Source organism: Amblyomma mixtum, chromosome 6 (genome assembly GCF_055824585.1).
Source record: "Amblyomma mixtum isolate Tamu chromosome 6, ASM5582458v1, whole genome shotgun sequence".
Classification (NCBI taxonomy): domain Eukaryota; kingdom Metazoa; phylum Arthropoda; class Arachnida; order Ixodida; family Ixodidae; genus Amblyomma; species Amblyomma mixtum.
In genome coordinates this window covers 80,268,929-80,341,017 of record NC_143017.1, presented here as the reverse complement: position 1 = coordinate 80,341,017, position 72,089 = coordinate 80,268,929, and the positions used below count along the sequence as shown (strand labels likewise).

General features: G+C 45.9%; 1 protein-coding gene across 1 annotated transcript; it reads right to left on the bottom strand.

Annotated features, from left to right (window-relative positions):
* Positions 1 to 41,762: 41,762 nt before the first annotated feature.
* Positions 41,763 to 61,490, bottom strand: LOC149339504 (putative cytochrome P450 49a1). The gene is made up of 9 exons (XM_089550495.1): positions 61,219 to 61,490; positions 59,878 to 60,115; positions 56,533 to 56,723; positions 52,469 to 52,673; positions 48,933 to 49,092; positions 47,484 to 47,653; positions 45,538 to 45,616; positions 44,004 to 44,216; positions 41,763 to 42,115 (listed from the first exon to the last, which is right to left on the bottom strand). The coding sequence occupies exons 1-9, from the start codon at positions 61,430 to 61,432 to the stop codon at positions 42,002 to 42,004; spliced, it is 1,584 nt and encodes a 527-aa protein (XP_089406621.1). The 5' UTR covers positions 61,433 to 61,490; the 3' UTR covers positions 41,763 to 42,001.
* Positions 61,491 to 72,089: the final 10,599 nt, after the last annotated feature.

The window sequence follows — 72,089 nt, the reverse complement described above, 5'->3', positions numbered from 1 at the left end:
CAGCAGCAGCAGCAGCAGCAGCGGCGGCGGCGGCGGCGGCGGCGGCGGCGGCAGCAGCAGCAGCAGCAGCAGCAGCAGCGGCAGCGGCAGCGGCAGCGGCGGCGGCGGCGGCGGCGGCGGCGGCGGCAGCGGCAGCGGCAGCGGCAGCGGCAGCGGCAGCAGCAGCGGCAGCAGCAGCAGCAGCAGCAGCAGCAGCAGCAGAAATACTATTAAAATAGATATTATGGAAACATAGGGCTACTAACCTGCAAAAGAGTAGTTTTTCATATGGTGTTCACGGCTTGCTGCCGCTGCTGCCAAGTGACGGGTGGCCGAAGATGCTCCGCTTTTTGTTGGGTCGAGCTGGCTGGGTGCGCATGTGCAGATGACTTCTTGCCAGGAAATCCCTCGTCACTGGGGCGGATCCGTGAAACGTAGAGCCAGAAGTCGACGCAGCACTTCGGATGCACGTTCGGTGGGGCCTCGAAGTAGACTGCACTGCAAAACAGTAGTTTTTCAAATGGTGTTCACGGCTTGCTGCCGCTGCTGCCAAGTGACGGGTGGCCGAAGATGCTCCGCTTTTTGTTGGGTCGAGCTGGCTGGGTGCGCATGTGCAGATGACTTCTTGCCAGGAAATCCCTCGTCACTGGGGCGGATATGTGAAATGTAGAGCCAGAAGTCGACGCAGCGCTTCGAATGCACGTTCGGTGGGGCCTCGAAGTAGACGGCACTGCAAAAGAGTAGTTTTTCAAATGGTGTTCACGGCTTGCTGCCGCTGCTGCCAAGTGACGGGTGGCCGAAGATGCTCCGCTTTTTGTTGGGTCGAGCTGGCTGGCTGCGCATGTGCAGATGACTTCTTGCCAGGAAATCCCTCGTCACTGGGGCGGATCCGTGAAATGTAGAGCCAGAAGTCGACGCAGCGCTTCGAATGCACGTTCGGTGGGGCCTCGAAGTAGACGGCACTGCAAAATAGTAGTTTTTCAAATGGTGTTCAAGGCTTGCTGCCGCTGCTGCCAAGTGACGGGTGGCCGAAGATGCTCCGCTTTTTGTTGGGTCGAGCTGGCTGGGTGCGCATGTGCAGATGACTTCTTGCCAGGAAATCCCTCGTCACTGGGGCGGATCCGTGAAATGTAGAGCCAGAAGTCGACGCAGCGTTTCGAATGCACGTTCGGTGGGGCCTCGAAGTAGACGGCACTGCAAAAGAGTAGTTTTTCAAATGGTGTTCACGGCTTGCTGCCGCTGCTGCCAAGGCTAAGTTTTTCAAAAACTAGGTTTTTCAATACAGAGGAAGAGAAAAATCGCGCACTGGTGTCTCCACCACAGCCCGATTTGGAAGTAGAACTCAGTGAGGATGCCATGTTTATTGGACGTGTATCCGAGAGGCTAGACTACGCCGGCATTCTTTTCAATACGATGACGATGGAGTCGTTTACGGTGTTGACATCACGGGCTTGAGTATAAAACGGGAACATTTTTAAAATGCTTTTTCCTCAACAATGATGGCATCTTTTGCGGTCGTACGAACATAAGCATAGCCAGGAATAGACACAAAGTTTCCAATTGATAAGAATCGGATGGCGTTGTCCATAGTGACCCTTTTCAAAAATGAACCGCTTCTATTGAAATTCTTGAACAAGATTGTCCTTTTCACATCGTCCTTAGCCATCGTACTGATCTCTACAGGGCGAGGAATCCCCAGTGGTGGTAGTAGCTGCGATAAAGCCCAGTCATACAAACTCAAAACTGTACATCTCTGGCGATAATGCCGCACTGGTCACGTGGTACTGGTTCCGTTAGCTTGCTGGGGGCTTGAATAATAGAATATTTGCCGTTTAGCAGCTGTTGTCTTTATACGAGAATACTTCAGTTCTCAACTTCAAGAAATCAAAAAAACATCAAACGTATTTCTAAAAAGGATGAAAGATTTTTGTAGCTAAAACTAAGTCATTTGTTCTCTTTCTGCCCTCTCGCTTCGCAATACCCCTGTTGATGTGATCACATGGCGCACCGACGGCCCAAAATTCATGCACGATTCCCCTCTTGGTGCAATTAGAGTATGGTAAATTAAGCAAGAAATGAATAAACATCGGGCAAATAGTACTACTCAGGTTTAAAGGGGGTATACATGCCTTTTATATTACTCAGGAGGAAATGGCTGCTCACTGAAGATGCAATGGTTGTAGCAGCATAATGAACAAAAGGCAAACCTGTGAGGCGATATTACCGAAATATTAATTGGCTTACTATGTTATTTGGCCCTCTGCAATTAGGTGCTGGTCGCTGTGACTTTTGCGGTGTGAAAAGGTGTCACACTGGTTGGGGCAGAAACACAACCATTATTACACCCTCTTGCTTAAACGTTTGCCCCGCCAATGTCGCAATGGCGCATAGGCGCCGACAATGGCTAATGCCTGAGCACGGCGATGCGTTTGACAAAACTAACCACTTTTATATTACTCAATACAGAAACGAAAAAAAAAACGCTCGGCGGTTTTGGAGCCAACTGACATAAGTTAATCAGCCGGGTTGCATGCGGTGAAAAGTGGGTGGCTAGAGGCAGTGCCGCGACCAGACACGCGATGTCTATGATTGGCTCTTCCCATTTGCGGTTGAATTCGTCATGGCTGTCGTGATCACGAAATGGAACACAAAATCGAATTGATAGTGAGAAAATACGGCCTCCGCTGCGCGTCTTTTCTCAAGTGCATACTGAATAATAAAGCAGGAGCTCTTCTAGCCGGAGCAGCATCTCGCCGGATACGCGCATGTGGTTGGAATTAGGTGATTGGCTGAGTAGCGTTCGGAACAAGAGCGTCCTCAAATTGGGGGCACCACGCACTCACCAATGAACTTGTCTGCCGGCGGCGACGGTGTCGGTAGAGTGGTGGAGCTCTTACGTGAGCGCCTAGTCGTACTTGATCTCGTAGTGCGACGTTCCTGGTAGCTATAGCTCGATGAAGCCTCGTTAAAGGCATCGTCGCCGGAATCCTTCAATTTCTCACGTGCACCACCTGCGAGAAAAAAAAAAGGTGGACGCCAGAGCCATTCTCTGGTTGATTGGAATATTGCAATGGAAGACTATACAGGCGATGATGGCATGCTTCCGTTATATCGCTTTCCTGGTACCTGTCACACGTAAATTGCGCGCCGCACAGATCGCAAATGTGATAGGTGTACTGATGCAAGCGTCACCCGAGCGAGCACTCGACGGGACGGCACTGCCCATGTGACCCTACGTGGTGACATCAACGCGAAAGGATCCGAGTGCCGTAAAGCTCTCCTAGCCGTCCACGTGACCCCTGCGCCGTGATGTCGCGAGCATGCCTTCAAAAGGAGACGAGAAATTGCTGAAAATTATCATTATTGCAAATTCATAAATAGCAAAAGCACACAACAGCTGCGCTCGATGAATTTGAAGCATAGCATCACAATAAAATTCACTACGATGGGACACGCATAATAATACTATTTCCAAGAAATCATTCAAACAGCCCGGCTTCCTAGTTAGATTGTTGGGAGGCAGTGTAGCTCGTCTCTGTCGGCTAGGCAGGGCGCGGATAGTTATGGGCTTACTGACTCTTGTACCCATCTGGATATAGGCTGTATAAAGTTCTTCGTCCCTCACTAAATCGCATTTCCTGTTAGTCATTTCATCGACAAGCCCTTCGAATAGTGCATCCAGTTTCCAGGAACCACCGGACTAATATGACCGACAACTTCACTATTAATTTAACTGTCAACTGCCAGGGTAGATAGTTTGCTCATAATCCGGTGGACACGTTGCCACCCGCCACGGTGGGCAGGTTGTGATGTCACAGGGTCACGTTTGTGGATTTTCGGTAACGCCACCGAAGAAACCCAACTTCCACCTAGGTCTCATGGCAAGTGTAAGGTGGCCCACCAGTCTTCTAGCCAAGCGACCCTGTGACGTAATCACAAGCTGCCCACTGTGGCGAGTGGCAGTTAAATGAAGATTAATGGCGAGTTGTTGCTGGGGAAAAGAAACCTGGGTCAATCCTTACGACTATCGCGTTAATAAAAGTGCGTTAACGTCTTAAACGTTCCTCCGTCGTCTTTCTTCCCACCAAGAAAAAATACAACGCAAAAGTTCTATAGAGCAATTTTTTCTCGAGAAGGTTGAGAGAGCTCCAAAGAACGGGTCTGGCAACGCCATATCCGAGACAACGTCATTTTTCTGTAAATGAGACAGACGACGAAAAAGCGGGAAGATTCGAAAAACACTGGGAGAAGGTTCCCGAACGCACAGGAAGCATCATTCACGCTGCTTACACTAGACAGAAGACACTAATGCGCTAGAGTGTTCTCCAGGAAGCTTCCTCGCCAATTTTCACAGAAGGCAAGCAATGAAAGCCCAGTATGTTGAGGACTCGCGAGCAGTAACGATCGTTGACTTGAACGATCCGACCAGTAACGATCCTTGACTTTCCTTGCTCTCGAACTTCTCCAGTCGTCACTGACGGGCCCGGTGCGTGACACAAAGCTGAGAAAACTTACCGAAACTCGACGTAGAAATCGAGATAGCAGCGGTGGGTATGCACTTCGTTGAAAATAACCCAATGATTAATGGGTCGCTGAATTTGTTTTTCCTCAACACGCATCATTGCTTACAAATACTTGCTGACGCGGCGTGCTGTATATTGAGCGGTGTTAAGCAACTAGCATGTTATTGTAAAAAAAAAAGACCCCACTGAGGACCTCACCCATTGTCTTGACGCCGATGATGGCAAGGAACAGGAGGAGAGCCAGCACGAGTAGGACAGCAAAGATTTTTTTGTTCCGGTCGTTGCTATAGGTGAAAATAAATAATGTTGGCATATTAGTTTCGCTGTTTTTTCAAGAGAAAAAAAACAATGATACGCGCTTACGAGGGTCCGTCGAATTTCAAGGCGGTGCTTTCATATAGAAAAGAGCTGCGCAAAACAGCGCGGCATTTTTTCCCCTCGACTGCTAGTGGTTATATTTCCTTCATTATGTTTTTCTTTCGGCGTTATCATGTCATCTCCGATGCCCCCTGCTTAGACACCCTGTTATGGTACGAAACGACAGAGTAAACCTTGTTACTAATCAAAACAGTGCCTGTTCTGACTCATTGAGTAAAACAGCCTTTCCCACCGCTCGAACAAGGTAGAAGACGAGATTCAAAGTTGGGATAAAATAGGCAAATATTCTAGGGGATAGCAAACTGAACTTATCCCAATTATGGAATACAGCGAGGCCTTTAAATACCCGTAGTACGAATGCTCAACTAAAATAAAAATTTAGCATGCATTAAAAGCTTGTATAGTAGGCGGAGAATGCTTGGAACATGCGCATGCCGATGTTAGCTACAGAGCGTGTTGAAGCCGCATCGCATGTGGTAGTTTCGAGACCGACGGGAAATTTAAAATTGTTTTTGTTGGGAACGGAAATGGCGCAGTAACTGTCTCGCATTTCGGCGGACACTCGAACCGCGCTGTAAGGTAAGGGAGGAAGGTGGAAGTGAAAGAAGAAAGAGAGAAAGAGGCGCCGTAGTGGAGGGCTCGGGAAAAAATGGCAGTGGCTTAGCTAGGATTGCGGCTACATTAAAGACGGGACATTTGTTATGCAGCAAAGTGTGGCGCATTTATTTTATTTCCGGTTCTTCGTCTTGTAGTTGAAGCCTGGCTTCTTTCAATCTCTTCGACTCACTATGCATACCTACCGACGGCACCACCAAGCCGCCTTCTATATATCAACAGCTGCGTAAACTTCCCTCCTCCTACGGCGCATGCGCACAGCTGTTGCAACTCTGTTTCGCAGGCACGCCGCGGCACCGGCTCCTCCTGTGACGTCACGCCAGATGGCGCGGCGAGCGGCGGCCGCCAGCTGCGGCGGTTGCTAGGCAACTGCTCAAGGTCACGGTGCGGCCACGGCGAAACGGCGAGCTCTTTGCGCGTAATGTAGCTCTCGCTACAATAATTTCGACCACCTGGAGATCCTAAACCTGCACCGACATCGCACAGCACACGGGAGTCTTTGAGTCCAGTGGTCTCTTCTTTTTTGGTAATCGATGTCAGGTACCGAAGGCACCGACGTCCATATGATATGCCCACATAATGTCTACAGATTGTCTATTGATTGTCTACTTAAAATCTTTTAAGGGCTGTAGTCGGATACAACTCAAGAGCGAAGTGAAATATGACCCTCAAAAGAGGCCCTGCAGCCAATGGCGTCGCAGTTAATTCGATAATCCGTGGTTAGTCTCCTATCGCCTGCTGGTCACCGCCGATGCTACGCGACCGAGTGAGAGGACATTAAAAATGCCATCATGAGAACCGATCGGCGCCGTTGGCTGGAGGGGCTAAAGAACGCCGCAGAAGAGAACTCCTGTTTTGGTTTATTCAAGTATTTCAGTTCATAATTTAATTATTTGTCTCAGAGTCTTCTTTAATTAAGTCAATTTTTTTAATCACTCTAACAGATATTAAAGACAGCGAAAAGAGCAAACCAAAATGGGCGACAACACCTGTGGTGATTGTTTGTCATGTATGAATGGCGTTATAAATACTGCGAGGAAAGAGCGAAGCTCAGGTGAGTGTTTACTGAGTGATTTAGCCTGGACAAGTGATATCCGAATTACACGACTGAAATCACTCGCCATGAACATAAAATTGTTTAGTTCACCAAGTGTGGTGGCTGCATAGCCTTAGGACGATGCAACATTCTGAAAGCAGTTCTATGCACTTAATTCATACGCATTGAGGTCGCGAAATGTTGAAAGTCAACAACGATTTGCGCAGTACTGGAACACCGAGTAGCTAAGTTATCCCGGTCGAAGAAAAACAAGAAACGTTAAAAAGAATTCCTGCTATTGCTCTGTCTTTGCTCGCTTGAGAGAAATTTCTTCGAAACGATCAGTGTGGGACTGAGGAAAAAATTGAGATTATGCTACTTACTCTCTCTCACCGGCTGCAAATAAAGCAGAACATTTAACAGTGTTGTCCTGTGTCTATACGCCGCATCAATACGTATATCTCGACTTATAGCATAGCAAGCTCCCCAGAAAAAAAATATCAGGTGACTCCTCGACGTACTGTTCGTAGAAAATATGGTTCATACAACACTCTGTAGCCTTTAAAACAGACATTCCATAACACAACCTAGCAAACCGAGGAAACAGTTTAGAGAATAGCGCAAGATAGCGCGAATAGAGGTCCATAATAAGGTGTGTTCGGCTTAATTGAACTCACCGTCTGGGGTCAGTGTTACAGATGAAGACTCCATCGTGGACATTTCTGCACGAAAGTATAAAAATAATTAGTGCACCGTTTAGCGCTAATTAAAATACTTATGCTCATCAGAAACTCCTCCAAGCGGCACTTCTCAAGCAAGAGATGCTATATATCATTCAGCTTATCGGTGCTATTTCAACTTTGTTCAGAGGGCAACAATATTTCATGGATATTTACACACTCTGCTCTGAACATGGCAAGTGTGCCGCGGTCAGAAATAAAGTTGACGGCGTCGCTCATTTAAAAGACCTGCTTTTCGAAATATTTCACGCGAAGAAGACGCGCGTGAGGAGAGGGGAAAGCTGCCGCACACTAGACATCAAGTACCCGGTGGACATGGGAATCGAACCCTGTGCCTTCCGCGTACGGTGCAGATGTTTGAACCACTATGGCACGGCACAGCTGCAGTATTAAGGGACACTGTGCACGACCTTAAGTTCGCTTCTCTCGATGTATTACAGGGTTACTTCCATTTATATACTGCGTTAAACGCAGGGTTTTATAAGTTATAAAAGGCCAAAAGAATTAAATACAGAGGCCTCCGCCATCGAACGTTTTCTCAAGGAAAGTGGCACACAATACTAGATATCTGATAGACTACACGGTGATGCCCCTCACAGAGATACCTTAGGTGTTGAAGTGAGGGGTAGGAAATTGCGGTTACTTCCTCTTTCAGCCGCTTCAGCGCACCTGATGAATCGAAGAGAACGGATGATAAAAACTGAATGGTTCCTGCGCACACACTAAACGATAGGCTGCGGCAGTGGCCGAATTGTCCGAGGCACCGGGATATGAAGTTGCTTTATTAAGGCGAAAGCCTTTAATGGCTCATACTGTCGTCCGTTAGCAGAGGGTGTCATCCCTTTGGCAGCGTTCAACTCGTGTTAACTCGGGAACTAAAAAGATAGGAGAAAACGAATGGTTGCTTCAGATAGAGGAAGAAGAAACAAACCTCGAAGATTAGCTTTATGACTGTAGATTAATAAGTTAATTAAATATAGGCAAAAATGTTGAAATTCCGTCGAAATAGCGCGGACGTCGATATAGACACGGGAATGGTGTGACGTCAGGTCCACCGGATGTCGTCACGGCATAGTGAAAGTTGTCACAGAATGGTCGGAAAAACGTCTGATTTCTGTCAAATTACATGAGAAAATGTGTAATTAAGCGTAATTAAAGTGTCCTCGCATTTTTTTTTCCCGCCGGCTGCTCGTATCCGTTGCTGGGTTCACACCGTCAATTCTGGATGTTTGGTTTCAAGATGCGTATCTTTAAAGCTTTGTGCATTATGTAACTTTTTATATGCAGCCATTGTGGTTCAAACCTAATCTTTATTGCTTTTTTTGCATGATGCAACTTTTTATATGCCGCCATTGTAGTTCAAACTTGCTTTCCGTGACAGGCTGAGTCAGCCGATGAGGCGGTAACTTTTGAAACATTTACCATTAGCCACTCACGTCCAGCGTTTCAGTTTTATATTGCAATTCTTTTTTTTTCAGATAGAAACTTCGTTGCAAGTCCAGAACTTCCTGAAGCAGGTAACGCTCAATGTTCGGTAACGAAACAAGCAATGCTATACAGTTTCATGCAGCTTTATGCTCCATATAGTCTTTTACGGTTTCGTACTTGCATAAGTTGCATATATAGCATAAGAACGAAGCTTTAGGTGGGCTCAATGCAATTTAACTTCGGGACTTAAATTCCACATGGATCCTTTCTCCCCATAGGGTGCCAGAGAATTGACTTACCGGAAAACTCAGAACCTGAAATGAAAATATATAGCATAAGCATATAGCATAGCTATATATGCATATATAGGATATATAGCATAATAACGAATTTACAGGTTGGCTCAATGCAATTTAACTTCAAGACTTAAATTCCACATTGATCCTTTCTCTCCATAGCGTGCCAGAGAATTGACTTACTGGAAAACTCAGAACCTGAAATGAAAATAAGAATTCATTAGGAATATTTTGCTCTATTAGTGTTCAAGAACTTCGCTCAACTTTATCTATGGCAGCAAGGAGGAGCCACTACGTAGCGCAGAGTGGGAACGCTCATAAATCGGGATTGAGTTTCAACATTAGAAAACACCACTTGTAGTCTTTTGTGCGCACGGAGTAAAGATTGATTTGAATAGGCGCAGCAAGTTCGAGCCAGCATACACTCAATAGTTCACAGGTGATGATAAGATCATGATACGTTTCCGATCTGGGCGTCTCAGTATTGATGTGGCCGGGGCAGCAGCATCCCACCGCTGCCACCAGTTGATATGCTCGGGGATCGGGACCAGGGTCTTCACCGCATGTGGATGAAGCAGCAGACTACAAAGGGAAGATGCTCTGACACACCACAGATTGCTGCTTAAATGCAGTTCAGATTCCCTAGCTGGGTGCCTGGGGAATCTGAACTGCACTTAAGCAACAATGGTGAACTGCATTTAAGCAGCAATCTGTGGTGTGTCAGAGCATCCTCCCCGATTTTCTGACTTTGGTCTACTTGCTGTTTTGTAAATATGTAAAATAAACCTTCAAGCCTGCTATTCCTCCCGAAGGCTTCCCTTCGTAGTCTGCTGCTTCGTCCACATGCGGTGAAGACCCTGGTCCCGATCCCCGAGCATATCAGTATTGATGTCCGAAAAGGTGTGTGGCAGCTTGCGTTAAAAACGCCTTGACTTTTTACAACAGGTTGCAAATATCTAGACATATCCACCAAGGGCTCAAGAAGCGCGCATGCTATAGAGAAGCATCTCATTCTCCCTCGCTTCTCCACCGGTTTGTCTCGCCAAAACTCGCCTGTGTCCGAAGAGTGACCTGTCTCTAAGAATGTGCGATAGGCAAGATGTCGGTAACCTGTCTATAAGGTTTTGTGCAAAATTTCTTGAGTAGAAGCATTTCTTTGTTCCTTATGCATGCTATCCTTGCTTTGCTTATAGTCTTACCATGCACTGCTGATATTGAATATGGGGTTCTGGAGAAAGCTAATTTCTCGCGGCTTCTCAATCTTTAAAGATACCCGCAACAACGCGTAAGTTTGGTTTGTTGCCAGATGCTATGACTTCATCAACAACACGCGAAGACCAGTGAGACGACATCGAAAGTGCGAGGCAGTCGCTAAATTATATTCTTGATTGGGCGCATTTGCAACTTATTATGTTTTTTAAATGTTTAGGTGCCCACAGAAGAATTCGGAACGGTGCCCACCAGCAGAAGAATATAGCCATGGTCTGAGCATGCGCGCGCTCCCTAATTGGCGGTTCTCATTCTCTGACGGGCCAAGCTTAGTGGTGCTAACACTGCGCTGCTCTAAAACAGCAATCGTTAGGGGTCCTTTCGGCGTTGCTGTGGGAAGAGGAAATCTTCCGACTAGTGCAGGTTGCGGCGAATTTGGTGTCGTTAATCTGCACAAATGACGTGCAACAGCCATGCTTTGCTTTACTGCGTGCTATAGCTCCGCAGTCTGGCTGAACATCGCACTGGAGACCTCTTTTTTTTTACTTGTTGCACAATTCATTGCGAGTCATATTTTTTGCTTCGCGAATGAGAAGAAGAAATTAAGCAATATATGACGTGTACCGTTAGTGAGGGTGGTCGGCATTCAATAGCCGTATCTTCCAGCCGGCCATCTTCATCCTTCCACGCCTGAGTTATTCTGTCAACGGAGCTTAACGCCGCTAGCCGCGCTCGCCAAAGGGTGACTCTCTTCAAAGGGAACGTAGCGCGCAAACGCTCAGCGTCTCTGCCACTCTTCACGGCCTGGCGCAACGCCGAAAGGCCCAATAGAGTCTCAGAAATGTTCTCTCGGCACCTGCAGATGTTCAATTTCGAATATCCCAAGTGCAGCTATACAGATATCCAGATACGAAAGCACGTTCGTCCAGTAAGCTGGGCGACAAAGAAAAAAAAACAGGTGTCGTTATAATGAGTAGCTGCTAGATAGAATCGCTGAGTATTACGGTTTGTGGCGCTTTAGCAGTACAAGCGGCGTTTTTTTTTTGTACAAAAATTGTGTAGATGAAGAAATAGGCTTTCTAGAGGATGCAAGTTTTCGATCAGACCCACACGTGAAAGGCAGCAGCGTTTTGATGCCTCGCGTCACGTTGTTTTCAAGACAAGTGGAAGCTTAAAGAATGAGTGTCTACGGAAAGAACGCAAATTTAGAGCCCATCATTGTGAAAGAGACAGAGTGTCATGAGTCTACTGGGGTAATTGAGTTTTTCCAGCGGCTACAAACAGAAAGTGTACGGGCTTTCCTTAATATAATGTATGTCATTTTTGTCGCAATAAAAGTGTGTGAAACAGACAATTGCATAGCATGGTTACCCCGCCTTAGACTGCCCGGCTTTAAGCCAATGCGTCCATTCGCCCAGATACGGCATATAGTAGTCTAGAAGCCTAAAACTCGACCGCGGAGAGAATCTCAAATCAAGCTCTCGCTATCACCGCATTTTTTCTTGATACAAAACATGCGATACTTGAGTTTCTTGTCATGCACAGCATACTGACTAAACAAGCGACCTTGCCCGCGTTTCCTAATTGCGGGCAATGATCAATGAAGCCCGGCAGTAATTTTTAAATAGAGGCTTTTTCGAGTATAAAAATGGCTTTTGCCGCATAATACCGGTGTTGTCGGACATGAGGGAACATGTGCATCATATTTCAACTAATAAGGTTGTTAATAACCATTTAATAATGAATCTACAGAAGAAATTTCCTCAATTTGAATTGTCAGGGGTTGGTAACCACGTTGATGGCGACATTTGCGGCTATACTTTAGTAATAAAAATATCAGTTTCTAGTATTTCGAAAGAGCGATTACACTTGCCCCAGTGAGCTACAAATTCTATGAATTCTGTGCATCCTACATGTCATTTGAAAGTCAAGTGGCAGATGAGCGTAGGCAAGATGTGGCGCGCGTCACCACTAAAATACAGGCAAGCACGCATGGCAAAAAAAAAAAGCGTTCGCTTCCACCGACAGCTCCTAAATTCGACGTCATCTCGGCCATTCATTCCAACCTAGTAAACTGGAGAGTGAGAGCAACTGCAGGCGCTGCGGGGAGCACAGTTGCGGATATGTAAGCACTTGCTGGGATAGAAGCCGCTCCGTCGGTTTGTAGGCTACACCCACTGCCAGTCTGTCTGCCTGATAATGAAAGGCTCACTTAAGGCAACAATAGGAATGATAATCTGCACATTTTGCCTCGCTTGAAGCAAGTGAGCCTGACCATAATGCCGAGGGTGCTTTTTCTTGTTCTATGTACCCTGGCGTTCATGTCTTAATTATGACCAGATAGATGACTATCGGCCCTACGCCCTCCAAGGAGCAAAACTTGAAGCGAATATTTGCCTGTGCGCTTATTTAGCCATGTCCCGTCACGAGAACAAATGAGCTATAGGCTCACAGGGCACTACCGACGTACTCAGTTACTCGTTAAATTCTAGGCCACCGGCGTGACAACCAGTACCTTGGCTGTTCGAAAAGGCTAGCCATTTCCATTTCCTTTGTGAAGCTTGCTCTCGTGAGTTCACAAGCTATGGCTGGGTAGTAGCTTTGGCGTTCGGCTGCTGACCCCAACGTCATCGAATCAAATCTCTGTCGCGGCGGCAGCATTTGGCCAGATGGCCTAAATTTATCCGGAACCCTCAATAAACCGTCGCTCACAGCCCTTGTGTCGCTTGGAACGCTAAACCTCCACAACTCACGATTTACTATTGCCATATACCACACCACATTGCTAGTTCAAAAGTCGACGCGAAGGAAAGCCCGGTTAAGCTCCAGGCGAGGAAACTATGGGCTGCGTTTAAAAGCATGAATGCAAAGCAGAAACTGCCCTCAGTGTAACGGCTGTAATTGAGAAGGTAGCACGATGCGCAATCCCAGCAGACTCACTCATGGTTGCTGATGTGTGCTGACGTGAAGGCTGCGGACGATAACGCTGTGGTGCACACTGAATCTTTGACTCGGGCAGCAGCGAGTAGCGGCGGCGGCGAGGCTTCTCAGGTCACGGGAAAACAGCGACAGCAGTTTGGTGTTGGGCAGCTAGAGTCCTCAGGAGGCCTGACAGGGCAGCGGTGTCAGCGGCAGCGGGCAACACCTAGATGTGGCGAAGAGAGCGCCAACCGATACGATGGGCTGCTAGAAGGAGTAGGCAAGCCTTCAGGGGTCTCAGTGTTGGGCAGAACGTAGCGCACACTGCTCGAGTAGTCGAGAATCTGTGAGCGTATTCGTTGCGCGAGACTCGGGAGCGAGCTCGTGTCAGGCAGCTAAGGCATCACATCTTTTTCGTCGGCGTATAAAAAAAAGAGCCCAACGAGTTAAGAGCTATATATTGAAGTGTCAAGACAGCTGCTGAATAATGCATAAACTTCTACAAGCAAGAAATGTCTGCTGTTTATGCGCAAAGAATTATCCACATGCTTTCTCTTGTGATATAATAGGTTTCGCACTATGCTACGAGTCTGCTACTCCTGCAGCGATGGAGCCATCCTGGAACACAGCTGCTCCCTGGTTGGCACTGGCTGCTCAGGAATCACGGCGGCTCGTCGCTAATGATTTTCGCCTATAGGCAGCTCAGACTGTTAAGGCGAAAGTCTTTTAGGGCACATGAGTGGTGTGTACAGGATGTGTAACGCTTTCGCCAATCCATAGCCAATCGCAATCCAATCGATAGTCATCCAACAAGGCACTCCATATTCTAATTCAAAATTCATTCATTCATAATTCATTCTAGAGGCCCGTGTACTGTGCGATGTCAGTGCACGTTAAAGAACTCCAGGTAGTCGAAATTTCCGGAGCCCTTCACTACGGTGTCCCTCACAGCCTGAGTTGATTTGGGACGTTAAACCCCAATAAACCAATCATAATCCACAATCCAATTCAGAATTAAAAAAGGCACGCACTGTCAATGAATCACAATAATAAATAAAATTTTGAGTGTAGCGGGAAACGAACCAGGGCATACGGCGTGCGAGACGGAGACGATTCCACTGCGCCACGACTGCTCTTCTTTTCTTGTTCTTTCATCATGGCATTTATTACACGCGTTTATATGCAGAATAGAGCTATATGCATTATTTATAAAGTAATCAGCCAGTAGCCGAGCAAGTTGAGTGGAAACACAACACCGCACAACTAACACACGCGTCTTAACACGACTCATCTAAAATAGTGGCAAGGAAAGACAAGACATCAGTAACGGTAACCAGTCCAGTTGGTAGTCATTGTCTTCGTAATTGTCATTCAGGTGGCGCACTATCTCGCCGAAATGTGTGCTGGAGGAGACGACAGACTCAGCATGCCGGTCCAACATGCGCGTTTTCTACAGGCTAAGGAGTCCGAGCAGGAAAATCATGCCAAACGGGTCGTGTTCATGTTGGGTGGCCATAAGGTAACGCACACTGTCAGTATTTAAAACAAAGTCTTTTTCAGTGTCCTTTGCAGAATTTGCCAAAATAATATCGCGTTTTTGCAGGCAATTAAGCTGTGTTCGATGGCTTCAGGTGCATCACATAGGCGACAATTAACAGAAGAAACAGGAATATTTTTTTTTGTGAAACCATATTTTAACAGGTAGATCTTCGCTATAAAATTTAGAAAAAAATCGATTTGTAAAAGGCGAGATCGGCATTTCACGTACTCGCCTCAACACGCCATGGCCAATACAATTAGAGTGGAGAGAGCGGAACAATGGAGGCGGAAAGAGCATAGATTTCAATCATTTGTATAAATTTTTACGTGAAACAGAAAATAAGTACTAAAAAAGCGACCTGCCAGAAAACGCACTGAGTCATAAACTTCCTTCATAAAACCAAATGATATGGGCTGCTCAATAAAAGTAGAAGAGACTACTAAGTTGGGAAGAAGGCTCTCAAGTTAGTTTGTCGGGATGCTCTGATAACTAGATGGGAGCTGCCACGGAAAAAGAAGAAACGTGCAACTAACTGTCTCAAATATAGATGTGTCAAATCTAGTCCGTCAGCAGAAACAGGCCTCAATAAGTTATCGCGCGTCATCAGCTTAAAACTGGAGGGCCATATGAACGTCGCAAATGTTGGGTGAAAGCTTTGTATGTAGTGTCTCGCGCAATGGAATACCTGCAAAACGTAATAAATTTTCTCTCTCTGGATCTTCTACGCTTAAAATAGAATGCTAAAAAAACGTTTTCTCCATTAATACACCTTGTCATCCTTTTACCAGCGAAAATGTTTTCGTTCACAATTCTGACATCTAGAAGAAGTTGCATAAGGTCGAGGTTATTGTTTGGTACTGGTGGGATTTGACTTGCAAATGTTCTGCCGGTAATTGCTCTACCACAGCCACACTTAGACTGTAATCAAAATCAGGAATCTACGTTGGCATGTGCACAATCTCTACAGCAGTCATCTACTGTGGCTTTCACCATCTGTTGTCCGGGTCGCAGTCTTGATGAAATTTTAGAAGGCGGGAAGCCTCCTTTTCTGTATGAGTGGTGTCCGCGCGATTAAGCAAGGTCTTGAATTGAAGCAGATGCAAAGAGGGCATAGTGGCCAAATTAGCTAAAGGAAATGACAGAATGATTATTTCAGCATTTTTAGCACCGTCGCTACTTCTACTGTTAACGCTACCGTTACCTTTACGATCGTTTACCTTTACGTTACCGCGTTGCTCTGTAGGAACTACAGGTTATCTACTAGCATTCATTGTGTTTCTGGCAACGACGGTGTCCATGCTAAAAGTCATGTCCCGGAGAGCCACTATCTCTTGTTGATATCACGCAGAATCTTATATACCGAACATGCCGTCAGATAACTCTCTAACTTCAGGTCGACAACATAAGCTTAAAGATAAATTAGAGCATACAGCTAAAACTTCAGAGTTAAGGGGGTGCAATATGACCTTCGGAGCAATGCCACAGATATAGGTACAGGAAAGGCTACTTCCGTCGTTAATGTGTAGTGAAATGCAGATTTATTTCCGGCATTTTTAAGGCCTGAACCTGAAGACACGCATCTAGTAGTCTTAAACGCTGAAAACTGACTTTGGAAGAAGTATCGACCTTTTCGCATTAACGAAGCTAAACCTAAGTAGCACGCGCCTTGCTCTATTAATTAAAACAATGCTTAGTCTGCTGAAGCTAGAAGTTCTCTGCGTGGCAGTGGAGGTCAATACTACAAATGTGCAAAATTGTAATTCCACATACTAAACAGCAGTTGCACATTTAGATGTGTGCTTCTCAATATTTCACATCGCAGCTGCGCACTATCTCTTATAAGAGACGAGAATTCTTTCAAATTCTTAACCGAAAGAAGAATAATTTTGTGTGCTATATTTGCACCTCAGCAACAATTTTACGTATGTCGAAGTTTGCGAAGAATTTAGCATCTTACTTGACATTTGATGGAGCTCTCACTTTAAGAGGTTTTTGTTCTGGTGACGAAGATGTTACTGTTCACGCAACTCACCCTGCGCCGTCACGTGAATGAAGGCCTGGAGAGAACGATGGGATAAGGAACACAGATGCGGCATTGGGAGAAATAATGGAAGGAACAGGGAGAGAAATATAGGGACGCTGTTGCCAATAAAGAAATTGAGAAATCAGTCAAACGCAGCGATGTCGTTCGCCGCTAGCTTTCGGAGCCTGTCTAATCGGTTCTGTGTTTCTCTTTCCCCGCCCAAACGGCTGCAGTTCGGAAGCGAAGGGCTTGGTTAGGGAAAGCCCTGCCAAGATTTCCTCGGTGGATGGCCGGAGAGAGAAAATAACAAACGGAAAAGCCAGCGCGCGTGGATAGTGCGGCAGCTGCCGTGGCGCCGTGCGATGGGTGATGATTCGGAGGAAGGTCGCGCTCGCAAGCTAGCCATCGACAAGTCCCAGTTGTGCTTGTCGCCGACTGACGTACAGCAGGCGACAAAAACCTCGCAGCAGAGAAAGGGACCCCGACGACAAAGCATAACCCGCGTTTACATGAATGCGACAGAAGGCGTCTTGAGTCGATTTCTCAAGATAAAGAGCAGCATTAAGGATAGTTGCCGGGCCAGTTGGTACATGATCTTGTACATCGGGCACCTCTTGTACATCAGGTAATTTCTTGTACATCGAGCACCTCTTTTAAGTGGTTCAGCGCTGTGTGTGTGCGTGTCTTCTTTCTTCGTCCCGTGTAAGCGCGCTGTTTTACGGTGAGATCATGTACCAACTGGCCCGGCAACTATCCTTAATGCAGTTAATTTCTTGTACATCGGGCACCTCTTTTAAGTGGTTCAGCGCTGTGTGTGTGCGTGTCTTCTTTCTTCGTCCCGTGTAAGCGCGCTGTTTTACGATGAGATCATGTACCAACTGGCCCGGCAACTATCCTTAATGCAGTTAATTTCTTGTACATCGGGCACCTCTTTTAAGTGGTTCAGCGCTGTGTGCGTGCGTGTCTCCTTTCTTCGTCCCGTGTAAGCGCGCTGTTTTACGGTGAGATCATAAACAGCAGGTTTTGAGAAGGAAACGCGTGACTGCTACTCTGCTCTCTTCCTCGACGCTTTCGCACTTCCTTAAAACGTAGAGTGCACTTCTGTGGCGTTCATGTAAACGAGAAAGTAGGGGCGAACCTTCAGTTTTCGGACCTGACGTCTCGGACAGGACTTGAGCTAGGAGGCTATCGCTGAAGCGAGAGCATAGGGAGCTTAAGAATATCTCAAGTTCATTATAGAGTTAAAGGAAAATTCGTGGGCGGTCTCTGCTTGCACGAAGCGCACAACCGCACAGTGCAGTCAGGTAGACACCGACAGACTCAGCATTACGAGCCGTAATATGTGTCGCAACAGTCTGATAAAAGGGAGACACACACTCATGTGACTATAACTTGACTCTTTTATTCACAGGAGCTTGCAGCGCTTAGGCTTTTGAACTGAAGCCTCATGGGCCCTCTCGGGATGTTGTAGAGCGTTTCATGAAATTGCACGTCTTTGTCGTGGTTCTCGATGCGATACCTCAGTAGAACCTGCCCGGAAAAACAAAAATTGAAAAATGTATATTTTTGAGTACAAGGTGATGCTGATCAAGGCTGTTTTCAAAGCTAGTCACGCGGAGATCAGTTTTAACTGCCTTGTGTTACTCCCTTTATCCCCTGGAGGAGACCCTGGTTGCGAAGAAATTGCGGGGTAACAGCACGTCAAAATGGTTTTTCCGGGGAGGAGCGGACGCGACTGGTGTGAAGAATGTTCGTTGCTACAAAGCGAGCTCAGATATATGATAGATGTCACAAAGGGCAGGCAGAGTACGTGCTTTTGCTTGCAAGCAAACGTATTAGCAGAAGAAAGAGCTCAAAATATCTGTACATGGAGCGGCATTGAAAATCGAATAAAAAAACTACATTGCTGTAGTTGTGGCGACACCCTCCACACAGTCACGCACGCACGCACTCACGCACGCACCCACGCACGCACCCACGCACGCACCCACGCACGCACCCACGCACACGCGCACGCACACGCGCACGCACGCACCCACGCACGCGCGCGTGCGTGAGTGCGTGCGTGCGTGCGTGCGTGTGTGTGTGTGTGTGTGTGTGCGTGCGTGTGTGTGTGTGTGTGTCAGGAGTTGTATGAGGACTCCAAGAAATGTATGAATAGTGAGTAGAGAAACACCAATTCTGCATACATGGGCAGTCATTAACCCATTAGCTATCGCAGCGGGGGCTGCAGTACGGCGACGACGGCCTTCACGAAGTTAGCTCGCTGATCAGAAGGGGTGCGACAGCGTCGCAGCGGTGGCTACGTAGAGCCATGCAGAGGTAGAACTGCCAGCTGCGTGGCGTAGGGGTACACAACGCCGCAGGGCGAGGCGACTGCGTTCACAAAGTGTGCGGGCTTGCTTATGTCTTCTCACGCGTAGGCGAACTTAAGTGTCTCTGCCTACTTTTTCGCTACCTACACTTTCTTTCCCGGATGTACAAAATTTGCTTTGCTAATGCCGTAATACAAAAACCAAAGCGTATGTACACGGTAATTCACTCTTAGCGTGAACATGCGAGTATGCGGCCGGCTCTTGGGAGCGCCAGTGCGTGTGTCCCGGCCGCGCATGAAAATGAAGTGGGAGACGAGACTAAGCCCTACCTCAAGATCCTCGTGCGCGTACGCCACTTTGCTTCGAGCGCCGCCGCACACATGCATGTTAAGCCTAAGAGTGGATCACCCTGCACTTCGCATGCAATTAATAACCGATAACTACGATCAACGATGGTGTAGCTTCGTTTCACAGTGCTGATTGTAGTTTGCATATTTCGAGCATTTTATTAAACACTGCAATTACCTACACGTACACGACGTTATCACTGATTTCAGAAACGCATTTTTCACTCCAGTGGGCCTCCTCGTGGTCGTTCTTCTGCTCCCCAGAGTAGACGTGACTAATCAGCTTCTCCTCTTTAATTCGGTTTGCCTTGCGGAAGCGCGCGCCAGTAAGAACGGTCTTCTTGAAGCCGCAGTGCAGGTAATACATCGCGACAGAGCGAGCTAGTGCGCGAGCAATAAAATTGGCAGCGGTTTAGCTCTGGTTAAACCCGGAAGATTTCGAAAGCAACGCGGAGAGAGAGAGGCGATGGAGAGCGCGCGGCAGCGGCGGCGGCCCCGGCACGCTAGCTATGCGCCGCTACTGCGCATGTGCAACTGGCGAGCGCGACGGCGGTACCTCTGAGTCACCCGCGCAGCGACGGCGGCACAGCGCCAGCTGTGCGCCGTGTGACGTCACTGCTCCTGGCGCATGCACAGTATGGCCTTTCGTAAGCTCCGCAAAATGGCTCGGCGACTCGCGTAGTGTTGCATTCGCAACAAAAGCGCGCGTGCAAGAAAGCGTGGCTAAAGTAGATTGCGCAGCAGTCAGCCATGGCCAGGCTAGAGGGGCAGGCGAAGCACGCGCGTCGCTCCTCTAGCCCGGCCATCAGTCAGCGTCCCAGTTTCTACTTTTCTTCCATAGATGGCACTTGATACCAGGCGCAACAGTGCCACTCGGCGACGTTTTGGGAGCCTATTCAATTGGTGACTTTGGGGTCGCAATCCGGGCGCGCTACCTACACACCACTGAGGATAATTCTTTCAGTGCAAGACTGAAGTGAAAGAAAATTTTCGCGGGAAGGATCTCTAATGCTATCACAATGTACTCTTAACAATCGTTTCTTTCAGTAACTATGCTTGCGTCTGACATCCACAGTCGTTTCTGTCAAGTTACATATTTCACTAATGAGAAAATGTCCCACCGCGCTTTTGATTTGAGGCTGTATATTTTTCCTCAATATACTCAATTATTTCAAGAGCAATAAACTCAAATTCAGGAGCTTATTGCTCCCTTTTTGGGCGCGTCTCTGAATATGCAGGTTCCGCTTTTCGCTCTTAAGTTTGAAATTGCTGACGCTGGTAAAGGAGTGTAATTTTTTCTGGACCGCAAGCCTTTTATCAGTGCATTCGGATAAACACTGTCCAGCTATTATGTAAATAAAAAATCATGAAACATTCAGTGTCCAACGACAACAGAATTTCAAATAATCAGAGACCCGCCATCCGGATTTCTAGCTATGGCATTGTGTTGCTAAGCCAAAGGACGCAGGCCCCAATCCAAGTCAGGGCGACCACATTTCGATAGAGAGAAACTGTAACAACGCCCCTCTGCTGTGCGATGTCAGTGGACGTTAGAAAAAAAAAACCAGGTGGTCGAAAATAATTCGAAGTCCTCCATTACGGCGTTTGCCGTAGCCTCTCCTCATATTTTGCTTTGGGATGTTAAACCCTACACACGTGCCAACATAGACATGAGCCATTAGCATTACAGAAAGGCAAGAAGGTTGATGCCACATTTATCAAACTCTAAGATTTGCAGGGAGATTTTTCTACTTTTTTTCCCAGCATCAATCTCTGTTTTGGCGAGAATTTTATTCACAGTTCATACCTACCGCTGAGTGACAAGCGCATTTCAAGGCCATGGCTTCGGCTTTTCGTGGCTTTTGGCAACGTTGCGGGTAAGCGCAACTGTCCTAAACCAGCCGCTGTTCTCATTTTCCACATCGATTAATAACATTTGCGGGATGTAGGCATAGAGCTCACACTGATAGATACCTTGGCAAGAAGTATGCAGAGCTCTAGATCGGCTATCCGCCTGCCGAGGCAGCTCCTCTTGCCAGAGCCGTACGGCAATGAGGCAAAAGTGTTGTGTACCCATCCTTCGGCCGTTGGTTCGCTCATGATCCATCTCTCAGGACGGAAAGCGTCGGGCTCGCTGAAGTGCTCGGGCAGTCGGCTGGCCACCAGGTTTTGCAGGAACAATGTCGTCTACATTGAGACAACCATGTCCTATCAGGGGCACTCAATGGCAAACAAATGGCGAGGATGAACTGTGTTTGACCGACAACAGCTACCACAGCGCAGAGCCCGCAAAACTGTCACAACAGGAACATAATCATCATCATCATAAATATACTAATTCCCATCCAGGACAAAGGCCACCTGCAATTGCATTTCAATTAACATATGCAAGTGCATGTTGAGGCCGCTCTGTTGGCGAGTTTCGACAAATTTAAGCGGTGCTGAGGCGTAGCTGGGATCCGTCATGAAGAAATGGCGTGAGCGCCACGGAACAGCGTTGTTTGTTGCGTTGCCCTGAGGCGTTGTTGTCTATGTTGCTGTGAAAATTACTTAGGAGAGCGTTCATATAAATGCTCGCACTCTAACGAGATAGGTGGTCCCTAAGCGGAACTGCTTTAGCTTTCTGGGGCCAACAGTACGGAGATTATGGGTGCATGTGAAGCGCTTGTGTGACTGTGACAGTACACTACGTGTTAGGCAGCCAGCCTATATACCGGGTGTTTCAGCGAACACTTTCAAAAATTTTTATAAATAGGCTTTTGGGGATAAAAATATCGCCTTTGCGGCACAGTACAGTATTTCCAGTGTTGGAGGACGCCAGAAACCTGCTGAATGGTCTTAAGTAGTAAGGTGGTTAAACAATTTTTTATAAATTAACTTCTTAATTAGCCGGCTTGGGCGCCTAGCTGCAATTAGAGATTTGTAGCCGGCCTTTAGAAATAGCCATATCAGTTTTTAGAATTAAGAAAAAGCGATTCCACTGAGGCGGAGCTTACGTGTGGCCTCCATTTTTTTTTTGTATTTGGAAGAGGAGTACGCACGACAGAGGAGGCATTTGCAAAGAATCTTGTTTGGGAGTGTACCACGAACGGTATGAGGTTCCGAAGTCTATGATGAGATAAACATGGAAGAGAACTCATTAAAGTGTTGGACGGGGATATCAAACCACTCTGAGCTTGATGTAGTTCCAGATACTACGCTTGACTCAGCGATATATGCTCAGCCGCTACCATTACCTTAGCTATTGCTGAGTTGTGGCTATTAAATGCTTATGACTTTAGGCGAATAATACCGGTATCGGGTTAAGGACTGAGTAGGGGTACACGCGCTGTATGCTAAGAGCGCTTGCGTACCCGGCTGCTTATGAGCGCCCTGCAAATACTCCTCTCTACAAAAGGAGTCTGAATTAACTGCGCTAACGCAGTCCTCACCTTGAACATCCCAGATTTTGATCCGTGTTACGCGTTTTATTCCGACACTTCCCACAAATGTGGCTATTAAGAATTAAGTACACTGATGCTGGACATGACATTAACAATGACATAAATAAGACAGGAGGACGCTGTAAAGACATTTAAAGACTAAATAAGGTTCATTGTAGGGCGAGTTGGTGACTGAAGATTTTGAATTAACGAAGAGCTAAATGAACAGGACCGAAGAGAACACACACACTCGTGTGCATCTGTTGAAAGAACTAATGCGAGTTGTTGAGCTTAATAACAGAGCGACTCACCACAGACATGCGTTGCAGTGATGTACTTGTATGCGTTATGCTTAAATGATTATGTCAGAAGCACCGCTGGCATATGCAGAACCAATCCATTGGCGAAAGGAATACAATCCTGATGCAATGTATGTAAGTTTCAAAACCTGCCTACCTTTGCAGGAATGATGTAACCTGAGAGAATAATGTCATGGTCTACCTTCCTGAAGATGCCTGTTACGGCTGGATTCAACCTAGTGGATGGAAGCAGGAAAACTCACTTGCACAAATATAAGAAAAAAAAAACAGGCGGTTCTGGAATTTAAGATATTTCAATGTGAATGCCCAATAGAAGAGAGACGCTGAATGGCATGCACAAAATACAAACACCGAAGCTGGCGTCTTGCTTGACAAACAGGACAAGTTGCATTACAGCAGCTCTGGATCGCCCCCAAACAAGAAGCACATAATTGCAACTTACTAAGTATGGTATACAAAACAAAGGGTCTTTATTGTATATATATATATATATATATATATATATATATATATATATATATATATATATATATATATATATATATATATATATATATATATATATATATATCATAGCCTCAGTTGCTTTTGCGCGATTAAAATCAATATAACTAACTAACTAACTAACTAATATATGCATATGAGAGAAGAAGTGCATATGATATATATAGAAGGGGTCACAACTTTGTAATTATCTTCATTTAATACCGACAGTTTCGAACGGAGGACCGTCCTTCCTCACGGTATACACACGAAAGACCACAATTTCTCATTTTCTAGGCACCGTACGCAAAGGGAGAGCTGAAACCACTCTCTCTCCCGTTAGAGGAAAGGGACGCAAAGTCGGTATAAGACGCAAGTGCTCCAGTCCATTTAGGGGGAAGAGGGTGAGAGTTGCGAAGGACAGGGAAGGGGAAAAAACATTTATACATAAAAATATAAAAATAAAGGAAGCAAAAGGAACACTGAAAAATAAAAAAATAAAAGTAAATATAGGAAGGCAACGGCAGAGGCTTAGGTAGCAAAGCTATAGAAATAGATAGGGAGGGAACTAGTTGCTTCTCAGAAGGCGCCAGCAAGAATGTTTGGAGAGAAGCTCCCTTCGGTGTGGGTGGTGAACCCAGCAGAATAAACAAAAACAATATTCTAACAAGGAAAGTACAAAGCGAAACCACAAAGAAAACAACAAAAAACAAACACAAAAAGAAAAAAGAAGAAAGAAACAAGCGCACGCATGCATATGTACAGTACATTACATCACAGAACGGATCGCTCCCCAGCGGTGCAGGTGTTTTGGACCGTTGTAACGTGAGTTACGAGTCAGCCACAACATTTAGAGCTGTTGAAGACAAGCCCGTGATCGGCACGGCGGAAGCGCGGCGCCGCGGTCGAGGGAGGCATGGCGGCCGGCCAGACGCCGTGTGGGAACCCGATCCCGCAGCCGAGTGCCGTGGCGTCCGTCCCACAGTAGGCCATTCCCTTCGTGCTTTTCGTCGCGAAGGAATTCGAGTACAGACTGGTTCTTCAAAAGAAGGGGCCGAAAGGACGGGTGAGAAGGAACCTAAAGAGTAAATACGTTTAGAAAATAAAAAAATAAGAAAAATAAGAATGGGGACGTGGGACCCCGGAGAGTGCAGGCTTCATGGAAGAGAAGGGATTCCAGACGTTCAAATTGTTCTAGCTAGTTAGGCTTTTGAGCAAGGCGAAACTGCCCAAGTTTTCATTAATTCCATGTGTTAGTGTCCAAAATTTATGTATAGAATACGACTCTCTTTGTTCTCTTTGGCGACTTGTTTGGAAACCCGATTGGAGAAGGATGACGTGAATGTTTTCCAATGCATGCTGGGGTAGACACAGATGCTTGGAAAAAGGAAGATTTGGCAGCGCGTGAGTATGGGCCTTGTGGTTGTTAAAACGCAGCCTGAACGGTGTGTCCGTTTGACCGATGTATTCCATGCCACACACACTGCAGTGTAGCATATACACTACGTTCGCGCTGTCGAAGTTTAGGGTTTCCCTAATCCTGAAGGTGAAATCGGAGAATGTGTCTTTAGCGATGGTTGTAGTCTGCATATGACTGCAAACCTTGCAGCGTGGCTTACGGCACGGTTGACATCCAGGACTCGGCTTGGAGCTGGGCGTTGTTTTGGACTTGACTAAAATGTCCCTCAGGTTCCTGCTGCGCAGTTATACTGCTCTTGGTGGTTTTTTAAAAATGAGAGACAAGTGACTCTATTGCTAGATAATATTAAAATGTTTTGATAGGATACTATTAACACGTGGAATGTTAGATGAATGCGTGAGAATAAGGTTGCTTGGCCTTTCACTATCCCGTGATTTTGGGGAATTTAGTATTTTATTCCTGTCTAAACCACGAGCTTTCAGGATAGTGTCATCGACGATGGACGCTGGATATTCCTTAAGTAAAAGATTTGTTTTTAGCTGCTCAGCATGGCGGTCAAAGTCTTCGAGCTCAGAGCAAATCCGTCGGTATCTGTGAGCCTGTGAGTAGGGTATGCCGGTTTGCAGTGCCGTGGGTGGCTGCTCTTAAAATGTAGGTACTGCTGGCTGTCAGTGGGTTTTTTGTAGAGGGTTGTCCTAAGCACGCTGCCTTTTTTCTCTATTTGAACGTCCAAAAAGTTTATAAATTTTGTGGAGATGCTGTGAGTGAACGATATGGAAGAATGAAATGCGTTATACCTCGCTATGAATGCCAAGAGGCTGGCTTCGTCGTGCGGCCAAATGAAAAAAATATCGTGCAGGAAACGTTTATAAAGGAGTGGTTTCAAGGACTGAGTGTCAAGGAATTTTGTTTCCAGTGCTGCCATGAATAAGTTTGTGTAGGCCGGAGCCATCTTTGTTCCCATCGCCGTGCCGTTGACCTGAAGACAGTGTCTTCCCTCAAATTCAAAGTTGTTGTAGTTCATGACTAAGCCTAGGATTGCAGAGAGAGTTTCCTCATCAAGATGAACGGGGGGATCTGTTCTCAAGTATGCATCCACTGTCGCGCGTATGCCGTCTGGGTGGGGATATTTGTATATAAAGATGTCAGATCCATTGTAACCAAGAAGCTTTGGTTGGGAATTTTGAGGTTAGATACCACTCTGAGAAAGTGATTTGTGTCCTGAATATGTGTGTGTGTGTGTGTGTGTGTATATATATATATATATATATATATATATATATATATATACACACACACACACGCACACGCACGCGCACACGCACGCGCGCACGCACGCACGCACACACGCACGCACGCACGCACGCACACACGCACACACGCACGCGCGCACACACGCACACACAGACTGGTGCAAGTGTAAAAGAACCCACAGAGAAATCCGCAAGGGTGAACTCATACTAGAAAGACGATAGCATAGAGGTGCTTACATTTATCAGGCAGTTTGCAGGATTTACAACGTGAGAACAGCTGCAAGGTTTCATGAAAAGTTAGAATACTCACCGCATACTTTCCTTGATGAAAGCATTCAGGTATGGCAAACATTCCAAGTGTTCTGTACAGATAGGAAATGCAGCTTTTCCTACTCCAGCAAAAACTTCATTTCGAGCTTTTTCTTGCATTTCCGGATGTTTGGCGAGATTGAGCAAGCAGGTTGTAGCCACTGAAGCAGTCTGAAGTACAAGCAAAATCTTTCCGGTAAGGCGACCAGCGAATATTGTGGTAAACATGCGACAACAGAGCAGGAGCAGCGTAGTTTCAGTTCATATTTCGAAGTTTTTTTTATTGAGAAAGTAAATATGAAGTTAATAAGTACTTCGTCTTCGAAGGGTGACCGATTACATGACGGAGGCTTCAAAAGCTTGCTAAACTTTGTAAATAAATGGCTGCTCTCTCCGTTAGTGTAGGTTTTCATACTGTGGATGGCGAAAAGGTGGTAATCTAGGACGTTCCTATGATGTCACTATCAACTTCGTTTAGACCGTTAACCGTATTTGCATAGTATCGCCGGATAATAGCGCGCAACATTCGTCTGACGCTTTAAACTTACCGGCAAGAGGCCATTCGGCATTCACTGGCTGATTACTGCGGCCTAAAGATGTCTATCAAGGTTGAAGTTTATCTTCACTCGAATGTTCCCATTACGAAACCATTAACTGGTAAATAAATATATACTGGTTAATAGTGAACATCTTTTAAGGTTACTCATATATGTAAGAATTTTGTGCACTAATTTTTTTTAGCTAACAAATTTTGTCCTGCTCTGCAGGAGCTGTGATGGCGAAACTATGCTCACAGTTTCGACGGCACCGAGAATGAGGTCTCTGGTGAAAGGCACTGTGTCTGCCCACTCTAGCTGATTGTCCGAAAGCATGTTCTCCAAGACACTACAAGGCTTACGTCCACCACTAGAAAAGCGGGATGCAGCGTCCATGATGTGTCTAGTTATCCGCCTGGAAGAGGGACACGTATAGGATTGCGTTAGCCTGTAAATTCACAATTAACGAGATAACAAACAAAAAGACTGGTTAGAGCAATTAATTTGTCCTAAAAGAATAATTAATGGCAGGTTCTACGCCCCATAAGCGGTTCAGCCCTGCACACAAATCGCTGTGAAAGAGATACAGGCATATTTGATGTCCGCCCACCGCGGTGGCTTAGAGTTTGTCATCTTGCTTCTGAACACAATTGCATGGTCTGGCTTCTGGTAGCAGCGATGGGATTTTAATTGAAGTAAACTGCCAAGCCATGCATTTTCCAAGCTTCATGTACATGCTACACTGCACTAAAATGGCACAATCAGTCCGCATTCGTCTACTATGGTTAAACATGCAGCCTTGGTGCACATTCAGTCCGTAAAGACTTCACTGGATTCTTTAATTTAGGTATCTTGCTCACTTCGGAGGCTATTGCCGAAAGACATTTGTGGAAGCCTCATTAAAAAGACGTAGCACTGATAACCTCATTTTCACGAGTCTGAGTACTGGATAAGTGAACTGCGTGTGAACCCGAACTGCAGCTCTGGTGCCAAGGCGCCTTTAGGAAGCACTACTCAGAGCACCCGCAGCCGAATCTGCAGATGGCAAGAAAAAAAAGCGCAAGAAATAAGACGTGCAGAAACATTGCTGTCCTCATTTGGAGCGTGATAAATGTTGTCAGCATTCAAAGTTGGTGCTTAGTATTAGCTTGCGTTAAATACAAACTACCAAACATATTTTAATCGGTTAGCAGCCATTTTTATGTTATTCTGGGCAATCACAATAAATTTGTTATAAGCTTTTGAGTTGTTAGACCTGTACCTTAGTTACAGGTTTGAACTGCTATTCTTGAAATGCCGACTTTATGAAGGAGCATTTCTTTGTTCCGTCGTGCATATTTGTGAGACATTTAGGGTATAAATCGGCTGCTATTTCAGCCTGGAGTCAGGAATCTTTTTTTTTTTCACAAAACTCTGAGATTTTATTTTTTATGGCTTATAATTGTAATAAAAAGAATTACCTACGAGAAGTGCTTTGGAAAAAATACTTCAATTGAGCGAACGGGCTATAAAAGAGTCAGTCTGACTAAACAAGCTCACAATGTTCTCTTTCATTTATTTCTTTTTAGAATAGTTGTCCTACGTGTTCATTCCTGCGTCTGCTGGTAGCCATTCTATACACACAAACCTGTGCAACAAGCATGTTTTCAAAATGCAAAAACATTTTTCATACGCACGAGCTGCCGCATACGCCGTCCGCTATTAAAGCTTTGCTTTTAGTTGGCTAAAATGATGTCGGAGTTATACAGCATTGGCTTCAGGCAGGGTTTCAAGGTAGCTGTTCGTTTTTACACGGCATCCCAGTTTATTCTGTTCGCAAGAGAAACTATATTTTGCGAACGCAACTGTAGGTCACAGGTCAGGCTTAATGGAAAGAGATAGTGAGGAAACTCTCATCTGAAGAAAAGCTGATAGAGGGGCCGGTGTAAACATCATCCTGGCCTGCTACTCCACACTGAGCAAATTTTCATGAAACTTCCATATAAGCAGACTTCCCTACTGGAGCGCACAACAAAAGTTTTGTTATCCGTAAGGTAGAACAGTGTTCTTACACTGTATAGTCGTCCATGGCGCGTTCAAATCTTCGCCATTTCAAAGTTGGAAAGAAGCGGTAGTACGGGAAGTGGGTATTGAACGCCTGCAAGCATTGCATCGATGTCATGTTGTCCTTCAGTATAGATGCGCAGTCTCCCGAAGGATGCAGATAAGCTGACTGGAGGCACCCCAGACGAACGCCTAGAGATATTAGAGTGATGCCTAGGAAAAATAATAAGAGTGTCAAGATATACTAATCAGCATTGTTAATAGATTTATGCTACATCAGGACAAGCTGTCAGAATATGCAAATGGTTCAAAAGTTTTGTGTCAGGGAATTTTTTAATGGAATAGAAGGTATGAAAAGTCGAGCCAAACTAGTGACACAGTGAGAAGCCGAGACATCTGAATATGGTTATGGCTGAATTTGCGGCATCGGTATAAAATTCAGGAGATGCTTCTTCTACATGCAGCAGACAAGGTTGTAGTCGATATACCGGCTGCCTCTCAGCCTCCAGAACGGCCACAGTACAAATAGCGGGATTCTTTACAATAATGTAAAACACAACTATGAATGTCTTTTAACAGTAAATGTATCTCTCTGATATCAATCTCGTATTCTTGAGCCCCCTCTTAATATGCCAACGCTTCAATACAAAATACACTTGACTGAACACTCGCAAAATGTAGGACCGCGCTATTTCCGGCCGTGCCTCTTATGCATATCGGCAAAACCGCTATAGAGAGCAAGGGAATAAGGCCAAATTGTAAATTAAGGAGGTCATAAATTCGTTCAGCATGCTCCTGTCAGTTTTACTTACTCTCCAAGGCCCACCGACGTAAAAGATAAAAGCAGTCCTCGATTTCTGCGTCGTCTTCAGAGAAGTTGTCGACAAGGCTGACGAAGTCTTCAGCTACCAAGTCTATGGCTGCAACATACGACATTACGGCGTGGTTCCTAAGGACGTGCTGCTGCGTAGCGGATCGAATGGTGCGCCACTGCTCTCCCTGCCTGGAAAGTTTAGTTTTCATTGCTTCATTAGCAGCCACAACAACGCAGTAGACTGCAACATTAATGACCAAAGTGCACACTCGGAAACCTCTGAAAACAACAAATATACGGTTTTTAAGTAGGTTGGGTTTCATATATTTCAGAGCAAAATGCATGTAAATTGACAAATAAATCAATCTTTGCCGTCATTGATGAGAGCGGAAGAGCCAAATGTATGTACTATCTTGCAATAATATTTCAGGGTGGTGCTACGATCCTGTATATTACCTCTCGCTTGACCGCTGCATGCCACGACATCTTCATATCTTAGTCCAGAAGAAATCGTATCTCTAAGTGGTCGTAGTAGAAGGTGAAAATCCTCCTTCCTAACTCTTCGGCTGCCACACATGTAAAAAATGACTTGCAGACATTTGCGTGGTAACCTTTCCTCTTGGCTTCAATGAGAGAGTGATAACTTGAATATTTCTGTTATCGTGTGCTCGGCTAGTTCAAATGACTGTGTCGTGAACATTTGTATTTCAATAATTTCAAATGCGTGGGTACAGTGGGACAAATGCCGACAGATTTAATGGAAGGCGGATCACACTTCTAGCTAACAACAATCTCAACCTCTCACTCTCTACAGCAGAAATAATTCAGCCATTTCGAAACTCTCATTATATTGGTATTTTTTCACAGAGTGCAATTTTTAACTACTCGAACAGCTGTACGCAATCACGAAAGGAGAAAAAAATACGGGAAGGAGCGAAATGACTATTCAGCACCTATAGGTTTTGCACGAGTAGCATGTTTTGTTTAATTTTTAAAATGAGGCACATTAATCTGCAGTGAAAGAGTGCCACCAAATCTTCCCACTTGAAGAATTGCTCATTGCTTATTTTATAATCACACGTACTCTGACTCCGTATAACAGCGCTTTTAAGCAATGGTTGGCTCCAAGTTAGATTCTTTAGTCTAGCTCAGTTCTCCCTTCAAACAGCTGCTTTCTCTACGGTCCTATTAGTCTGTGAATCACGCAGAGCCAACACTGAGGTTACTAGACCCGGATTGCAAAAGAGGAATCACGCGACCCCGGGGACTCAGTTGCGTGAATTGTTGTAAAGATAAGAAATACATTTGCAATTCATGTGCTACGATAGAGTTGTTGTTAAGAGATACCAGGGACTGGCGTTAATATGTTCTAAAGGGCAACATTTCAAAAGCAATGGTTACGTCAATACGAAGCGCACTATTGGCCCTATGTTAACAGAGGCCCTATGTTAACAGAACTAGGTTAACAGAGGCTGGGAGAAAGGTAAGACAAAAAGGATGCCTGAAAGCAAATTCTTCTATGACATCGTGTCGCACAGCACACCTTGTAGCCAGATTTTAGGCCATTTTGAAATCGGATACATATGCGTCAGTTCTTACCACTAAATTACGATGTGAACATTGTTTCGGAATGTTACCTGCTTTGCAATTGCCTCACAGTCGAGCAGGAGCGATAATATAAGAACGAAGGATGTAAGCATGGCCAGAAAAAGTAACACAGCAACGTATACCAAGATATTGCGCCGGTTATTACAGTAAATCGAACCCGAAGCACAGCGGTTGAGCGGATTTTATTCATGATATGCCGCAGTAGCTCACTCACGACTGTGACAATAAGCATTCTCCAGACACAGTAGCCTACAGGGCAACTGATAGAACACACTTCCCTTAGGAGTTCTTAGTCATTGAAGCATCCTAGCTACACGAGGAAGGACAGGACAAAAAACACCGTGACATGGCAAGTCATACTTACATATGGAGAATACTAGCCTGAGTGTACTCCACAGACGTCCTTTCTCTATACTCCTTTAACGCCGCCATTCCGATGCGAAAAGGGGTTCGCCCTTCCTCTTGAAAAACCGTCTGAAAGTCCTTGGCACTGAACAGGTGGACAAGAAAGTGCCGTCCGGGGAGTTTCTGAACCACGATTGGACCATGCTTACGGTACAGATCAATGCCAGCCTCGTATGGTCCATAGCTGCTCTCTCCTGCGAGCCGAAGAATTCAGATGTGAGTTCAGGTGAAAGAATCAGCATGGATTAATGTAAGAACCGTCGAAGTGTTCAAAGCATTACACATATAAAAAAACTGATGGGGGTTTAACGTAGTTAAACCGAGAACGCGTGCGAAAGCAGGTGTTCATTCTTCAATTGGAGGGGGCAAATAAGCTCCGCCTTAAGAGCACGACACGATACCAGTAGAGGGTGAATGTACAGCCCTCGTCAAAAGTATAGAGCCCAAGGGGTTTGCTTCGAAGCTGTTTAGCGGGGCTCCCTAGCACATCTAGCAGTCCGTAGTTTGGGAGGATTGAGGATGCAAATAAGTTCGTCTTTTGAGAGGTTACGGTAGCTGAGGATTCATAACGAGGTATGCAGCAGGCCCCAGAAGCAAACCCCTTGGGCCGTATACTTTTGACGGGGGGTGCACATGTATGCAGAATTTTTCATTCTCTATTTAACATGCATAGATGGCGGCGAGTCCTCATATACCACTACCAGCGCAGTGGCGCAGCGGTTAAGAGATGTTCTACTGCACTGGCAGGTGGTTGTTTCTATCCCAGCCACCCGTAGGCTTTGTGCGACCCATGTTGCTCTTCCCGAGAAACCTCTCGCGCAGCTGGCGCTACGCTCTTGCGAACTTACCCGAGCTCACCCGAGCAACTCGGGTAAGCTCGGAGCGCAGCTGTTGGAGCGCAGCGGAAGCGGTTGCTAGGCAACGGCGATTCAAGGTCGTTTGGTAGCCGCACCGCCACAAGCATACGCGACGAGCCGAGCGGCGCTCCAGTAGTGTTGCTTTCGCAACAGAACTTATCAGGATTCGCGGGCATTCGACAATGTTAGTCAATACAGCATAGACTAGCTTGTGTTCTGTAACACAGCTGGTGGTAGGTTGCTTTTGAGAAATTAAAGCTCGAAGAAACCAAAGAACCAGGAAGAGAGCAGGCACAACGTACAATAATACAATCGTTGGAGATGTGGGCTCTCCTTTCGTCGTCTCTTCACGCTGGTGCCTTGTTTCACTGGCATGCTAAGCTTACAGGTCAGTTTTGGCGTGTGTTTTTTTTTTCTGCTGCTAAAACGAGGGGTGGTAAATGTCACTATCCCGCTCTAACCCTTGCTCATATATTCATGTTACCAAAAAGACATTTTAAAACACAATTTCTGGAGGGGTGCCGGATATAACCAAGCGTCTTTGACCTTCACTCGGCCTTCCATGAAAACAGCGAAATAATACATTGATCAAGATTCCGCAATACCATGAGGTGTTCTGATGACAGTGCGTTTTCATAAACAGAGGAGCACTTGTCTGGAATTACTAGAATGGGCTTCTCATCCACGCTTCGAATAATCACGTGAAGGCTTGCGCAGGGGAGAAGCCTGGTAGTAGATGAACAGTAAGGTGCGAAAAAAACGATGTTGAAAGAGATGAATGAAATAGAGCAAACGCTAATAATCACGGTGAAAATTTCTTACCTGTCGCACTCCAGTCTCTCCACGAGAATCCGACTAGTGGTGACGAAGGTATCCTGGGCGCTTCTTCGAATCCTTTAACCCCCGAAGTTAGAGACCTCTTGGAACCAGTACTTGTGACCGGTGTGTCTCTGGTGACCTCGCTCGTGCCCTGAACCCTGCATCCCCAATGCCTCTCAAGGCTAGCAAACAGAAGCACGAACCAATTGAGCGCTCTTTTAATCGGACTACGGCAGTAAGCATTCATGGCGTTCAAAGGTTATCACTGGAGCACTACACAAAAGCGGCGACTTTCCGGAGCTTTTTGACCCGCACGTGTAAGCATCGCGAACTGAAACGAGGATAAGAAGGTTGCTCCGCCGCAGGTCTGCCGCACGCAGTCACATGCACGAGAGGTATATCTTCTAGATAAAATATCAGCTAACCAAGCGCACGTGTGTCTTGATGCCGGGTGTCCACAGCTCTTAGGAAGCTTAAAGGCTAACGGTGCAGCAAAACTGCTGTGTGGCCTTTGACTTCCTCGTCGCACCCACAACAATCCGCCTTGGTGCTGAGGACTAAGCCCGGTATATGCATATTCATGCGGCGGCGGCTGTATTTCGATGGTGACGCAACGCGAAAAGGCCTGTAAACCAAGACACCGGCGAACACAGCATGCTGATGACCCAGAGGTGCACGCACGCACGCACACGCACGCACGCACGCGCGCACACACGCACACGCGCGCACGCGCACGCACACGCACACGCACACAAGCACACAAGCACACACGCGCACGCACGCACGCACGCACGCACACACACACACACACACACACACGCACGCACGCACACGACCATATCATTCTGTGAAGCAGGATAGATAAAGTGTGGCGGATGAGTATCCTCAAAAAAGGACATACAGACTTGGCTGTCCGGAAAAGTTGTCGCGTGGAGCCGCGACATGATGAAGGCCCAGCTCATGAAGCTTGTCAACAACGTGAACACAGGTGAGGACCGATACCGTGAGGACTGCATCGCCGAAGCTGCTGGCCATCTCGTTGTGCACCTGCCACCCTACCACTGCCAACTGAACCCGATGGAGCTTGTTTGGAGCGATGTCGAGGGTTTTGTGGCCAGACAAAACGAGACATTTAAGCTCCAAGACGCGGCACCTCTGGTTTGGCAAGGCATCATGCAAATGACTGCTGAGAAATGAAAGAATTACGTGCAGCGTGTTATCAGTGAGGAAGATGTGATGTGGAAACTGGACCACATCATCGACAATGTTCTTGACCAAGGACCGGCTATTATTGTCAACTTGGAGGACGACACAACCAGCAATGCTAAATAGAGTTGTGATGAGATGAGCCCCTTTAACGTGATAACGTGCTCGTAAAATGCGGGACCATCGAGTACTTTCGCAGTGAGAGTAAGAAAAATGAGAACGACATCATCTCTCATGAGATATGGCAGACGCCGTAGCGGAGGGCTCCAGATTAATTCTGACCGCGTGTGCGTTCACTTTCGCGCAGCGCAGGGTCTTGTTTTGCATTTCGCCACCATTGACATTCGGCTTCACCGGCCGCCATTCGACCCAGCTTAATAGTGTAGTGACCACACTGGAATAAATAAATTTATATACACATGACAGGAACATTGAAAACAACTTTACCGTGACAACAGAGAAAGTGATACTAATCAGTGGCGACAAAAAAAAAACAAAAACAAGTGGAGCCAGTCCGTTTAGAACGGGCGCCCGCCTTACAAAAACAAATAGATGAAAGAATAAAAAAATATCAAGTGCCACCTGCTAGAGGTAGAAAGAAGCTAATATTAGTACGCTTTCTTTCACTTGGATGGAGCCACCTATCAGTAATTTGTGGGGCGACTGGCGCATAGGAACACACTAATGTAGTGAGCGCCATTCTGATTGGACGAGAGAGCTCCACCTTTCGTACTGCTGCAAACATCTTGGGAGACGGTGTATAGCAAACTGGTTATTGAGTACTAAATAAACTTTTGAACTATTACTTTAGGCTTTTTAACTACAGAGAGGGATGCAGCGCACCGTAAGTAATATCCATATCAATTTCTAGAATTTCGAAAACAGAGTTACCCTCGGCGCTGTGGCCTAACAAATGTTGGCTACATGGCGCCAAAATACATGCGCTTTCGAGAAGATTGCAGGCAAAGCAAGCTGTCCAGTGCACGTAAATCGTTGAAGTAGCCAATACAATATTTGTTGGGCCACAGCGCCGAGGGTAACCGCGCATTTAAATTGTAAAAACTGATATAGATATTACGGTGGTCTACACGCCTGCGAATAATTAAGAAGCCTAAGCGTAATAGTTATAAAGTTAACTATTAAATTTTAGTTAACCAGTCTGCTAGTTAGCACGTCTTCGCTGTATTCTGATGTTCTACTCCACTGACACTCCTATGCCGAAAAAAGCGCCCTTGTACCTCAAAAAGCCCATTAAAAAAATTTTTTTGAGTCTTAGGGGAGGCACCCTGCATATTAATGCGATAGCAATTGTCTTGCAACAGGGGTTCTCCTTAACGAATCAACTGATTGATCAAGAAGATAAGGACCCCATCAGCACCGCTAAATTTGAAAATCTGATGAGTAGAATGTTCGAGTACCTTCCATTGGATTATGATATGTGATTATACCAGCCCGACCCACTCTCCCTTAATATCTACCATCTAATCCCCACAAAACCGCTCTAATGCAGAAGTAATTTCAAGTAATCTACCTTAATTCACCAATGAATCAACCCGTATCCACGTTATTCCATTTTCTGGGATGGCCCTTCTTCAAGAATTTTGGAGGTCCTCCGGAATATTTCGAGGTTGCCCAAATTCCAGATGCTATAGCGTTTCCTTCTTATAATGTGGTGTAGAACGTCCCAAGATTTTTTTTTTTTTTTTTGGTAGGCACCGCAGGGGGATGACACTGCTCTAGTCCCGCGCCGCTACTCGGCTAACCCTCCGCTCGTTAGCTGTTGCTACTCGGCTGTGGCGTCATGCCAGCCACACCGGAGGGGAGGGCTGGTGTATCCATTCCGAGGAAACAGTTCTATAACAGCTTTTTGCTGTAAGATATCTGAAGTCCCAAAGACAGAAAGCAAAGAAATTCAAATTGTGCCTGTAAGTTTGCATGTCTGCCTCGCACTGAGGTGACCAGCTACTTATAGCATGCACATTCCGGTCGTACGCAGAAAACCTGGATTTGAAACGACAGCCTTCACCAAAACACAACCGCCGAGCGAGAATAAGAATGGCCGTTCGGCGCCCAGCTCTTACCAGTCTCCAACAAATACTGAGTGAGATACAGTAGGAGGTATAACAGAAGCACAGTCCTGTATGCTGCAGGAGGCTGAAGATATACACTTTCTTTAATGGTAAATACGCACCATTGAGGATTGCATATGAGAGACTGCAACACGACGAGGAATCTTAACAGCAATTTTAATATAAATGCACACAACAACCTTTTAAGTATTCACAGGGAATGTGAGCAACTGCGGTGGCCCTTCGCGAAAACAGCTTCCAGAGTTGCTCTCGTTCTCATCCTGTTTGGCGCCCAGAGCAGCAACTCTGCAGACCGAACAGTCTCGCTGTAGTGCTCGTCGCAACTCACGAACGGTGGTTCTACGGTGCGTACTGTTCGGCGACCCCAAGCCTTTTTCATTCATAGGAGCACCACGTCTGTTCCTTACTTCACGTCAGGGAGAATTCAGCTCGCACAAGCGTTGTGTGACAGCTACCGGTTGCGTAGTGCGCGCCCCTGGAAAGAAGTGGGAACACAAACTGCAGCTCAGCATTCTAGCGATACATCAGCTTTGAAGAAGCGAAGCCCTATGGTGTGGGCGTGTCCCATAGAGTCGTTTATCTTTACGTGAAGGAGGAGACGCGCTAGACGGACCCGCCTGACTTCTTCCCGAACGTCGAGGGACATGCAAGCGAAAAAATTGAGTCATAGTAAGGTGCGTATTTTCCAGCAATAGACTCATCAAGTACAGAGTGTTGATACAAGTCTGAGTAGCAGTTCCTTCTCAGAATTGCATAAATTAGTGACAGCCGCATAGTCACAGTAAATGGCAGTACAATGTCTCGTTGTGGAAAGGGAGGAACTTACCGTTTGTGCAGTTGGCAGCAGTTAGGTTCGAAGAACGCTGTCATAAGGTTATCTGACCTCCCAATACATACTGAGTTGTCTCACATAGAATGGTGCATTTAAAAAGCCACACCACCGCTTCACTACTGCGCCAGTAGTATGTTGTATGTATACTCCCTGGTAACTACGAATACAATTGAGACCGTTGTGACGTCGTCAACAGCGCGTGATCACCAGTGGAGCAATCATCCTCAGATTTGAAATTTTTAGGGCCCTAAAAATTTTCAATTGGGCCCAAACACAAATATTTCACAGAACCCCTCAAAACAATGGAAGTTTTACCACGCCAGAAAATAAATTAAGGTGAATTAGTGGCTCGGATTAGGATACTCCGATATGGTAATCCAATCGAAGGTACTCGAAAATTCTTGAATGCGTACAATGCGTACCATATAAGGGCAATAGAACTGGTTCCAATCGGAGTTTCTGTGGGAAATTGCAATAAGAGCATGACACTCATTGTTGACACTATAGAAGGCAACTTAAGTGCTATCACATTTTATCCTTTAAGGATGTTTTTAAAAAGGCCCCCAAGTTTTTGTCATTGCTGCTTTACAGTCTTAGGTGCTGCTAAACCTTTGCGACTGAGTTGTTTCACCTCGTTTGACAAGGAACATAGTGTGGGGTCTTGCCGCTGAGTCGGCCTTGACTCGGCTTCGGTAACAGTCACTGCTATCAGGCGACACCGACAAGCCCCGAGAGTGTAGCCAACTCAGCAGCAAGGAAGCGCTGCATTGCATAGAGATAGCAAGCCGCAAAGGCAGCTTTTTCTGTGAAAAGGAGAACTACGTGTTCGCAGCGGTCGGTGAACTAGGGTGTTACTTCAGAGAAAAGATTTGGTAGTCTGAGACAACGCTTCGTCGACGCATAAGTTTCGCCTACGAAGTTCATACAGAAGATAGCCTCAATAGAGGATATGAGCTATTATGGGGGACCTCTTCACCGGGATAACATTATAGATCCAAGCTCCTTTGGGTGACAGAGCACCACCGATGTCTTTGCAAGCGTAAACGTGTAGCTTAGCAAAATATGAATGAGTAGAATAAGCAGTAGAAGTGAGGATCGCTTCGGTTTAAAGGGCTACTGAAGCGGTTTTAGAATTCGATGAGTTCAAGGTTGCCGAATGTGCGAAACGTGCACGTAAAGCCTGCGAAATCGTTTTGTTCTAGCATTTAAAATGGTGGCGTAATCGCCGAATAAAGTCGTAGTCGGCGTTCAGGCTTCTCTGAAGTGCACAGCGACGGGCAGAGGCCCCGTTAATGACGTCACGTATGACGGCACTACGTTTACAGCGAAGAAACGGTTATTCCATGGAAGAAAACCGACGACAACGAAGGTGAAGCTCACGATGCATTGTTTGGCGCCATCTGACGACACACAGCAGCATGCAGGCGTAAGCAGCGGACATCTTAAATTTCGGCAACAATGACGTCACTGCCCAGTTTCCCCGCACTCCTCCAGCGTAGTGAGAAGAAGCCGAATCACCGTCGCGGTTTTAATCGATGATTATGACGTCATTTTAAATGCCAGTGCAAAAATACATTTCATGCTTTATCTAGAAGTTTGATAGATTCGAATTCTTGAATAACCTCGAATTCTCAAAAAATCGTTTCAGCTTCCCTTTAAGCATATTAAGAAGGCATCAGAGTAATCTTCTTGTATGAAGGCAATTATTTGTGTGGAACAGCGGAGCAATTGCGTCATCCAAATGTCAATAACTGAGCACGGTTGCAACGACACAGGCTTTTCAGTAAGGGACGTGCAGGGAAATCCGTGTGATGTCTGCATTGCATGGAATACTAACATTAGCGTACTTCTGTATGCAGTCACTGTAAAATTTCATTGTGCTTCTCTAAAGCGAGATCCCACAGTGCCTACATATTCATCCATGTTACCTTCGTCAACTGCGCCCTCCATATTATCATATTCTTCTGAGCTCGTCTAACATGAACAACACAGTCTCGTAACTCCAGCGCACACTATGTGCGCTTGTAAGAACATCGGTGCACCTCATAGATAAGTTTCGACCTATTGCTGACCTAGAGAAGCGGGCTCTCACAGTAGCCCATGTGCTTTATCAAGGCTACTTTCTTTATCTACTACGTCGGCAAAACTCAAAAGCAAAGCGACAAAGCGTCATCGAATTTCTTGTCGACGACAAGCGAAATACGCTCCAAGGTAGCCGGCCTTCACGACTAGTGTCATGGACCGACAAACGACGTAGAGAGATATGAGCCCTTTCTAACCTAAGACATGATGGAAACAGTAAAATAATCCCGTACACTCCTGAAGACATAGTTCGGCGTCTCGCTGATAAAACCGAAATATGAGCGCCATATTTATTTGAGTGCTAGAAGAGCAGAACAAAATCGAGAGGTTCCAAGATTTCTGCGTCATAAAATTAGCTTCGCTGTAACCACTAACGAACGCAGATACCGGTCATTGTGAGCGAGTTGGTGATTTTTTAAATAAACTTAGGGCTCATTGGCGAAGGCTTACTTGAAAGGCAGCACAATGTGAAGTTCGTTTGGCTGAGTTATTGCGTTTGCGATGCATTTTTCATTTTTCTCTTGAAAATTACGATGAAAAACAGAATACGCAATAATTTGTATTGTGGTAACAAATTCCAATTGTACCTCATTACGTAATGCCTTTCGCAGCTAATATTTCTGAAACAAAAAATCAAAGGTGGTCTCGTTCTCTTTCAAACAAAAAGAAAAGATGAACTATCAGCACATGCGCTGCAAAAAAAAAAAAAGTTTTCTCGCCGTTCTCACCAGCCCTAAAGACTCATTGAAATGGACCGTCTTCAGTAGCGTCCTAGCATGGCCCCAGCATCCTCGTTTTCAATTTTCTCCCGGAATCCACGAAGAGTCTTTCAGCAACAACCAACGCGACGAACTGCGGAAGAATAGTTAGGTGCAGAGGTAGGTAGCATCTTCTAGGTCCACACCGATGCACATGTGTTCCAGGAGTAAACGGATTAGATGCAGAGCTCACAAAACATGCAACGCCAGGCATGCCCAAAGATGACTGACGCCCATCTGCTCTGGCGAGCCGAAGCCAATACGTCTGTTAACTATATGCACGCATGTGAGCGCACCCTTTGGTAGTAAATAAATTATCGCAGAAAAAAAAATAGGAGGGGCACTTAAGCTCCTCCGAAAGGATTGACGCGATAGGTTTAATAAGTTAATGCCCATATACGCGGAATTCGTCGTTATCAACTTTATATTTACTCATATGTCCCAGGGAGTCCTCATACCACTCCTTGCGCTATGGGGCAGCGGTTAAGGGATGCGCCACTGCCTCGCGATGCCAGGTGCTGCCACAGGTGGGGCTTGTGTGACTCAAATTGCTCTTCCCGAGCAACCTCTCTCAATCAACCAATAATTTAACTGAAACCTATCGGTGTGGTTAGTTTTCTCAGAATCAGAGGGGCTGGTTGTGGACCCCATAAGGTCACGTCACCTAGGTTGCCCACATAGGTTGTTTCTCTGGGTGTGGCGGCTTGGGCCACCCTACGCCACCCCATTTATCGCCCAACGACGACAATGCTGACGCAAAATTTTCTGCGTAACGGGGCCTTTAAAGCTATCTCAATAAATGCGAAGGACGGTTAGTTCGCCCGGTAGCCGCTAGAGGGGAGCGCTAAAAAAGGTTCTTAGTCCCGTGACCTCCATCGCTTGCGGCAACATTGACATGTTTGCTTTTCCTAGAACGCAAGTAGATCAAAGGTTGCAACCTTCGCATTAAATAATGGCAACCAATTTGTCTTGTCATCGCGCATCATGCAGTCACTTTTGAGATGAGAACACTTTGCGACATGAAGTGGTAAAGAAAATGCACTTTTTAAACGTGCAGGGCATGATCTACAAAGAAACATCAAACACTTCTCATAGAGGAAAAATACTTTATTGTAGAATCGAAAGTTTAGAATCGCGCTAAAGCGTGCCCCTTATTCTCTCGAGAAGTAAGAGCCGGTAATTAATATGTTATAGTTGGCGCGTTGGAGGGGCTCAGCCAGCACCGTCATTGCGGGGAAAAGTTGAGCGCTGGGTGTTTGGCCACATGTGACGATGTTTGCCTTAAACATAAATATTAACATCGCAAGATGGCATCGTAAGGGTTCCTTTGGGATCAAAGGTCTAAAGAGAGAACCTTGCACGTGCTGAAGTTGGCGACACCAATTCAAATACGTGTTCAGATCCTCAGGTTACGGAAGCGTAGTCTGGCCGGTTCCTTAGGAATGACGAAAAGCTTTTCGTGAAATTGAACATCCTGGTAGTGGTGCTCGACTTTGTATCTCTGCAGGATCTGGTCATGGAAGTACAAAGAGAAAAAGCAACCAGGCGTTAGTTTGATTAGTTGTGGATAGTAAAACGCTTGTGTATTCATTTATATTTTCAAAGATGCGAAGAGTTTGGCATAGGGTTGAATAGATTTAAAACATAAAATGTTGCATTAAATAACTGCTTTTCAAGGCATTATTAAGACGCTCTGAGGAAACAATGCCTGTTTCTTGTATTTCTGGCAGTAACCTAAAGAAAGGAAACAACAACAAAGCGACTATTCGCATTTTAGTCAACGAAAGTGGCCTTTACTGCACCCGAAACGTTACGCTTTTTTCCACACATTCGGCCAATATTCAAAACCATAGTTACTTCTTACCGGTATTATAAAATAACGGACGCAAGTGTATTCCGTAGCTGGATACAAGTCCTGACTCATACTTCTTATGGCTAAATCATCTGCAAGTCCATGCTTATCGTTCGCGCAGTCAGATTTCCTTTATACATACAGCAGTTAGAGAAATACTAGATTGAGTTGAAAAAAAAAAGAATAAAGGTGATAACCAAATTATGGCAGGATGCGAATGAGACGACACTCAGTCAGACGTTGCAACCGAGCAAGAGTGGTTTGCGAGTCTTCGCCCTGATGCGCACCAATAAAGTGTTGCTAGCCTGGGCTGGCTTCATTCCAGTAAAACTGACAGCGAAGCTTCCTGAAAAATTGTTTTGTGCCCTAGTTCCGTACACAAACCACAAGCCATGGAAGAATTTCCTTGCTACACTCACAAACAAAAACGAGAAAATTTCAGCTACCACTCAGACACCATATGATAAATGTTTTTCCGCACAGCCTACATTTCAGATGTGAAATCCTCAGTTCTGAACACCCTCTTCATATAATTTATGGGGTTGCCCAAAATATAAAAAGTTAATTGTAAAAAACAGGAAATATGAAACCTGTCCCATCATTCAGAACTGTGTAGCTGACTTAATCAACTTTATGACCAAAGCTAAGACGGAATGCATTGAGATGGTACTCTGGAAATGGAGTGTCTCAACGCTTTAGCTACTTAATAAAGACGCTTCCTTTCTCATTTCACGCCTATGTTTGACTAAGTTAGTGAGTAAACTACTGAACTTCCGATAGTGCTCCAAAATCTCCATCGCGATTTAACAATTGTCGTCCAGTGAAGCCTTATCTATTTCCACTGAAGCTGGAAGTGGTGGTGCAGCAGAGCTCGATCAACGTCGATCTTATTGATGTATGCGCGATCATACTTCCTACTAGACAAATATTTTTGACAGCTACACTGCGCCAGCTGCTTCATGTGGTCAGCGTAGCTGCGCGCTGAGCCGTAACACCACCGCTCCGCCAGCTCCGCCACCACCGCTCCGCCAGCTATGACGTCACTCCGCCAGGAGTGACGTCATAGCCCGCAGTTGGTGTGTTTGCTGTGCGCCTCGCCGCTGCGCCGACGGCGGAGCAGACGCCGCCCGCCCCGTCAGTTGTGCGCATGCGCGGAGTGACGTCAGAGCACGCAGCTGGTGTTCGCTCCACGCGCATACTTGCGCTACAGTAAACTACAGAGTATTTGAGTACACTATATATACATTACGCTAGCATTTAGAGCCTTCAGCGTGGCGGCGCCATTTCTGGTCACGGGGTTGGCCACGTGGTGCGGAGCCAGCTGCCGGCGGTGCGGCGCGCTGGCGAAACCGAGTGCGGGAGGAGTGAAGAGGGGGAAAGTGAATCCACGTCCAGGGATAAATATGAAGAAAGAACGCCCAGCGAAACGGAGCGTCGAAAGATTGACTTTGCAATTCGACTGAGCGAGTTCCACTCGGCCAGCTGTAGCTATTGCGTCACTCCAGGATTAACCAGAGCTAATCCACAGCCAATTTTTTTTGAGTACCTTTGCAAGAATAATGGTGAGCTCGATCTCGGCAATCCGCCTGCCGATACAGATTCTTCGGCCGGAGCCGAAGGGTAACGCGGCGAGCGAGTTGTGGACCCAACCATCGCCCTTTTCTTGACTTGTTATCCATCGCTGAGGCAGGAAAGTATCCGGTTCACTGAAGTGCTCCGGCAGTCTGCTGGCCTCGAGGGAGTGCAGGAATACCGTAGTCTGTGGATAAGATTTTAAACATGAATGCACGCTGTGACACACATTCACTCACCTGGTTTCCAACGAGGAAAAACAGACAATGATACGCAGCTGAGAATGTGCGCGCCGATTTTTGCTGGCATTGTTCTTTAATTACTGCGCGATGAACGTAGCAATGGCGACCGAGTGTGAACAGCTCAAGGCACACATCTCGCTGGTTGTGGGCATTTTAGAATGTTTTATTTGTTCTATCCAAAATAGCTTTAAAGAGGATTCCTTCGCCTCCAACGTATTAACAAGATATTACACGGATCACATTCTATAGGAAGAACCATCTGCAATTTTGCGAGTTGAGGTAGCTTCTCTCAGAATTCAGGAGTTGTCAGTTTTGTAAACACTATTTCAGAATTACTGATTTCGCGGTAATATTTATAGAGTGAAAAGAACCCATGAGAGGTGTGGCTCCTTTAACGTTGTGACAGCGCTGTCCAAGCTTTTATTAAAGTACACCCCCCCCCCCCAAAAAAAAAAAAAGAAGAAACGACGCAAAGGGACCGTTCGGAAGATTCCACTCAAAGGAGCACTTCTGTAAAGGTCGTCGACATGGCAAGCTTATGGGTTGTAGTCAACAGGTTTGTCCATGCTCGCGACATGCCGGAAATTTGGGCTCCTATATCATTTTGCACGCTTGAACGTAGCCCGGGATAAAGAAAAAAAAAAGTTAAATCGCTACAAAGAGCGCTTTAGTCCATTTTCTTGACTGCCTTTCATTTAAAGAGTGATGCTCCCCACTCATCTCCAAAACTGATGAATTCAGATCCTGAGATCAGTATGGAATGATATTGTTCTTCATCCGCATCTAGCTGAAGTGAATAAAATTGAGGGGGACACTTAAGCTGCGTCTTAACGGTACGACGCGATAACGTTAATGGGTTCAATGCCCATATATGTTGAATTGGTCCTTCTCAACATTACATTCACAGATCCCTGGGAGTCCTCGTACCACTCCAGGCGCAGTGGTGCAACAGTTGAGTGATGCGTTAAATGACTAGTCCTTAATCAAATGGCCACCTGCGACGGTAGTTACTTTTCTCATACTGCGTCGGGCAGGTTGTGATGACGCCACAGGGTCACGTGACCTATAGGTTACCCACCTAGGTTGCGTCTCCTGATATTTTTCAATCACAACGCCGCCGACGACGACGGATTTTCTGCAGAACGGGAACCTTAAGCGATCGCGTTAAATGCTTATTAATATTCCATATCGGCAACGTGTCCTGTTTGTTAGGCCCGTAATAGCGTCATTTCGCATAACTTTTTTCGGTATCGGATATACACCTACCTTAGCAGGAATGAGGTAACCTGACAATACAGTGTCTTTCTGCAGCCTCCGGCAGATGCCCAGTACTGCTGGATTCAGCCTGGTGCATGAAGAGGAGAAAAAAAAAAGAAAAGGAAAAATTGAAGCCTTGCTATCTTTCTGGCATACTCTTTAGGCATATCCGAGAAATACAAAAGGGAACATTTCACCGCGGGATAAAGGTCGGTGGTGAAGTAGCGTTAAGCGATGGCTCCCGTCATCGAAAGTAGAAATAACGAGCAAAAATTGCATTAACTTGGTGAGAACACACGTGCAGTCTGCGCCACCCTTGTGTAGACGCTGGAGGAGTGTGCAACCCGAAATAAGAAGGGAAATTAAGAAGCAGCGTATTCTTTCCGGCCAAAGTGCTATATATGTCATATTGTAAGGTCCAAAACTGTGTTCGTTTTTTTTTTTCTGAGAACCTTGCGCCATTAGAAATAACTCATGTGCCTGCTAACTATCGCATCAAGTTTCTTGACCTGACCTGTCATTTTAGTGCTGTTAATGAATGCTGAGTTCTTTAACCTACAAGTAAAAGCACATTGCTTCCGTTTAGCTCAGCCCATTCGAAACTTGTGAAACGGTGCATTGTGGCGTCATGCTTTAAAATGCCACGAAAAAAATCATGTATTTATAGAACTGTCTGCAGTCTTTCCTGTCAGGTCAAAAGGCTAGCAAATGCAGCATACCCTCTTCGTATTTTTGCATCAGTAGCAGAAGGGTTGCTTAAAATACGCAGTGCAGTCAACTAATGTAACGGAGAAAGGAATGCGGCAGTTCTTTATTTCATCCATAATTTGCTATAATTTGCAAAGAATAGAAAAAATAGCTGGAGTTGATGTGGTGTTTTCGGCTCTTGAGAGATTAAGTTGCTTGTTCGCGCGTATAAATGGCCTGAAAAAAGTGTGAAAGCGGTTCCAAAGTGCAAGAAAAACCACCAGAAAAAGTGTGTGTCTTCGAAAGATAGCCTTGTGAATTAAATCCATTTGCCTTGCGGTGGCTCATACATCGGCCAAGCCAGTCGTCTCAACGAAAGGCAAAGGGAGCATTGCAACAATGTTAAGAATACTGCCCGCCACATCGGCATTCGCTGCCGCGATTGCTGCAGCTTCGCAGTGCTGACAAGCAAACGGGTTGTCGCTAATCACAAAGATCAGCTAGAGAGAGAAACAATAAAGACATCATAAACCATGAAGCCGGGTGCAAAATGCCTAATGAAACTGCTCGTTGCAAACCTAAATTAAAAAGCACAACTATCTGCTTTTTCATTATTCCTGTACTGACGAAATGTGTGCTAGCTCGGAGTGATAGGGTTTGATCCACTTCTCACTCTGCTTTTTTCCTGTTTTTTTTTTCTGTGATACTAGAGTATATATAGCAATAGCGTCCTGAATAAACTTCTGTTAGTTCGGCGTTGTATTTATTCCTTGCTCTCCTCTCGGCCTCGAGCCACTGCGCTGCTTCACATGAGACCTCATGCGGCAAATAAGTGTTGGTCGCCGCGGTGGTTGGTTCGCTCACAGTCCGGTGGGCAGGTTGTGGTGGCGCCACAACGTCACGTGACTTACGTGGCCCACCTAGGTTTTTCCTGGGGGCTACCTTCACCCCTTCTCCATCAAGGCCCCACATTCTATCTGCGTGTTCCAGCCGCTCAGGCTGGGAGGCCTGTAATGGTCGCCAACGACGACTCCGAGGCCGGACAGTTTTTTCGGACAAGGGGTTACTAGCACTCTCGTTTAAAAATCGAAATAAATTCGAAAGCTTGATTTAAAACATTAACCTACAAGATAACAATGCTGGAACGACTAATGGGCGACGAAGACATATTGATATATGTCACGAAACAGGCTGACTGAATAGCAAGCGCACTCGAATTGAAAAGCTCCCAAGCTCGACCAATAAAGATAGAACTGCTTATCACTTACCTCATAGTCTCCTTCATGCATGCGTTCAAGTATGGTAAACGCTCAACGTGTTCAGGCTGAATGGCACTAACGTCGTCTCCGACAACAGTGAGGACTTCATTGCGTGCTCTTTCCTGCACCTCTGGATACTTCGCAAAATCGAGCAGGCAGGCTGTGGCAGCTGAGGCAGTCTGAAAAAAGTATCGCTTTTGTGGCTAAACGGAGACATTCTTATCGTGACAATCCAAGGCTAGCAATAACATATAATGTGCGGTACTTGAATAGTAACAGTGAATTATGCAGGGTCTTGATTGATGCAAACTTCGGGACCTGTTTGCGACCTGTATACTGAACCCGGCTACATAATTCAAATGGTAGCGAAGCGAAAATAAAATACTGTAGCATTCTCGAGGAAGGTTACATTTCTGTTCCATAATAAGCGAAGGTGTATTGAGGGTCATATAAAAGCCAATCTTCTGTTACGGGCCACATACGTGGAAACCAGTTCTGCAATAATGCTATCTGCAGTTAAGAGATCAAAGGAGGGGCTAAAAGTTTTAAATAAAAACAAAGATTGTAGCATCACTGCTGTCACGTGTCGTTTAGAGCGACTGCGGTGCTAATGCGGTAGCGACGTAACTAGTACATGAGCTGCACTCCATTAAGAAACAAAAAAAAAACACAGTAAAGCAAGGAATGACATTGCGTGGACAGGAATCGCAGCGCGCACGAAACGGCATTCGGACAAGCGTGTCCTGGTGGGTTTGTGAGTAGGCGTGCGATGGACGCTGTGTTGGAGAATTGTTTTCTCAGAGACTGGCCAGTTTTTCGTGTGGGCCAGTGTTGCTAGGTGCGAGCACTTCTCGCTGGAATATCGCCTGCGGTGGCAACCAATGTGATCTATGGTCTTTTCCAAACGTCGCTCTCCCGATTGGTCAAATATCCTGTTGAGGAATGAATAAACTTCCTTGAAGCGACCATTCATCGAGCTATGTTAGAGCAGGTGACTTGGCACATGCTCTCTCACTGCGTTTTTTGCCTAACAACAGCAGTAAATTGGTGAGCGTGCCTTTTCCGAGTGAAGCAAAGGTGTGCTGGCAACAAATTGACCTCCATTAATGCAGGTCCGCCTTGCAACTACCGCGCCATTCTTTTCACGATGCTCGTACAGAACCGAAGTAACGTCAACCCGTGAGTCGGGGGTATCTGCGTGGGTGAAGAGCAATCACGTGGTGCGATATGTATCTGACGGTGTTGTGGCGCATATCACGGGAACATCAAAGTTTTGGTGTGACCCTGGTATGTGCTTGCTCAGAAACTATTGCTCTAAAGGTTTTTGCGGATTAATTCGTTCAGGTTAGAAGCGATGCATCCTCAAGAGTGCTTCCGCAGGACACTTACTTATTTCCGTTCAAGGTTTTTAATTTCTCGGTTGTCGCCGAGAAAGTAAATAAGAAATAGCTCACTCACTGTTTCGATGCCTCCCATAATGAGGTCTCTTGTAAACGTCACTATATCTGCAAAGTCCAGCTTGTTGTCTACAAGCAGGTGCTCCAGAATTGTGCGTGGCTCACGCGGTGTTCTGTTTAAAAAGCGGGATGCGGCGTCATTGATGTGTTTGCTTACACGCCTGAAAATAACGGAAAACATGAGGCGGTCAACGCGCGCTAGAAAAAATTTTATAATGACCTACACCTCTCTTCCCCCCCCCCCCCCCCCTTGTACCCCCAAAGAGCAAGGATGAAATACAGTATATATAAGAAATGAATCTTGTGGAGGAGAAAACAACAAAGAAGCTGAAGACTATGCTGCTTAACCTTCCTTAACCTCCTAGCTGCTTAACCTCCGGTTGCGGACAGGGATGAGCCCTGACTAGTTTTCAAAATAGTTAACACAGTGATGACTGCACACATAACTGCCATTGTCACTCAACTGCTTTGCATCTGCCGTTAAGCTGCCGCTGAATGAACACAAATAGCTGCAGTTGCCTGTGAACGATTGGGCTTATTCCTGGCTGAGGGGAAATCACTGTCTGGTAAGGTGCGCGATTCGAATTCAGTTGCCCAAGTTGGCCTTCGCCGGTGGAGGGAGTCAAAGAGCGGACTGCACGTAGGCTGATGTACCCTATTTGAGCAGAGCGGGAAGCTTTGTACATATGAACATAGTTGCCTGCCTATTTGGTGCAAATTAGTGCATGCGGACGGGACGGCGACGACATTGACACTGACGACGCTGAACGGACAGAAGTAGGCCAATACTGCTAGCGCTGCAAAATTCGCGGACAGCACATGTGGTACGTACAATGCTCTATACGGATCAAATTCTATATTCGATAGGTCGAGGTCAAAGAAAAAGAAAAGGTCACCGCTTGCGCCATTGAAGTGTGGTCTGCAGCGATAGAAGCGAGAATACATTTGGACCTGCCTTGGTTACTGCTCCGGTACTTGCCCAGGGACAATCCTTCCTCTAGAGGGCCTACATAATCACGCCGACGCCTGGCTTAGGGTGATGTCAGACTATCGCTCACCACTTATTCCCGGTCGCAAGAAGTCAGTGTTGTCAGCGCATAACACCGGTGGAAACGCCCGATTTTGGCTGAAAGAACTCAGCTCTGCGACTGAGCCGTCGAACTGGTGAGTGCTTAGCCTAGCAAGGAGGGTATTGGGTTATGAGAGAAAGAAACACGCGGAAAGTATCCCTCAAATCTTCTCAACGTCGTGTGCGTGCCTCCTGAGTTCCTTGATAATCAGCACCGAGATAACCGTAAAAGAATCGCTCGTGCATTCGACATCTGTGTTCTGTTGCGTCTCGCAGGAAGACATCCATCCAGTCATTAGTGGAAAGTGAAAAATGGACTAACTAGCGGTTTCCAGTACCCGAATTAACAGCTCTCAGACCCCGCGTGCTCCACCAGACGAACGCAAGGCAAACCCGCGCAGCTCATGAGGTAGCAGCACGTCGAACAGGTGGCAACCACCTACTGTCTTCTTTCTTCGTATAACGGACACCAACTTCGTCTGCTGCGATACCAATAATTGGCTCTGATTAGCGGCTACATCTTCAGTCGACGCCGGGAGCCTTTTCGGTGAATTATGGATTCGGCACCAAGGACTCATACCTCTAAGTCGGAAACCTTCCCGCTTGTTAAGGCTGGACAAGAGCACTTTCAAGAAATGAGGCGTAAGGTTACGGTGGTCACTTGGCTTTCATAGGACCAGCAAGGACGAGGGCACACACCCTACCCTGTCAGCGTGTGATGAAGCGGGCCTTTGTCAGTCAGTGAAAAGTGAGTTTGATATGCAGTTTTTCCTACATCGGAACGAAGGACTTGCATGCGCGTCGCACAGCGGATAGGGGCTTTGTTCTGTTCTGTATACTGCGCTTTCATTTACATTTCTGCCATGAGCATAAAGCGTTAAGCTTTCTATCCTTGGATCGTCTGTGCCTCGGCGACCATTTCACGGTGTTAAAATTCGTCCGGTTTAGGCCACCGGTAGGGCCAGTGCAACAACTCCTTATAGCTTTGGGATCCTCCAGAAATGCTCATCGACTGGCCAACAATCTCGCGTGATGTATCCGATGTTCTTCATGCTTCTCCCTCGACAAAATTCGCGGCTTAATTTCTTGGACCTGTAGGACGTGGGCTGGCCACTGCCCCTGCAGCCGAGAGCCTTTCTACGTAGTCGCTGCAACAGGCTAAAGTGTGTGGAAGAAAGCTGAGCAGGCTCAATCATGGAACAACACAGTTTCGATGTAAATCTGAGCGTGAGGCGTGAAAAAATCTACGCGTTCCACTTCCGTTTGCAGCGACATTGCCCCGCTCGTCCCTTGCACTTTGGTTCCCCGCAATGAGTCTTCCATAGTTGAACAAGAGAGGGTGCCGGCGTCGCAGCGACACGAGCGCCACAAATGGCGTGACTTCTGCGCATGCGCGGGGGAGGACAACTGGCTCTTCGGCTGGGAAACTATTCGCGTACGAACGCGTCGCTGCGACGCTCCGTTCTTAGCCAGCGGGGCGAGGCTGTGGGAGAGAATGCTCTCCCGCATCTCCTCCCGTCCGGTCGTGGAGTGTCGCGAACGTTCGCTCGTACCCTTGCTGGTTAGTCGGATGGCCTGGACTCCTTGGCGTATTTTCTTGCTAGCTGGCGTTTTTTTATAGCAATAAATGCCTGTTTGGGTCAGGCAGAGTGTCGTTCCTTTGTTCCCCCAGAGCAAGGCCTGCTGTGGTCGGAGTGCGCTCGGTGGCGTACGTGATTTCGGGGTGGGATCCGGCAGTATCGAAATGTGTCAGCCGCGGTTGAGCGGGGAGAACGTATTTATCCCCTCTTTTAACACCCCACAGGTTAAAATCCCGCCTCGCCGATTAACTGCGGAAGCAGAACAATTGAGTAGCTTGCCACGTGGTGACCGTTACAAAGTTCCTTTATAATGCCGCAAAGAGGCGCTTTCACTCTTCTTTCTTGTATAGAATGGTAAGTATCGCGAGTTACTGAGGCACTCCATTTTATACCTGACTCTTCCATGTCCAGTTTCCTGAGTACCTGCTCTTTCAAGGGATCTCTACGGCTCCCTTGACACAAAGGAGCCGAAGCGCTCCCGAAATGTCATTTTTTTTACCATAGTCAGGGGCCAGTGAACTTCACAAGGTTACAGGTGTAGGGTTTAAAATTTATTTTAAAAAATGGCGTATTTATGGAGATATTTATAAAACAGAAAAAAATATGCAGAAAAAAATTATTTGCAAATGAAAAATGAATAAAAAGAGCATCGTGGCAATTATCACCATCCCGTTTCAAAGGGGACGCTACTATCTTCCACCCATGTGGCGTAGTGACCAGGCAGTGAAATCAATAAATGAATCTGGATGCGCCCGTGTGGGCTCAGTTGTAACTTCTAGGGCGTAGAAGGCGAAATACAGAAGCTTGCCTTCCTTAATGAAGATCGAATTGCTTCTTCGCAAGATGAAAAAGTTGTGATCATTAATAGTGATGAGAATAAAAGCTTACACCGCGTAGTCGTCCATAGCGCGCTGAAATCTTCGCCACATCGGCGTCGTGAAGTAGCGGTAGTATGGAAAGCGGTTACAAAACGCCTGCAGGGAGTCCAGGGTAACCATTGTGTCTTCTAAGATGGCTTCGCTGTCAGCCCATGGAGGCGTGTAAGGAGCCTCTAGGCAGCCGAGACGAACACCTATACATATGGCCACCGTGCCTGTGGAAAACAAGAAAAAAGTGCTTATCATCTGAAACACAAACATAGCATTGTTTAAAATACTCTAACAGAACTTGGCTTTAGACCGTAGGCACATAAACCTTTGCAACAATTTTCGGCGCTCATATTAAATTGGGGAAAAGAGCGCCAATAGTGGATTCGGCCCTTTCCACTGGAACATTGCTATCAACAGGAGAGTGCACAGAGACATAGTTATGAAAAATGGAAACGCGTGCTGGACAACTAAACCACGCAGGGAAAAAGGGCTGAACAAGGGGATAAGTGAAGGGGAAAAAAGAAGATAATGTATCTTGGGTTGTTGAGGCACTCTGGATTTTCTTTTATTCCTAACTCTTCCCAGCCTAGTTCACCGCATGTACACAGGAGGTATTCAGGAAAAAGTACCTGAGAGATTGTCTCCCCCTGCCTGACACCCCTCCATAATGAGATCTTATCACTTTTATTAAAGAGGACTATGATGGCGGGGCAGCCACTTTTGACAGTTTGCAGTACATTTACAATATGATATACCTCTTGCATACCATGGTTCCGCGATGGCGGCATGACTTAGAATTTCGACTGAGACAAATGCTTTCTTTCAACGATGAAGGCTATATACTAGATGTTTCACCTAAGATGTTCTGCCAATTTTCAATAAAGGCTTCTGAGTTAGAACAGTACATTTTTGGCATGCCTTTGTCGGCTGTGTAGTACATCAGAATTCAGATAAGACGTGCTAACTATCAGGATAATAAGTAATTTTGATACATATTTTTGCCTACATCGCACTAAAATAAATGCGCTTACGAAGCGCTTTGAGGCAAAGTAATCCCACGGCCGCTCGATGGAGAGCCAGTTGGCTGTCTCTGCCTGTTCGGTTTCTTTCTTTGCTCAGCGTTTTTTATGCTCAGAGTTTTCGTAGAGCGTGAAAACTGGTAAGGAGCAGTATTGGAAGACGGTTTAGCATCTTAGATAAGACCTTGTAATCCTTTCAGTGCACATAACTCTTCGAGATAGACAAAATTTGTTAGGCTACAGCGTCAAGAGTGACAGTGACTTTGAGATTCTAAAACCTGATATGGTTATTATTTACGGTGGGCTACACGCCTCACAAAAAATCAGGAAAATAGCAGTGATAGGTAAAAAGTAACTATGCAGTATTATTTAACCATCCTACTAGCTAGCGCGTCTTCGCTGTTAGCTGGTGCGCTACACCACTGAGAACGCTATGTCGAAAAAAAAAGCAGTCTTCAAACTGAAAGGGCGTATTTTTAAAAATTGCAGAACATCTTGCGCACTGTGCAGGGATTGGTTGTATTCTCCACATTTCTGTATCACCTGAGTGATGGTGGGAACATGGTGAATTGTCAAGTTGCCTTTACGAAGACCAACCTAATGGTTTCGCTGACAAATCTAAGGTACCTTCAGCTTTACTAGCGAATATCTCAGGAGATACCTTGTACTGAGCGGAAAGGAAATTTATGGACATAGTTTTTCAGGCACTTGGCGTACCATTAATTATGGATTAAAACAATGTAGCATCGCTCCAAAGCGCCATTACGCGGATACGGGCGGAAGTTGTTTCTTTAGCACAGTCTTGCCACCATCCTTCAACAAATCTGCAGTTACTTGATCACCACCAGCCGCTCTGCCCCTTTGATTGTTTGTAAGTCTGTTTACTTACGCTTTCTTTAGCGGCGGGATGTCCAGTTCCTCCACATCACTGCCTCCGCCATCAGCGTCTTGATTACTTAAGTAACTGTATGCACCTGTGTAGCATTCCTTACCTACTTTTTCACTATATTATCCATATCCGTAATGACGCTGCCTTCCTTGTTTTAACAGGTACTAAGTGTAGGAAGCTTGAATTGACTAGACGCTCTATGTAATTAACAAGTCAGTTTTTCACCTGGCTTCCTAAGAGTGCACTAAACATGTCGAAATGTTCAACTAAAACATCAGCAATAGAGTTGTTAGCCATTATTTTTTATCTCAGTTCCCTTAGCATTATTGATTAGCTTTGACAGTACTACCCGCCCTAGCCTAACTATGTGGTTAGGCTTATATGCTTTGGCGTTGTTTTAATTCGATCTTTCGTCTCCTGGGAGAACTTATGCGTATCCTGTCTGGTTGCACTAGTGCAATTATCATCCATTGCTTTAGCATCAAGGTCATCTTCCTCGATTAATATGAAATATCTATCCTTCAACGACATCCTGAATTGGCTTCCTTTGCGCTACCTGGTTGATGTGCTTCTTCTTAACTAGCTGCCTGAGATTTTTGCTCAAATTTGGGTGCATTCCAGACCCCACCATCCTGTGGACACTACATCTCCTCTCGCTGAGCACCTCTACATCCTGGACAATGTTTCATTTTTAGCTTCGCCATTGGAGCTCTTTTCAGTTCATATCCGCCCTTCCGTTTGTGAAAGGAGGCTGCAAGGACGGCGGCGTAGAGGCGCAGTGCATGTTTCTGCGCGTCGCTGTTCTGATTTGTCCATTTTCTTTACGCGCTCACGTGCGCGACTGTTGAGTCACTCGGACAACTATCACCACATCGAGACTGTTACCTCGGGCTTCACCTCTCCTTTCTCACGCCAATGATCCTTTCATATCCTTGTTTTTCTGAAAAGCTAGGAGGAGCAAGAAAAGGAGAGCCAAAACAGGCGATCTTCTTGTTCGTTCAGGAATTGGACGCCATTTTGAAGAAGTGATGCCACTCTTTTCACCTGTGAGGTTAGAGAGTTACATTACGACTTCGTCTGCCATTTTGTTATTTTTCTTTTCTGATAGTATGCTGAGGCCACACAACATCTGCACATGATATACGCTCCGGCTGTGCAAGCTCTAGAGAGGGCTCTCTCGTTCTCCTTTTGCTGTCACTCATTCGGGCAAGCGAAGCGCTAGAGCACAGTTTTGCTTTGCAGGTGGGCTTAGCGCACAGAGTGAGCACTCGACCTGAGTCCGCCTCTTGTCGTTTGTCTCGCGCTAAGCCCACTTAAAAATCATGACTTACCAAGTGGACCAAAACTTCACTTCGCTAAGTTTGGCTGGCTCAAGACGTGCCAGGCTCCATCGTTGGGACGCGACGTACGTTTATTTCGAAGTTCGGCGCCCGGCTAGTCCGGCCCCAGATAGTTCTATCCGCATTCTTTTTAAATGGTTTACATGAACTCAGTCGCTGTAAGACTCCAGACTCCAGCATCCTATTCTAAGACAGCGCACAATGCATCGATAACCCCGGGCTACACTTCTAGTAAGCTGTTCATGGCCCGTAAACTGTTTCATTCTACAAATGGCACTAAAAACTTCCCCTGGTGATCCTAAAATCTATGCCACAATCCCCTAGAGCCTGGTCACCCACGTGCTTATCTAAAAACCTCATCACTCCTACTGAGTGCACTAAGCTTAATTACATTAGTTTTAATACCTGTTAGCTCCTCGAAGAGCACTCTTAGGCTGTCTGCACTGGAGAAAGTTCCAGCGTTAAACGTGTCTAAGTTCGGTTTCCATCAGAGGCCTTTCTGGAGCCAGATTCCTAGCATCACATGTGTTACCGCCGCCCTTGGTCAGTTGCACCGCCGGTGGGAGCCAATTACTACATCATGGCGGTCAAATCCGGTTATGGTGAGAGGGTGCGTAGTCGGCTCTCGTAGCTGGGATCATGCCGCTCCCCAGGCCTTGCTACTGAATTCCACCGACACTGGATTTTTCTTTGTTTACCGGGAAAGCAATAGCGCGTCGCTTCCTAAAAATGTGGGCGTGTGTCGGTGGTCGGAGAGTGAAGCCTCAGCCCCCCACCACCCATTTCGAAATAGAGTTAGAAATACCCTCGAGGTACTTGAGTTCTTTTTACTCACTTTCTAAGGCCCATCGCCGCAAGAAATGGAAGCAGTCGTCAACTTCATTTTTCCTGTCGGTGCACTTCTCGATTAGATTGACGGCATCTTCAGCAACCGAGTCGATGGTCGAGATGTACGACATGATGGCGTTGTTCCTTAGTATGTGCGGGTTCCCAGCTTTTCTAACGCTGGTCCACTGCTCCCCTTGGCTGGAATGTCGCCGCCATATAAGAGTGAAAAAAAAAAAGGAATTATAATGAAGGCTGAAAAAAAGCTCTACAGTGGAACCGGGAAAACTTAAACATAATAATACACCAGGCTAGGTCAAAGGCAGATGCATGTCAGTGGCCTTCATATGCCTCGGTATTGTGCTAATCCCCGCCAGTGAGTACACTGCTTAAAAAAACGATTATCTTGGAGGTCTTGTTCATGTTTCCGTTCCGTTGTTAAGTTTTGTAGCTCTAAGGAAGCGCAAGTTATCTTCTATGTGCCTCAAGTGTTCTACCAACAGTCATTTCTTGCCCGTAATATCACCTACTCGTACGGTAGCGTCAACTCGCGTTGATCTTTTTCAATTCAACTGCATTAACAGCCTGATCGGCAAAAAATATGCCGTCGATCATAAGATTCGCCCATTGGCTGGATAGAAGTAACATCACCAGACATGATAATCCCCACTGGCTCGAGGAAAGTCTCACTCTGACTTCCGGTAAAGGCATCAGCAGCTTTTAGTTCTGTTTCGGCACCAACACGTGAAATTAGGTGTCACTGATTTTTTAGCGGCTGTCAGAGCAATACACACCAATATCCTTCTTTGTGGATAGCAGTCAGGATTTTGAATTAGCCTTCCAGCTTCGGCACTATCAGGGAGATACTCCTAAGCCACCGTGATGGCTCAGTGGTTATGATGCTCGGCTGCTGACCCGAAAGACGCGGGATCGATCCCGGCCGCGGCGGTTGAATTTCTTTGGAGGAGAAATTCTAGAGGCCCGTGTACTGTGCGATGTCAACGCACGTTAAAGAACCCCAGGTGGTCGAAATTTCCGGAGCCCTCCACTACGGCGTCTCTCATAGCCTTAGTCGCTTTGGGACGTTAAACCCCATAAACCAAACCAAACCAGTGAGATACTCCTGTAGTGGAGCTGTTTGTAAACCTTTTTCTTGATAAATATTCTAGAAATGCTGTTATGCCTTGAAGGCAAGTGCCCATTGCACCTCAAGACAATTTATCTCCTTTTAGTGTTTTTAAAATCACCTTAATCTGCGAGAATGATTTGACCTGGAAAGATGCACTTCCTCTTTATTTCGACTTACGCAGAACTCCCCTAGTTCTACCCTCATCTTTGGAGAGGCTGGCTTCAGCATCGGACCAACTGGACGACCTGCCTGCTCTGGTACTCCATGCAGGAAGCATTTTGGGTGCTTAATATACTGATCTTTAATAAAGCGCTTTTCTCTCTCTCCCCCTCCTTGCACGTAGCCTACACAAGTCTTTAAACTGAACTATGGCTTAATGCTGCCTCTTTATCTTCGGGTTATTTCTTAAAGGGACGGACAACTGACCGAAATTCACGCCGTCAGGTTATGGCGGAAATGAAATAAAAAATCTTCGCTCCGGATGAAGTCAAGTCGAAGAACTAGACGCGGTGCCGGCGACGACGATATGATTTGCATAACACATCGCGCTAGGCTAGCTGGTTCATTATGATACGAGTGCATGTAGTGCGGCAGAGACGACAAAAGACGAGATATGAATGGGACAAGCACTGGTCCCCTCCTTATTTCATCTTTTAACGAATCAGTCGAACTATGCAACTATGAGCTACAAACTATGGACTATGTCGAACATCCGCAATTAGCGTAACATTTGTTAACGACTGCGGGACAAGCGCGAGCTGTCCGCTCGCTCCACTGCCCGTTTCGTAGTCCTTCGAGTTCATGACAATATAATTACGAGTAATAATTCACACAACTACAATCTTGTATCTAATCAGAAATTCGGACTTCAAGTGAATTCACATCTGCGGGAAAATTTACCACATAACAGCCCACATAACCAAGGTGGTGTTAAGTTTTTGAACTTCTTTGAAAGAGGGTTTGTGATTTTTTTGTTAGTGCTTACGCCTTCTCCAGTGCATCGTCTCTTGCAAAAACGCTTTCTGTTCAAAGGCGCGCTGCCTTCGTGTTGAGTGGAACTAATCCAATAGCGGAACAGCAGCCGTCTAAACACATGCATCAGTACATTAGTGCACATGCAAGCCTAAAGCCCGTGCAACAGTGCACATAATAGGACACAAGTAAACAACAGTCCTGACGACATGTCTTAAGAAGGCAATGGCGACGGTATGTATTGCGTTAGCCTAGCGATAGTGCAGTCCTCAGTACTCGTGCCAAAATACAAGGCGCATAGTTGACGGTAAGATTATTTTTTGAGTTCTGGGACCGCATTTCGTCTCGGTTCTCACTTCCTGAAAAAAGTAGTGAACAAAAAAATTTGCTACCAGCGCTTGTTGGTACATAGTTTCCGTGCGAAAAAAGTCGCGACATAAACAGAACGTTGGAAGAAGAATGCAACTCGAGCGTGCACTATCAACCAAATGATCCCCCATGCTGATACCGACATCGTATGAAGAATGCGGCGTGACGTCACAGAAAAAGTAAACGATGAAAACTGGCATAGAAAAAAAGGAAGCCATTTGTGGCCCTAAGACATAGGATATATGTTATCGGTACAAGGTCAAGGAGTGCGTACTAAAGCATTCGTCTCCTTTCTGAAAAATGTGTACTGTTTCACACATCTATCGGTAACTTCTGTTCACGCTATCTTAAAAATTGTGCACTTATCGATTAGAGGAGTGCAAGTTTGCGCGTGTTCAGAGCAATGATGGGCCTGGTTGCTGCTCGTGGCACGTATAAAGGAGTGATTGGCGCATAAATGAGCGATTGCAACGAAACCTGTGTAGAATGCCAGACGCGCAGGGAAACAATTTTGTTCAATAAATAGACCTGCTTCAAGAAGGCTTCCTTTTTTTTTCTTTCTAAAGTTGAGAGCTTCAATGTCATGAATACGCGCATACACCACATTATTCGCTAAAGAATCATCTTTTAAATGTTCATGCTTTTCATATAGGACGTGAAATCTTACACCAGGGAAATTAGAAACTTGTCAACAGGTTGTTGGGTAACAAAAAAAAAACGAAGCCATCTTAAAGTCGAATATGGCGAAACAATACACAGCGCCGTAAAGGTTAATCTTGCGCTGAACATTTTGCTTTGGCTCTGTTTTGAAGGCAATTAATGCACCCTGTTTTTGTCAAAAAAAAAATACACGCGCTTGTTGACGTCACAGTTAGGTGTACGTACATGTGCAGTATGCTTGCGCCGGTGTACTTCTCCGACGTTTGATCCCGGTAATGCTTTATGGCTGCCATTCCTATGCGAAATGGGGCTCGACCTTCCTCTTGAAAGACGGTTTGAAAATCTTTTATGCTGAACAAATGTACGAGAGAGTAGCGGCCAGGAATCTTCCGAACCACGATTGGGCCGTGAGTGCGGTACAATTTCAGACCTTCTTTGCATGCTTCTTGGACGTTGGCGTGTCCTATAAGAAGATAATGATGAAAATAAATTGTAAGTCATATACTTTGATATTTCTGAAGCAAACGAAATATGAAGGGGGGCAAAGTCCAATATACATAGACAAGAATTCGTTGCCTAGAATTGAACTGTTAACAGCTTACCGACAACCTAACGATGATAAATTGCAGCGAAAAATCTTGCAATGTCGAACCAGATACTGCAACAATATTGTCACGTAGTGCTGACAGCAGTCCGGTGAGCATAGAAAGAGCGAAGATGGCTTCCAAACGAAGCTCTTTATTTGGGTTGACTTGCGCCCACAGAATCGCAGAATGACTCGGCGGCGGTGTAGCAACTGGCGTGCTCGGCGGTCGTCGAACAGAATGCCCGCCGCTCTCGGCCGTGCTCTTTTTGAAGATGATAGTGAACTTTCGAGATAAAGCCTGCGAAGCTACTAGAACATTCCGGAACAATGCATAATCGGCTAAGCTGGATGCGATCAAGCGAAATAAATCTAGGCGTGTCTTGCGTATAAAAAAAGCGATAAAGTTGCGTTCCGGCAGCTTTGAAGAATGAACAAACACTACAAAGATTCGCGGCAATACGTTTCTTCTTGAACAGAGTTTTTTTTTTATGAAGGCTAGCACATTAACTTATGTCGGGAGCACCTTGGTATTATTCTCAATGACGAGCAGCTAAAAAAAGCGCAGATTTCGGATTACAAAGTACTATGACGCCGACGGCAGGGTTAACCGAGTAGAAAATTCTCCACGCATGCACTGCTGTGAAAGAAAAAATAAGCATGAATAGGCATGAAGGCATTCTTACCGCCTTCCTACGCAGATGCCAAATAGGGACGTCTCACAGCCAATGCACCAATGTAATCGCATCTCGCCTCTATGAGTCGAACTTTCTAGGCGAACAACTTCCTGGTAGGGCCTTTCCACCAGCAAAGCATAAAATGCCTCGGGTAATGAAAACTGGCCGCGAGGGAATCGCCAATATTATTTATGATTCAGTTCAAAGCTCGCTAAACATATAACAAACAAACAAAAAAAAAGAAAATCAATCGCAAAGCAAACACAGAGACCGGCTGCCACTCGCATTTCTAAAGAAGTTTCTTACCTGCCGCTCCCCAATACGCTGCCAAGCTGCCGAGTAGAGGAAAAGAATTTGTCCTGGGCACTTGGTCGAATTGTTTAACTCCCGGAGCAGACGTCCGTTCGGTAACCATGCACATTCTTGGTTGAGTGCATTGGAACTGCCCTGCAAAACTAGGGGACGGTAGCACGCTCCTGTCAAGCCGCCTTCCCAAAGCGTAGGCGCGAGGCATAATCATCGTGGCGCCTCGCACGGATCCAACAAGCGCCCGCTCAATCTAGCACATTTGCCAAGCCGCTGTTACGAGCATCGCGTGAAGGAACGCAACAGAGAGGGCTTCTCCGTGGCTCCCACTTCTTCCTTGAAGATTCACGCGCGTTAATCTCGAACGGATAGCGACGTTAACTGAGCCACGCACCGCTTTATCAGACTGGATTCTGCGCACTCGATCGTGCTTGAAGAGCTGAAGCCTACCGTGAGGTCACTCCCTGCTAAGTTTTCCTGCTGCTTCGCGCCGCGAAAAAAAAAAAAAAAAAACGGATGTGTGCGTGGTTCAAAAATCAGTCACGTAGAGTGCGGCACAGTTTTTCCGGCACCAGCATCCAATGCATTTGCCGATGAAAGCGCTTGTTCTATGCCAGGAGAGGGCGCTTGTCCCGACGTTTGCTGGGCGCCGATGCACCTTCTGAAATTTAATTTCCAGGCCACCGTCCACTTGTTCGCGGCAAAGTACTTTCCTCGACGGCAGATCTCCTTCCTTCGTAGAAACGTCCACGACGCTGACAGAGAATTCATTCGGGCATTCACTCCATATCCTTATTTTAGTTGTTTCTTTTAAAGGCCAACAACTAACGAAACTTTGCTACCCGTAAAGAGACTTTTTCTAGTGGTATGTCAACAGATAAAACTAAAAAACAAGACCTCGCAGACACCATCATTTTTCAGGCTGAAACTGGAAAAAGAACGGCCATCGCCAAGTGCTGGAAACAGCGTAAAAACGGACAACTCAGACTACTGAGGCGACGCAGTTGTGGCGTTTTGGTGGTTGCTGTTGGCGTAGCAACTGCAGCGAGCGAGCGCACGTTACAAGCGTGTACTGTGCGCTCCACGAACGCCGATGTCCTGAAACCACAGCACTGTGAACGGATGCCGCGAATAGCGAACACATTTAAGGCGAAAGCCTTACAGCCCCATCACGTGGAAAACGAGCGGCGTTTGTGTACGGAGATGATACGCCAGACAGTCCAAAAACCCACGTGGCCTATTACGCATGATTTAGTTGGACCACGCGTGGATTCCGACGGACTGCAATGGACTGAATTTAATTAAGTAGTATTAGGGCGGTTTAAGACTGATTCATATTGAAGTAGCAGTAGGGTGTATTAATTGGGATTGCGGTAGATTCATGTAGATTATGAGTAAATTCAAGGCAAATTGCGATGTATTAAAAGTGAATTAAGCAGAACTATGTTAAACTAGATAAGATTAAGAGGGAATGATGTTTAAGTTGCAGAAGGGGCAATTAAGCTGGATAACGGAGTATTGTGATGAATTACGGGTGTATTCTGGTAAGCTGAAGTGGATTAAAGGCAAGCTATTTTGAATTAGGTTGGATTAACAGAGGCTTCTGGAGGATTAAGAGAGGATTACGTAGGAATAAGTTGGATTAAGGCGCATTAAGGGTGGAAGCAGTGTGTCTGCGTGCGGGTTAAAAGATTTCGCCGTCACAGAACTTAAGTAGTCTTCAGTTCATCCGTCATTTTTGTCTTGCGGCGTCTGCTTTCGTCCTTCTCTCACCGATGAGGCACTCGCTGCTTGTGCAGCTTTTGTGAAAACTCTGATTTCTGGCCGTAATAGAAATAGACGAAGCGGACATTAAAATAATTCTGACCAAACCAGGCAGAAACCCATCAGAATGCCACATGATACTAAATAATTCGCCATATTCCGCACAACTTTTGCTGGTCGCCGTACTGGGGAAACGCATGCGACGTATGCGTTCTTGCCCAGCGCGTGGGTTCAGGCCGACGACTGCTCCCCACATTTTGGTATGGTAATAACGGCTTCAATTTCTAAGAAACATATACTACAGCACCAAATTTTTGACTTTCAAGCCGCATTTCAGCCTGCAGGCTCTCACTTCATACCGTCCGTAGCCCGCTTACTTGAATGGGTCCGGCTTGAGGACGGCACTCTGGTGCCTTTACCTACATCCTATCCGGTTAGTTGCGTAACTAGGCCAGAGGCCGTTAGGTGCACGCGCTGTATACTACAGAGCTTTTCAAATGCTGGCAACAAAATTACGGAGGGCACTTAAGATTGCCTACGTGGTTTAAATACCAAAGCATTGTTTTGTTTACATTTATTCCCTTTTATTTTTTATTAATTTAAAAATTTTTCAGTATTCCTCTCTGACACACCTACTCACTAGATACAGTCGTAAAGCAACGCATTTACTATAGGTTCTCCTTTGTTCCCGAAAACGCAACGCGGTTTCTGGCAGTCTGTTTTTCAACAGAGTTGTTATTTTCAGTAGCGCGAAAACGTTTATACAAGGGCTTGATTTCGTCGCTTTCTCCCCATTCTATTCCCCTCTGATTGTACTTAGCATTGCCACGACATAATGTAGTTACGCGGGTGGGAAAAATGTTTCTTTAACCATAGGCTAAGACTTTCTTCTACAAGCTACACACTTCAGCATTTCCCGCGTATAGTTAGCATTAGAAAAAAGCCATTTTTGTGTCCTCTGTGAACTTCAACCTCTGTGATGTTCCTGAAACAACTGAACATTACTTCACAAATTGTAAGGAATCAAATCTGTCTTTTCGAGCTCTTAGTCGTGTTTCCCGAAAGATTTGTGAATGGTTTATGTAAATAGAACATCATTTCACTGTAATAAACATTGTGACGAAGAAGAAGCTGGCAGTGGACTGGGCGGTCGCGCTAGGCCAGCGGCGCTATTTGACCGCTACTTGTCCATCGTTCACAGCGCCTCATTCTTCGGCTGGCCGCCACGCAACAATAAAATGTTAAAAAAAAAGGTTTTGTGGCCTATGGGGAGTGTGCTGGTCTCGCGGTTTGAAATTCTTGTGTTCACCTCCGTGCGTTTTCGCAATAGATGTTCTTTTTAGATACCACAGGACATCATCTCGGATTTTTGGGGCTACATGCTGCTGGTCAATGCTGAAGGCGAATTTCGTTGCCGATGAGCCATATAACACTTCTACATTAATAATGCCAATTTTGTACGAGAGTGGACTTTTGTCACGATTAGTTTTTTTTTACATACCAAGCATATAAAGCGACATATATATAGACAAACTAAAATTTCATTGGAGTTCGCCTTTATGAAAATAAACTTCTCAGTACCGGCTATATTCGCTGTTGTATACAAGTAAGCAATGCAACTCCTGAGCTGACGAATTTATCGAGGACCTGTGTGATGGCTGTTCACTATTTGAATCTACAGTCTTTCGCGTTTTGGTTCAGGTAAATCATGCATTGCATAACTCCTTTTCAACTAATTCACTAATTCATTTTTACTACGATAGCTGCCTAAGAAAGGATTTTCTTCAGTGTGGCTTTACTTTTCAAATATACATCCCTGTTCATTGCGAAATATACCTACAGTTGTGTTTTTGTTTTGGTATTTAGCAAAGCCCGTGGCATACGGTGAAGGATGGACTCATGAGTCGCGTTTCGCTACAGCGTTCAACAGCTTGGACAGCCGAGCAAACAAACCATGGTCACAAAATCTGACGACCACCTTGTCGGATTACCACCCTCCCTTTAATTTCCGTATTAATAGCACTGCAAAATGTTTTCCGCCACCATTTCAGATAAGAGACTTTAATGTAACACGTAAATAGAGAAGGAAGTAGCTAGATGATTAAGAAAGGGGTGGAGTGCATATGGCAGGTTCTGTCAGATCATGAATGGCAGTTTACCAATATCCCTCCAGAGAAAAATAAACAACAGCGCTATCTTACCGGTACTAACATGTGGGACAGAACCGTGGAGGATAACAAAAAGGGTTCAGCTGAAGCCAAGGACAACGCAGTGAGGTATGGAAAAAAAAAAGGTTGGTGTGATGTTAACAGACTGGAAGAGGGCAGAATGGGTGAGGGGACAAACGCGGGACAATGACACCCTAATGGAAACTGAGAAAATGAAATTGGCTTGGGCAGGGCATGTAATGCGAAGGCAAGGTAACCGCTGGTCCTTAAGGGTAACGGAGTGGATTCCAGGAGGAGGCAAGCGTCGCAGGGGCGGAAGAAAGTCAGGTGGGCGGATGAGATTACGAAGTTTGCGGGGATATATCGGCCGCAGCTGGCACAGGAAAGGGTTAATTGGAGAGATATGGGAGAGGCCTTTGTCCTGCACTGGACGTAGTCAGGCTGAGGATAATTACGACGCCATCCCTTAATCCACTATCCGCTCTAGGTCAATCCGGCGCTGCCACGCCAGGTGATTCAAAATAATGACACTTCAAAGACTTTGTCGATGATATCCGCAAATTATTTAAAATTTGGAGTGCGGTACATTGTCTGTTATTTGAACGATGGCAGCCTTTTACTCTGTGCTCGTCGTACTTCATGTCAGACGCGCGATTCCTTTACCGTGACCTTATTTTGAGCTTTGGTTCATGTTGGAGAATTCAAAAACACCTAGGTACTTCCACATGCTGGATACTAACAGCCACCATGACACGGACTGTCTTCGAAACTCCTCTAAACTTGGTGTGCGCAGTACAAGAGTGTTTTTTTTTTATGGAACAGAGGCAACTAGGGCCACATACGCTCAGCACATGGTTTAAGCGTAGAACAAGAGCGAGATCAGCGAGTCTGTGGTGCACAATTCCTCGCCAAAATCACGTCATCCTTCTATATAGTCTGTAATCCCACAGTTCGTGCAAGCAGAGCTATTCAAGAGGTGTCGGCATGGGTGAGCCCAAAATGTTGAAGAGTGATCTCACTATGTTGTAAGGGAGCGCGATACGAAGAATGCCATGCTTAGGATACAGATATCTTACGCCAAAAAATTGTCACCAAATTATTCTGAACTGGTATAGGTCCCAGCCCATTCGGGGAATCCAAGGAACGAGGGAGCCCATGATAAAGCCCAAGGTTTCATCGACCGGGCAGTGGATAGGTCTGACTGCCTGAATCTGACTGCCTGAACTATAAACACTGCAGCTAACGAGACAACTACGATCACATCCTGTGGGACTGCAAAATAGAGCCACCTCCGGGTCATCTAGTTACTGCTTCTTCTCTCGAGTGGTGGGAGGCCATGCTGGCTAGCTCTGACCCCAGAACGCAAGTTCTGGTGATGGAGTGGGCTGACAAAGTCGTCGAGGGCATGTACTCTCGACTACTTAACGCGACCTCTTAGCGCCAGGCTCTTTCCGACGAATAAAATGTGTTACAGTCAGATATCTTAACTGCAGTTCGTTGTAGCACTGAAAAAAATTACATCAAATGGACCTCCAAAAAATAACGCTGTGGTCTAAAATATTTCACGCTGCACAAGTGGTCATTAGGATCGATTTCTTATTTGAAAGAGGAAAACCTTTTTGGCCACTGCACCACATTTCTATTTGAAGCATTAAGTGGACCGCCTCTGCTTTGCCGATAAAAAATCGTATTTTACTTTTGAGTCCCTTTCTGGCTAACAGCAATGTCATCAACAGCATAACATCGCGCGTAAGTCCACTTAAACTTAGCGCGCAAAGAAGAAACTGATTTCTACACTAATGTTGCAGATAACTGTGCAGATCGGAAATTATTCACTTACAGACACGTCCACACCCTTGTAATGCTGTATGTAGGGATATGTTGGTTGGTTTATGGGATTTGACATCCCAAAGCGACTAAACCTATGAGAGACGCCGTAGTGGAGGGCTCCGGAAATTTCGACCACCTGGGGTTCTTTAACGTGCACTGACATCGCACAGTACACGTGCCTCTAGAATTTCTCCCCCAAAGAAATTCAACCGCCGCGGCAGGGATCGAACCCGCGTCTTTCGGGTCAGCAGCCAAGCACCGTAACCACTGAGCCACCGCGGCGGCGCAGGGATATGTGAAAGTTGTTTGTCAGACGCAGGTACGCGCAGGGTTTTGTATCTAATGCGGTAGCGTTAAAAGCCTCGTTGTCCAGAAAATCCGGCTTCGGTGTTATGAGCGACAAATAACGAGCATGACTCTGGAAATCGGGTGCCCAGAGAGTAACCTAGGAGGCAGATGGGCCACCGAGAACACGTGACCTTGAGGCACCATCACTACCTGCCCACCAGATAGTGAGCATCTGCCCACCATGGTAGGTGGCATATATTAAAGACTGGTCACTCGCGAAGACCAACCTGAGCCGCACAAGGCCCACCGCTGAGAATACCTGCCATTGCAGTGCAGTGGCGCATCGCTTAAACGCTGTACCACTGCGCCAGAAGGACTATAATGACTACCAGACATCTACGAAATTAAAGTAGAGAATGACATACTGCATATATGGGAATTAACCACTTACGCTATCGTATAATGCACTTATGGCGCAACGTAAGTCCATTCAAATTTTTCTTTGTCTGAAGTGTTTTAATTCATGCTCACAAGCCGGAGAGCGGTGATTTTCGTCGCGCGGTGCTAATTCAAAGCTGAATTCAAAGTACAATAGATCTTAAAGAAAAAAAAACAGTAAATCTATTTGACGACATATACTAGCCACCTTTGAGACGTGCACAAGTCGTCTTCCATGATATTTTGAACACAAAATTGATGGATCATTATAGCATTACGATTCGCCTTCAGTATACTTACCCCCATATGGAAGAACACCCAATGGAAGAATACGGGGCGAGTGAGCCTCTCGCCCGGCACCGCCTCACAAAGCAAGCCATTCTGCAGCTGCTGGAAGCGCTGTCACTGGAAGCGAACACCGACGACCGCAGCCGCCTCGTGCCGCCAATCCTCCAACTGCTAGTGACCCTGCGCTTTTCCGGCGCTGGGAACTTTCAGGTCATTAGTGAGGATCTCGTAAATATTTCTCAGCCCACGGTGTCACGAATCATGAAGCGCGTCACTATAAATGGTCGCCGAGAGATTCTTTCCGGCGCTCGAAAAGCTCCCATCCAGCACGCAAAACCCGCAATTCATGCAGGTATTTTACAGAATGGGAGAGTTTCCGTGGAAAAAACAATGGTGCCTGCACTGTACACACGTCCGCATATAGAGCCCTGGGGACAACGATGCCGAAGTGTTCCGTAACAGAAAAATAGTTTTACATCAATCTCCAGTTACGTGCTCAGTTCCTACCTATCGATATATCCTACAGCTAGCAACCCTCTGCTAAAGACCTTTGCAGCATTAGAAGAAGCATGCCTTTGCAGCATTAGAAGAAGGCTTTTGTTCTTTCGTTTCGTGGTTCATTATTTATCTTACCTTACATACAAAAATTGGACCGCATGTTCTTCCATAGCAGGATGCAGTGAAATGCAATTTCGAAACAATAACAGCCTGAACACATCAAGCTGATCCTCATAGGTTTCTAGATATCAAAAGTGTTGCAGTTATGTAGGCAATCTATTTATGTTGACAACATGCCACGTAATTAATAGTTCTAGCTAAGCTGCTGTTATGCGATTACTTTTAAGTGGTTTGTTACGTTCTGATCGCTTGAAAGTGACCTAATTGTCAGAGCTAACAAACTGGCTCGATGTACTAAAGCCTCTCTTTCTCAACAGCAGCAGACGTCGCAGAGCTTCGCCTGCCGTTTTTTTTTATGTCACTAGCTAGCCAAACGACATACACTAGTTACATAACGAATTATAGCTCGGCCAAGGATAAGCGGCTTCCAAACTAGTCTTCACAACATGCAATGCTATACTGAATTTAACTCGTAATGATGCTGGCCTAGGCTGCCTGTATTGAGAGTGGCTTGCCGCTATTCACCGTGCCGAGGTGTGCCTCTTACCCAAGAAGGGAGCTGGAAATGCATCGACGACAAGAACATCTTTCTTTAACAGGAACTCTCTGGACGTCAGCTACAATTTTTGGTGTTGTCGCCAGGTGGCTGGCACAGCCAATGACAGTCGTATCGTCGAAAATAGTCATGCTAAAGCCCAGTTCGAGGGTGATGCTGTGCCGGGAATCCTGCCTGGAGACTCTGGCTATGAATGCCACCAGTTCCTTATGACTCCATTTAAGGACCCTAAAAGCAGTGCAGAGAGAAGGTAAGCTATCAATGCAATAACACTATGTGTGTCATTCATGCTGCATGGAGCATTGCAGTATTTCAGCCAACACTTTTTTTTTTCTGTCGACAACCCCTCACTGATGAGGACAAGGAACAGCGTACAGAGGGTGATCGGTATCTGGAAAAGGCACTCTCAGGTGCCTGGATATGAAACTCCTGATAAACACATCCACTTCTGCGCTGGTCATAACAGCACGTGCCAGCCTCCACAGCTTGAGCCTGCACTTGGTGGATACGATCCCTCCGGACGTCCTGCCTTCCAACATTACGCAGCCTTCTCCTGCTGCGTTTCCTGCTGAAACAGTGGAGGAAGCTGCACAGCCACAGCTGCACGACACCCATAACGGGTTTAGAGACCGTAAACGAATTGCTGAGAGGCATTTTTCATCGCACTATTGTAACAATGCTACTGAAAGAGTCATCTTAACTGCGTGGCACAAATCATACATGAGCAAAGTACGCGCGCTGTCAAACGTACCTCGAAGGCAATATTATAAAAAGAAATTAATTTCATGCATCCTTCAACAGTTATAATCAGCCCAATTGTGACTGTGCGAAATAGATAGCACACCATCAAGTGCTGAAGTTTACGCTTTTTATTCAAGTGAACAAATTTCTTCGACACAGTCGACTTACATTTACTTTTGGCGGTGGTGTTCATGCACAGCAGGAAGCATTGCTGGCTGGAAACCATATGCATTCATTTGATCACCAACATCACGGGAAGACATCACGAACAACACACAAGCAGTTTTGTTTCACTACAGTAAACCTTCAGGTACAGCAGGAGGCGGAGAATGGCAATTTGGTTGCTAATATGGTCCAGGTAGCATCAGACAAACTTGAAATAAACATTTCAGTTCAGTGATTCTGCGTGTTCCACTCATCCTACATGCACTGTATTAATAAAATTACCATGTTTAACCACCTGAAACATCAGAAGGTATTACTGTATTGTAAGTCTGTGTATTGCTCATAGAGATCGCTTGCAAGAAGATGCGAGCGTGAATGACTGCAACTGCTTGAATGTGCGCTTGCAGTTCCTTTTAAAGTGCTGTCTGGCGTCGACTGATCCTAGTGTGAGGGGCAGTACTGGTGCTTGGAGCGTCGCCGCCAGGGGTGTGATGAACCACCGAGGTAGCCCAGGTGGTTGTAGAGATGACTGTCGTGGTGGTGGCACGAGCTAATCTAACTGCCCTTGGCTGTTGAGAGACAGGATCTGCGTATCTCCCTCATAAATAAAATAATTTGGACGGTACCCTCCGATAGTCCTCAATAGACTCTTGTCTGTACTTTTCGGAATGAGTATGGTATGACCAGCATAAAAAGCGGGAGGTAAAAAGCCAACATTGTAAGCAACTCAGAAGAGGCGCCAAGCAAGGCGAAGACGTTTTGTAGAATTCACTACTCAAGCCATCCGGGCCAGGAGACCTCTGCCCCTGCAGAGTGGAAATAGCCAATTTGACTTCGTCCAAGCAAAAGAGCACCCTCGATTATACTTCGCTGCTCTTCGCCAAGTCGAGGAAACGCATCATAGAAGCGAGTGAAATCTGACCAACGAGTCTGGCTACAACTACTGCCAAAAAGTCGCGCATAATAATCATAAAAAGCGGCCAGAATCCCCGGGTTGTCACTATTGCTATCGTAATGAATATCTAATACCTCCCTAGCAAAAGCATCCTGCTGTCATCCCTTAATGCCCGTCGAGATGGTTGCGCTGTAACGAAGCTACGCGTCCGCGATCTAATTAAGGCCCCTTGATATTTTACTGCGGTAAACTGCTGGAAATGTGCTGTATTATTGTTTATGTCATAGACATAAGCCCCCAGATTAATTTTTTCTCGCTCATGCAGGTCATTTAGGTACTTAAAAGGTCACATAGGTGACGTCGCTTCGGAAATGCGATTCGTGCTGGCGCTTCGATTGCCAGCTCTTCAGCCTCCTGCTTCAATAGATCACACTTCTGAAAGATAGAAAGTTCCTCACGGGCCCATTTATTTATTTATTTATTTATCTTTTACCCACAGCGCTATTTGGCATTACAGTGGGGGGGGGTTGATACAGTAACACAGCACATAAATGCAGGTAAATACAAAAAAAGAGAAACAGCAGCCCAAGCATTCACAAAGCAAGCAAAGAACAAAATTGACGCAATGCGCATCTATGTACAGAATTTGGGGTACAAGAAAGTCAACTGTGTTGTTCACCCAATAAACGTGCATTTTAGGAGAAAGCACCAACGCAGTAGACATAAAAAGAAAAAAAAAACTTCAAACGTGTATTTCACGCAGGCATACTGCGCATTGACAGGAAGACACAGGTATACACAGTGGAACGCACGAAACGAAGAAGCAGCGCACAGATAACGACGCACCGTCTAGCTATAAAATGACGTGACACTGTTCAAAGCGGTATAAAAGGATTCATTTGATGAGATGGAAGTAACAACGGCCGGCAAACGGTTCCATTGACGAGTGGTTTTCGGAAAAAAAGAGTCGCTGTATGCTGCCGTCCTGCACTTGTATTCACGTACTTTTTGATCATGGTCAAGGCGTGCGGATACGTAATGTGGTTTGAAGATGTATGTTTCGCGTGGAATGCCAATGTGGGAGTAGTATATGTTATGGAAGAGTTTGAGCCTCTGCTTA

Excerpts from the sequence above, each read along its gene's own strand:
- LOC149339504 (XM_089550495.1), bottom strand. The coding sequence starts at position 61,432 with ATGATTATGCCTCGCGCCTACGCTTTGGGAAGGCGGCTTGACAGGAGC. Across the intron at positions 56,724-59,877 it reads GGCGCAAGCATACTGCACAT|CCAAGGGGAGCAGTGGACCA; the intron begins GTACGTACACCT and ends GCGACATTCCAG. Across the intron at positions 47,654-48,932 it reads TTATGGGAGGCATCGAAACA|ACTGCCTCAGCTGCCACAGC; the intron begins GTGAGTGAGCTA and ends TACTTTTTTCAG.